This window comes from Gossypium arboreum, chromosome 12, assembly GCF_025698485.1.
Source record: "Gossypium arboreum isolate Shixiya-1 chromosome 12, ASM2569848v2, whole genome shotgun sequence".
NCBI lineage: Eukaryota > Viridiplantae > Streptophyta > Magnoliopsida > Malvales > Malvaceae > Gossypium > Gossypium arboreum.
In genome coordinates this window covers 2,844,197-2,916,285 of record NC_069081.1, presented here as the reverse complement: position 1 = coordinate 2,916,285, position 72,089 = coordinate 2,844,197, and the positions used below count along the sequence as shown (strand labels likewise).

Sequence of the window (72,089 nt, the reverse complement as noted above, 5' to 3'; positions counted from 1 at the left end):
GGCACTTCGGCAAAAATAGAGATAAGGGAAAACAATGGTGAATGAAAGGAAATAGTGGGCTGATTTGAAAGAAAGAAAAAGGAAGAAAATTGAGTAGAAGGGAGGTAGATTCGGCTGGAAAAGAAAGAGAGAAAAAGCTACACACCAAAGAACAAAATCGGCACAACTAAGACCCTAATGCCGAAATTACTAACCTAATACCCCTCTGCCGAAAATCCCCTCTCCAAACTCCCTTATTCAGCCAACTCTATCTCCATATCACATCCCTAAAATCTCTCCCCTTATCCCTCCTTAATTTATGCATTTGACTTGATCCAACTCTCTCCTCTTACAGAATCCACTCAGGTTCCAACACTTACCCTTCCTGCACAAAAATAAATACTCCTATTTGCCAACACAGGGAATCGATCCCAGGTCTTCCCCCAACACTTACACGCCACCTTTAAAGCTCCCTAGTGGCGTCACTTAGCCACTTTGCCAGAGGATCTTTTTGTGATACACTTTACCCACAACTTAATATAAGGGCACCTAGCCGAACCCCTAACTCCTAAGTCCAAATTTAAAAATTCTCTAGGGTTTGGCCAACTCATGGGCCTTCCATAAGCCCATTTACATACCCAAATTATGAATTCCATCATCACATACCAAATTTTAGAAATTTACTTAAAATATCAGGAATCGCGAAAAACCCAAAAATCAGGATGTTACATTTCCCCTTTTCTTCATAGATCGTCACCTTACGAAACTCATCAAGTGATACAGGATAATTGCGGAAAAGGATCATAAAGTTTGTCCAAGTCGCGAATTTGACTTAGGGCTCTAGACATTCGAGAAGAAACTTGGATTTTGACACAACCTGAAACACAATTGAACCAAAGTTAGATAAAACAATTAAAATAAATAACTAAGATAAATAAAATAGAATAATAAATCAGAGATGAAAATAATAAAGAATAAAATAAAAAAGATAGATGGAAAAGATAGAACGTGGCATGTATAAGTCCTAAGGAGCCTTGGAAATAAGAAGAATCCACAACCCCCTTCAAGCAGCTCTAATTTCCCTTCCAAGAAAGAAAACTTGGCAAGAAAAAGTTTGAAAATGATCCCCACAATCTGAAAAGATTGTTAAAACTCTTCTAAAAGAAACTCAAGAGAAATTCTTGAAAATAAAAACTCAAAGAGAATTTATTAACTCAAAAGAGAAGTTGAATAATAATGAATTGATTGATTTGTGTACACTTCAAAGGCCTATATATAGGCTAGCTAAATAAATCTAAATAAAACTCTTAAGTATACTAGAACTCTAATTAATCTAAACAAGAAATTTTAAACTAAACTTTTTTGTTGACATAAAATTACTATATAACTTAAACTACTTAATAATTATTAAAATTCGGAATGATAAAATAGTAAAATAATAAAATTTGATAAATACAATATTCTGCTCATATATAATAAAAATTAAGCCCAAAACCCGAACCCAATATGATTTAAACTCAAATTAAAAGCCCGAAACTCGTAATTCTTGTCATAACCCTGTCTAGAAATTCTACTCACGCAGTGTTCACTAAAATGATCATAACTTGAAATCCTAAACTCAAAATCAAGTGATTCAAAGTGTGTTTTGAAGCTAGGAGATAGATATTAGAAGTCCATGAAGACATCTCAACCCAGAAATGTCTAGATCTCATTCAAAAAGTCATTGGAAGTTTGTCGATTTCCTAAACTTAAAAATTGGCAGCTTTGGTGAATGTAATTTAATAAATTTCACCCCATTTATGCATGTATCATTCCCCCTTTCCTCGAAAAGATTCATCTTCGAATCTTGTCTTTGATCAAATCTTGGTTTGAGGTAGTCTAAGCCCATCACATCCATGAGTCTGAAATTGGGCCTTGAGACTCGCATCATCAAGTCGGATCGTTTTGAAGCTCAGACTAACCTATCATCGTATCAGTAGCTATTTTATCATTTTGAACCCTAAGTTTGTGGCGTGTACATATATTTCTTGCTTTAACCTTTAATGTATAAAAGCCTTGATGGATTTGATAACTTGTAATGGATTTGATATATGATGATTTTGCATGTTGTTCATGGGAAGTGATTTGGTTAATGTTTGACTTAGCAATGTTTGATACTTTAGGGAAGTTAAAACATAAACTTATTTAACTTGGTATGTTTATATTAAAACATGAACTTATGTAACTTGGTATGTTTATATAAGTAGAATGAGGTACGTAAAAGAGCTAAATAGATACCTAGTTGATAATGGTATGTTTAATTGTCATGCTTGAGATATGTATTGATGTTTGGTTGATTTGGTTCATGTTTAAGGTTTATAATCTATTAAAGGATATAATCTACATAAGTACTTGAAATTTGGATTAAAATGGTATGACTCAATGTGATTTGGCATAGGTATACACTGGTAATTGGATAGCTTGGTTGGTATGAATTTCATGAATTGAACTGTTAAGTTTAATTGATGTATAAGTGTTATATGTCTTGTAAAAAGGTTGGATTGAATGTTTGAGTATATTTAGCATGAATTGGTAAGGTTTGAATTAAATAAATGTGGTGATTTCTTGAAAATAATGATAGGTGTGTTTGGAAGCTTTCATTTTGGTACCAAATTAGAAGTGACATCGCAAGAATGCCCAACAACAATGTCAAAGGCCAAGCAAATCAAACCAAGATTCGAGTGTCAAATGCCTTAAGCCTTTCACAGATCCCCTAGTTTTACCACTGTAATATTTCTTTTTCAAGGATTCGGGTCACACAACTCTAACATGGCTCTACCTGGAAAAATGGGAATAAATCTATAAAAGTCAAACAGTTTGGCTTACTTTCATCCTTCGAGGGATTTAGCTCTTTGTCCTTTTGGAAGGAGTAAAATATATTGTCAAATCTTTATTAAGCTTTGAGGTGAACATGGCAAAAAAGTATCGCCCTTTTAGATGGAAAAAGAATTTTGAAGCAAAAAAAATTCTAAGAATAACCTTTATTAAGCTTTAAGGTGAACATGACTGAAAAGCATCTCCCTTTTAGGTAGCCAAGAGTGTTGGATGTACTTGGAAGCATGTATAGTGTGTTTAGTCAATTCTTAAGGTGCCATGCTTGCAATTCAAAAGATTCATCACGTTGTTATTTTTTTTAGTTTGAAGTGACGATTTATATTGCAAAATTGTCTCAACATTTTGTTGCCTCTTTTCTTCATATTTCTTGCAAAATTATCTAAGGGAGTCTTCATGAATTTCATATTTTCCATTTTACAAGTTAGTGTTTCTACAAATTTCTTTCCTTTTTTTTCTTCACATTTTCTTCATGTTACTTGTGTCATATTTTTTTTCATATGTTTTTTTTTCAAAAATGTCAAATAAAAAAATGTTGCATTTTTTTCATGACATTTTATTTTTTGTCAAAAATATGTGATGCTACCATAGGTTTCTAGAGACAACTTGATTTTAAGTCAAACTTTCGTTTATCAGATCAACAGAGAAAGGGGATTATGTTTTGTATCCAATCACTCGTAATCATCATGATAAGGCCATTCGAGGTTATTCAACTCATGTTTTAGTGCAACAACTTGTTCTACTAAAGCAAGATTTGTGTAAGGGTAGTGAGCATGTCAGTTTGTATGATGTTGATTTGCATCTTTTTTATGCTCAAAACATTCAGCTCCACTATAAGATTTGGTGCCCTAAGTGCAATATTTTTGTCTATATACACTTGTATTTTTTGAATAAATTAGTTTAACAATAATGTCTATTAATTACATTAATATACACTTGGTTTTTGCATGCAAATCAAAATGGAAGCAAATATTGGCTCACTGGTTATCTAATATTTAACTAATACTAAGCATTATTACGTGGTTGGATCGTACTATGGAAAGACAACTTGTATTAGTAGATGAACCTAATCATGTCCTTAGTCTAATAAAAAATGAGCAAACCGATTGAAAGACTAATATGACGTCTATCAAGTTCAATTAGAGAAATGATTTGTCTTGAGCATTGGACCAGATAACTCCCAGAAGATAAAGACATAGATGTGACTCAATGGACTGACAATACATCGTACAAGACCCAAGTAAAATAGATCCTAGACCTGTTTATAGATTTATTCACTTATGACGTTCATAGTGTGGCATATCTTAACCTGAGTGGATGATGGATTATGTATGCGTGACTCGTATACTTTGATGTAGGTAAAAGCTTGACTTCAAATAGATAAGGAAACGAAAGCTGGGGCGTTGGGTATACAACTTCTGCAATATGCAGTATCATTCACAATTGTGGAATTCATAGTCAAATAAATGGGTAAATGATATCCTCTCATTGACATTACATGATAAATGAAAAGTAAATATGGTCACCGGTCACTTGTCTTTGTGATAAATAACTTGATTACTATTTGATAGTAATTGACTTTTCATGAAATAAGCTATAATGGTTACTATAAGATAAAATAAGATCATATTGGAAGAATGGATTTATCTCAAAGAGATTAAGGATATCCCATGAAGGTAACACAATGATGATAAGGTCATTGGACGAGCATTGAATAAGTAGCTTTCGTAATGATATGTAATAAAGGAGAGCTCAATCACGACACTTTAGTGGAATGACTTCGTAACTAACTAAAATTATAATTAAGCGGCGAAATCTGGAACTTAATTATAAATTATTTGAGATCTAATTACATATGTTCAATCGGTCCTTCCACTAGCTCATTGAAACCATAAATGAATTGCTTGTATAATCAAATGAACAGAAATTGATAGAAATGATAAAATTAGAGAAATAACTCACATTCCCAAATGAATGTGTTTTCTCACCAAGTATAGAAATGACTTGAGAATTAATTTAAGGATTTTTTATTTTTTATTTTTTATTTAATAAAATAATTGAAGTTCGACAATGAAATAAAATTAATTGGTCATTGTGAATCCGTTGACTATGAAAACTAAATATATTTCATCATATATTCTTTTACGGTAAAGTTGTCATAACTTTAACAGAATTAGAATTGGGTTGAAAAATTAATTTATTTAAATTAATTAATAAATAATATTTATTTTGGAAAAATATAAAAACATGCATTGGGTTGTGTTAGGATCGACTCGATTAAGCAACGAACAAGAAAAATAGCGGAATAAATTGAGAAATTGAACACACAAATTTAACGTGGAAAAACCCCTCCAAAGAGGATAAAAAATCACAGGCAAAGATAATTTTACTATAATGGCAAAAGAACGAAGAGTACAAAAGATGGAGATAAAGACTAAACCCCGAAAACCCGAAAACAAGGAACCCTCAAAACGTAAACACAAAATTGTCTAAATGTGTTATGAGTTTTAATCTCTAATAGGTGTATATTTCTAAGGTTGTAAAAGAGCCTATTTATAGGCTAAATTCATAGGTCAAATAATAATAAAATAATCTAAACTAATCAGTGTTTGATTGAAACAAGTAAACAGAGTTTAACTGAAAGATTATTTCTTAAATTTGACTAAAAATAGGAGTCATATTTAAAAAAATCTCCACCTTGACTCATATTTCCACAAAGCCATCTTTTCCAAAGCCCGTCACGAGCCTATCTTGAACTATGTAGGGAATTAACTGAGTCGAATTTGTGCTTAGAAACTGGAAGACTTCTACCCTTCGACTTGTACACTGTCAAATCAAAACTAACCCAGGTCTGATTTTCACGAACACAGTGCCCTAACTTTTCAAAACCTGCATCCAAAAAAGAACCTCTCTTCAACGAAATGGTCATACCTTTTTCCCTCCTATGACCAAGTTGTCTCTGCTCCAAACGAGTTGACTTTAACTCTGTAACGAACAAGGGACGTCCGATTTCACCAGTCACTGTAGAACCTTCCAGAAGATAAAGACTATCAGTTCTTTTACCTTTTAACGAAATGAGAGCTCCACAAGATACTTTAATGTTGCTCGACTCGATGTTGATTTTGCATCCTTTCAAGTCTAAAATACTCAAGGAGATGAGATTCTTTCATAAATGAGGTACATACCTAACATCTGAAAGTGTCCTAATCGTCCCATCGTGCATTTTAATTTTAACAGTACCAATACCAATTACCTCACTAGATGAATCGTTTCCCATGCGCACAACTCCGCCTTTAATTAAACTGTATGTGGAGAACCATTCTCTATTGGGACACATGTGGAAAGAACATCCCGAATCTAGGATCCACTCGGACGTGAGCTTGGAGTTATCGCTCGTTGACACTAACAAGAAATCATAACCGCTTTCACCGGCCAAATTAGTACTAGTTACATCTTCCTCGTTACTCTCAGCAACTCTTTTATTTCACAGTTTATAACAATCTACTTTGACGTAACCTAGCTTTTTTACAATAGCAACACCTTTTGTCTCGTTTCTTTAATGCTATCAAAACGGAAGCTTGCCTATCTGCCTTGATATCCAAATGAAACTCATTGTCGAGTTTGTCTCTACTCAACAAATGACCCTTCACATCTTTGAACGAGAGTTTGTCTCTGCCATAAATCAGGGTCTCCCTAAAAGACTTGTATAAAGGGGGTAAAGAGCAAAATAATAGCATAGCTTGATCTTCAACATCAATATGAACCTCAACGTTCTTTAAATAATTTAAAATATTAATGAATTGACTGATGTGATCTCTAAGAAGCTCAACTTCATTCATGCGAAACGTAAATAGATGTTGTTTCAACACTAAACGGTTAGCCAGAGACTTAGTCGCATAAAGTGTTTTTAACCTTTTCCACAAGGCAGATGAGGTCTTCTCCATCAATACCTCCTACAATACTATACTCGTGAGGCACAACTGGATTGCAGACAAATCCTTTTAATCAAGCTTTTCCCATTTTGTTTTATTTAGATTCTCAGACTTTTTCCCGGTAACAACCTGTTTCAAACCGGATTGTACTAGAATTGCCATCATCCGAACTTGCCACAGATTGAAATTTGTCTCACCATCAAACTTTTCAATTTCAAATATTGTTATTGCCATATCTGAATGGGCTGATCTATGAAAATTGAACTAGTTCTGATACCACTTGTAAGGATCGACCCGATTAAGCAACGAACAAGAAAAATTGCGGAATAAATTGATAAATTGAACACACAAATTTAACGTGAAAAAACCCCTCCAAAGAGGATAAAAAACCCCTCCAAAGAGGATAAAAAACCACAGATAAAAAACCCCGAAAACCAGAAAAAAAAGAACCCTCAAAACGTAAACACAAAATTCTCTAAATGTGTTATGAGTTCTAATCTCTAATGGGTGTATATTTTTAAGGTTGTAAAAGAGCCTATTTATAGGCTAAATTCATAGGTCAAATAATAATAAAATAATCTAAACTAATTAGTGTTTGATTGAAACAAGTAAACAGAGTTTAACTGAAAGATTATTTCTCAAATTTGACTAAAAATAGGAGTCATATTTAACAGGTTGGATTAAATTATAAAGTGGTTAAAAGTTTAATAAACACATATAATTGGACCCAATATAAGAGAGACCCAAATTCCCCTCATATTACATATAAGGGGCGACAATTCTAGTGTATTTAACTAGAGTGAGCCTCTCCCCTTTTCTAATTACACTAGAAGACTGATTTTTTTATTAAATAAATATTATTTATGTTTTACTAATTCAACCAAGATTCTTCTATCTCTCTCTCTAAATAGATGAAATTAATAAAGTTATTCAAATAATAGTTTTCAGAAATTTCACATGACTTTGAGATATTTTTCTTCTGCCAGAAAGTAAAAAGAATTTATTTTATGAGAATAACAATTCTGTTAGTTTCTGTTGAAAATGAATTATTTTCCTACTGAAAGTAATAAATCGTTTATGATTCTATGTTTGATTTGTGTTCTTCGAGCCCACACTCGAAGTAATTCGTAGTACGAGAATAGCAGAGAAAACCATTCAATTAAAAGCCGAGAACATCTAGGATCCGTCTTTCTCATAGCATATTCACTTTTTCAAGAAAAGATTATTACTATAAATATCACAAACTAGTTCAATTTTCAAGTTTTTAATTTTCTGTTATGACAGAAAATCATTTTATTAACCCAAAATTTTCCAACATTTTGGTATATAAAGATTAGGATTTTTTTTTTGCTTTATGTTTCTTCAAGATACTTTTGGAACTTTTCTTCCATGCTTTTCGCCTCTTTGTCTAGTCATTAAGTCAAACCTCTTAAGATAGTATTAGCTAGCACAGTATGGGTGCTCATGGTTGCTTCACTTGTTTCACTAACTACATTGATGCTTTAACAGTTGTTTTATTTGGTTACATGTTTAGCTCAAAGTTTCTTGTTGAGCTACAAAGGTAGAAGTAAGAAGTTATAGTTGGGCAATGTACTGATGATGCTAATTAGGTTGATGTTATAATGAGGTTGAAGGGAATGTATTGTAGGTGTAGGATGATTGATGAAGGCCATATAGTGTCTTGAAAATAGAAAAGTTGTGATTAGTAGAGATGTTGTTTTTTATGAAACTGTTATGCTACCTCACTTATCTCTTAAAGACTTTTCCAATAAAGAAAATCAAAAGTAGGTGGAGCATCAGATTAATCTAGAATTTACAACAGAGTCGACTCCTCAAACTAGTACAAAAATTCAGAATAGAGTTGCTTATTCACCACAATACTCTATTGCCAAAACTAGAACTAGAAGGAAAATTAAACCTCCAAAGAAGTATGTCGAGGCTGATCTAGTTGTTTATGCTTTAAATGTGGCTGAAGATATAGATGCAAACTAAGAGCCATCTAATTATTCTAAAGCGGTTAGCTGTGAAGACTCAGAAAAGTGGATGTTTGCTATGCAAGAGGAGATCAAATCACTCTACAAAAATAGAACATGAGATATTGTGAAACTTCCTAAAGGAAAAAAAGGTTGTTCATTGTAAATGGGTGTTTAAAAAGAAAAAAGGAACTCCAAGAGTTGAAGAACCCATATATAAAGTGATAAACCATAAAAGTGACACATTTTAATCCCATACTTAGTATATTTTTGGATGGTTTATCATATAATTTAGTGAATTAGATGCTCCTAATCCCTTAATTTCATGTTTTATACTTAGGAGAGCATAAGGGAACAAAAGGAGCATAAAACGTGCCAAAAATGAACAAAACTGGCTGATTGAAAGATTCAAGTGGCCAAGACGAATTCCACACGAGCTGAGCACACGCCCGTGTGAGCCACACGGGCTGGCCACACGCCCATGTTATAGCTCGTGTCGATATCGCTCCTTGTTTCCCAAATACGCTGAAAAAGCCAATTTTTAGGGGTTCTGAGCATTCTAAGGTTTATATAAACACACTAAAAGCAGACCTAAGGGGACACACAGAGCAAATAGCAGAAAATACTCGAAGAGACGCCGTCGAAGTCATCTCGGAAATAGGATCTCCTCCAAAATTGAAGATCTCCCTTCAATTTCTTTCAAAGTTTTTGGGTTTTCTTTATGTTTTGTGGTTTTTCTATTTTTGATATGTTTTCCCCCATTAGTATGAACTAAACTCCCTAAATACCTAGGAAGGATGAAACCTACGATGGATCTTTTATTTAATTATCTGAATTACACGATAAATACTTGTTCTTGTTCTTAATTATGTGTTCTTAATCATTGCTTTAATATTTTCAGGATATTAATCCCAGTTTGATGTTTTTATTCAGTGGAGCAAAAATCTCTATTTAAGATAAGATCTAGCATAATTAAGCGAAGTTGCATGCAATCTTAGAAATAGAACAACATAAATATGCCCGATTAGAGTCAAATCTAATAGGGGAGACCATAAATCGAGTAATGCGACAATAGGGGTTTTAATTAGAAAGAGATTTTAATTAATCAACCTAGAGTCAATTGTTCTTAGTCTCGAAAGAGATATTAACATGATTTAGGGATTCCTACGGATCAAGACAAGTGAATAAATCATTTAATTCAGAGTCGGAATAATAAGAGAAGACTTGGTAGATTCTTCCTTGGGTATTGTCCTCATTATTGGCTTATTCGTTTATTTCCTTCGCTCTCTGTCGCGTTCATAGTTAATTAGTTTAGTTAATTTTAGATTAAAATAAATCCCTTTTATTTTAGGCTAAATAATAGAAAGATAATTAATACTAGTACTTTTAGTCTATATGGATACGATATTTTGGACTCACCATAACTATACTACCCTTCGATCAGCATAAAGCAAGGCTTGTTGCAAAGGCTTGTTACAAAGGGTTACAGTCAAATTCCAGGAGTGGACTTCACAGATGTCTTCTCCCCAGTTGTGAAGCATAGTTCGATTTGAGCTTTGCTTAGTATTGTGGCCATACATGATTTAGACCTTGAGTAGTTGGATGTAAAAACTGCATTTTTGCATGGAAAACTTGATAAAGATATTTATGTGCAACAACCAGAGGGTTTCATAGTCTTAAAAAAAGAGGACTGTGTTTGCTTGTTGAAAAAGTCCCTTTATGGTTTGAAACAGTCACCAAGACAGTGGTACAAAAGGTTTGATTCCTTTACGACTTCTCATGATTTCAAAAGAAGTAGTTTTCACAGTTGTGTTTGCTTTAAGAAAAATAGTGATGGTTTCTTTATTTATCTACTCCTTTATGTTGATGACATGTTGATAGAAGCAAAAGATAAAAGAGAGATAAGAAAGGTCAAAACCCAACTAAGTGAATAATTTGAGATGAAATATTTGGGACCAACAAAGAAGATACTTGATATGGAGATTCTCAAAGATAGAAATAAAAGTAAATTATACCTAAGTCAGAAGGGGTACATTGAGAAAGTTATTTGCAGGTTCAATATACAAAGAGCTAAGCATGTTAGTACTCCTTTAGCAGCCCATTGTAGTCTTTCATCAGCTTTGTCTCCACAATCAGATGATAAGATTGAGTACATGTCACATGTTCCATACTATAGAGAAATGGGATCTCTCATGTGTGATATGGTTTTTTCATGTCCAGATTTATCATATGCAGTCAGTGCAGTTAGCAGATACATGGTGAATCCTGGTAAAGAACATTGGAAAGCAGTTTAGTGGATTTTAAAATACTTATGAGGTACTACTGATGTTTGCTTACAGTTTGGAAGAACTAGAGATGGAGTCATTGGGTATCTTGATGTTGATTTTGCTGGAGACCTTGATAGAAGAAAATTTCTCACAGGCTATGTCTTTACAATCGGAGGTTGTGCAATCAGTTGGAAAGCCACTTTGTAAACTACAGTCACTTTGTCTACCACTGAAACTGAGTACATGGCGATTACTAAGGCTTGTAAAAAAACTATTTAGTTGAAGGGACTCTTTAGTGAACTAAATGAAGACCTTCAAATCAGTACAACATTTTGTAACAGTCAGAGTGTCATATTCCTTATAAAAGATCAAATGTTTCATGAGAGAACAAAACACATTGATGTTCGGTATCATTTTGTTTGTGATATTATTGCTGGTGGTGATACTATTGTGAGCAACATTAGTACTCATGAAAATGCTCCAAATATGATGACTAAGTCACTTCCTATAACCAAGTTTGAGAATTGCTTAGACTTGGTTGATGTTCATTGTTGAAGTTAAACCCTTAAGGAATTTTATGGAAGAGGTGGAGAACTTATTCGTTAAGAGTTCAGGATGAAAACTTGTTCATTGAGAACTCGTGTCAAGGTGGAGATTATTAGAATTGAGTGACCCGAATCCTTATTTAAATAAAATAAGTGGTAAAATAAAATAAAAGTAAAATCCATATAGAACTACACTTCTTATATTTTATTTTAGAATAAGGTTTTTTAAACCTTATTAAACTTCATCAATTTGATATTGATTAAAATAAGGTGTTTCAATCTTATGACACTCCTATTAGAATATGATTTTACAAGTCTATAAATAGACATAGTCTACTCCACTTGTAATCATTCAAATTTGATATAGTCTTGTCTTCTGCCTGTGATTTTTTTCCCGAAAAGGCTTCCATGTAAAAATCTATGTTTTTTATTTTTATTTATCTTTTCTTTGTGATATATTGTCATTATCAACATTCTATTTTTACACTACTGAAGTAAGTTGTTTTTCTCGCAATATAAACGTTCTTATAGTGTCACTTATCTTCAGTTTAAACTTAGACAATCATCGAGATAATATTTTCTTGTCACAATTTTTCCATGCATGCAAAACACGAAAGAAAGAAACACAAAAGATGTAATAGTGAAATGTAAAATTAAATTTATTTATTTATTCATCGTTTAAATACATAGAAAACTGATAAGTGCTAAAAGTAACATATTTTAACTTCATTCTTAATAAATTTTTGGGTGATTATCTGATGTTAATTGTGAATTTTATGCTCTTAATCTTTTAAATTCATGTTTTAATGCTTAATAGAGCATTTGGGAGCAAAAGGAGCGAAAATCAGAGCGTTAGAGCAAGCTGTAAGAGCAACATGGGCTAAACCAATCCACACAACCAAACCACGTGGTTGTGTGACCCACACAGGCATGTGGTAAGACGTATTGATTTTGCAGAATTGTGCATCAAACAGTGGAAAATCACGATTTTTAGGTATTTCGGGCATTCTAAGACATATATATGACTAAAGTAAAAAGATAGGAAGGAGCCGATAGAGAATACTCAAGAAAACAACTAGAAAAACACTATTGAAGCAGATTTTCGTCAAGATTGAAGATTCCCATTTGATTTCTTATGAAGTTATCATGAGTTTCTTTATTTCTTTCGATTATATTGTGTCTTTGATGTTTTTATTTTCAAGCACAAACCAATTTTCTAAATACCTAGGGGAGATGAACCCTGTGATAGATTTTACCGTTTGATTTTTATTTTATGCAATAAATACTTAGTCTTTTGTTCTCAGTTACATGTGTTTAATTCTTGGTTTGATATTTCTAGATTATTAATTCATATTTGATGTGCTTAAATCAGTGGTTGAATAGACCCTGTTTAAGAGTAGATCTTGTGTAGTTGAATGGAGTTGCATACAATCTTAGAAATAGGGCGACATAAATCTACCAGATTAGAGTCAAATCTAATAGGGGAATTCATAGCACGAGCTAATGCAATAATAAGGGTTTTAATTAGAAAGAAATTTTAATTAATCAACCTAGAGTCAGTTGCTCTTATGCTCAAAAGACATATTAGTATAATTTAGGGATTTTTACAGATCAAGGTGTTGAGTAAAGAAATTGCGCAATTTAGATTGAAAGTGACAGATGAAATCTAGGTGAATTCTTTCCTGGGTATTGTTTCGCTTATTGGTTGTTACTTGGTTATTTTTGTGATTTATTCTTTGTTGTGTTCGTTAGTTTGTTAATTTTAATTTTAACCAATCACTCGAATTATTCAGTTAAATAATAGAAAGACGGTAATTGTAACACCCCAAACCCGTGACCGTCACCGGATTTGACCACGAGGTGTTACCGGGCTTACTTCCCTTATTTCTCTCTTGGAAATTATGAATTTCTGTTCCAGGCAGGCTAGCTAACTGCGTCACTGTTACCTTAAAAATCATATCTCAAGTTCTCGAACTCGAAAACCAGTTATGTAAATTTTCCCTGAAACTAGACTCATAATTCCATCTACACATTTTTTTCTAGAATTTTTGGTCGGGTCAATTGGTACAGTTTATTAGTTAAAGTCACCCCTGTTTCAGGGTTCGACTACACTGACCTTTGCGCATTACAACCTGGATATAATCTCGTACAGAGCTCCAATGCTCATAACGTTTGTTTCTAATGAAACTAGACTCAAAGGGGAATCTATGCATATAAGGCATGACTTCTAATTATTTCTGGATAATTTATGGTAAATTTTCAAAGTCGGAGCAGGGGATCCAGAAACCGTTCTGGCCCTGTTTCACGAAAACCTGAATATCTCTTAAAATCTGACTCATATGACTGTTTCGTTTCTTCCATATGAAAGTAGATTCATCAAGGTTCAATTTAATAATTTATTCACTATTTAATTCTACTTCTACTATTTTTAGTGATTTTTCAATCTCACCTCACTGCTGCTGGCAGCATCTGTTACTAAAGCAAACAATGACTATTTCATAATTCTTCCATGGCCAACTATAATTCATCATACATAATACAAGCTATGGCCACCTTATCAAAATTAAGGTTTCTAAGACTTGTGACTATAGGTTTTAGAATCACACTCAACCGACCACATAGGCCATTTTCGCATGGCTTAAAGTTTACAACCCAAAATTCAACAAAACAAAATAGCCTATACATGCCAAATGTTCTCCTAGATCGACTAAGGAGACAATACCAAAAGATTGTTCGCCGGTGTGATGACTTGACGACGGTTCCGAGTACACAAGAGACGAGTCCAAGAGACCTAAAATGGGTGACAAGAAAACACCGAGTGAGTTTATAACTCAGAAGCCATAAGCATTCCACAACCATCCATTAACAAAATTATTACAACATGAAATAATGAACGAGGCTAAGTACTCCATCCATATCGAACTATATCATAGTTCCTTGGACCTTCGGTTCAATCTCATACCAAGTCATACATCCACATTTCATATTCTATACAATAAGATATTTGAGGCATTTTACACACCAACTCATTTTCACCACAATCATACAATTGCAATCATCACATAGATTTAAAGCTTACCAAGCTCAACCCCGAGCATGAACATATTACCTATTCGTCATGAGCTCAAGGTACTTACCGATCCGCTGTCCATACTCAACTCGATGGAGACACACCCTCCATATAATTGTTCGATCGGAGATATTTATATATATATATAGAGTACGCACACGGTGCTTAATACTCGATTTCGCACACTTAGTGCCATGCGATTTAAGCCCGCACACATAGTGCCATACCCTTGAGCTCGCACACTTAGTGCCATATATTTCCAGCATGCACACTTAGTGCCATATATTTCCAGCACGCACACTTAGTGCCATATATTTCCAGCACGCACACTTAGTGCCAATCTAAATCACCGCATACACGTATTGCCAAGACACTTAGTGCCGAAAGCAAACTTTCTACACATTTCACTATTTCTTTTACATTCAACAATTGTCATCACTCCATACACATACAATTTCATTTATATATATATATAGCATCCCATTAAACACAATTGCATAGATTTTACAATCATTTAAGCAATATCAAACATATGTGCTTAATGACTTACCTTGTGTTGGGCAAATAATTCTAAGTCGGCTACTCGTTGACCTTCGATTTCCCTTGTTGGACGCCTCTCCTTTAGGATCTTGAGCTTAAACAAACAAATTAACTCATTCAATCGCTTTGGTACATATGTTGGTATCCACATTCTAATGATCATATAACATACGAACGACATGGTAAAATTTTTATCTTGCTACCTTATGTTCTTGGCTATTCGCCAATAGCCTTATGCAATTTACTATTCTATCAATAATCCAATCACACATACACATATACATATTCGTATATTAAATAGCCACCCTCACTAACCACCCATTTTAGTTGATTTTATACAATCAAAGGCAATATCATGATTGGGTATACCTAAATAGCGAATGTGCTAAAATTGATCTAACATCACCTATACCCTTGATTGAATGGCGAATACTTATACTATCAATTATAGTATCGATTTTATTCTTTCAAACACATAGTCCCCATTCGCCCTAACCATTTACTTAACGTATGTGTACAAATTCCATCTCAAAATTAGGAGTTGCAACTACAACTAGGTTACCACAATGCTCATCAATGACCGAATGCCTAAGCACAACTCTACTAAAATTTATCCAACATCATTAACTTTGCCCTTCACTATTTTTTTTTCTAAACATCATATACAAAGTAACTTACATGTATATATAAAACCAACCTTGCTAGCACAATATCCCTTAACCGAATATCATAAACCCAAGCCACATATATAGTTCATCAAGGCCTTTCATTGGCCACATTCGCACCCTCCCTTATGAACAAACCAATTTCAACTTTCATGAAAATATATGTACCAAGAGCTTCAACTACTTGGCCAAATACCAAACCTCCAAACAACCAAATTTAATCCATGGAATGAATAGAACTTGAACTAATCACCTCATTTACATCTAAATTTCCAAGGGTTTCAAAGTGCTTACCTCTTCCTAAGCATCAACCAAGCCAAATCATGCACAAAAGAATTCCTTCTTCTTCCTCCTTCAAGCCACGGCAATGGAGAATAGAATGAGCATTTTTCTTCTTTTTTTTTTTGTTTTTCTCTCTAGTTACGGCACAATGGGGGGCATCCATGCTCATTTTTTGTTCATTTCTTTAATGCTAGCTATTATTTTATGGCTTCCTACATACACCACTAGCATAACATGTTGGAAACATGTTCCTTGCCCATAATTTTGTCATGGCGGCCACTAACCTTGTCAAATGGGTTATTTGACATGCAACTCCATTTATTTTACTTCATTCCTTTATTAACCTCTTAAAATTAGCCACATATAATTAAATCCTTTCACATGAGTCCTTTTTCTTTCAATTCACCTTCAAATTAACTAAATCAAAGAATTAAAAAATTCACACATGCATTTTCACATATTTAGACAAGAACTATCATACTCAAATAATTTAGTGATTCGGTTTAGCGGTCCCGAAACCGCTTTCCGACTAGGGTCACTTTAGGGATGTCACAGTAATTACTAGTACTTTTAGTATTCGTGGGAACGGTATATTTGCTTACTATAGCTATACTATTAATTGATAAGTGCATTTACGTTAGTTAAATTTTTAGTTAGTTTCGCAACGTATCAAAAACAATTACATGTTTACTATAATATAGGCACATTTCCCAACAAATATCTATAAAGTTTAAAATATAATAGAGTTTAGAGATTGTAATAATAAGCAAGTATGAACTTAAAATCCTATGGAGGTAGATGTCATTGCCAAACAGCTAAATGAGCTAAGTTTAATGGAGGCTAGTAAATTGGGTTAGTGGAGGTGTTAGGATTTGTGCGCTTAGTGTACTAGTTTCGCCATAATTTATTGCAATTTAAAGTTGTCAATAAAAGTAATTCGCATGATTATTCCTTATTCTATGTATGCTTATCTTCAATGGTTTTGCATTTGTAAGTAAATATTGACTCATTGATTACCTAAGTTAAAATAATTAGAAGTTGCATCACAAAACTTGTTTTGGATACAAAATAGAACTTTTGTTGATTGTCAATCTAAAAGTATAGTCCATAGCTTATGGAATCATAATAAACAAGTGAATCATGTAATGACTATTATATTATCTAAAGTCCCATAAAGAGATATACTTTCTTGGATATCAAAGTAGGATTAACCCCCAAGTAGAGACAAAGATGTCAGTTTAGACTGACAACATGTTCGACTAGACCTAAGATGAATTAATAATTTTATTTAAAGCTTAATTCACTTGTGACATTCATCTTTTTTTTTAACTTAATTCTAAGTAAATGACTACATGTATTTAACTTATACATGATGTAGCTTTATTGATACATAATGGAATCATAGCTTGTATAAAGAGTTAAAATTATCTTCTTAAAGGCATTATATGGTTTATGAAATTAGAACATAGTCGTAGGTGATTTGAGTAGGAAATGATTTAATCATTCATTTGTATAAGTGAACATCATTTATATTATTAAAGATATAATGGAACCTTAAGATAAAAGCGATCAAACTAGGTGAATGGATATAACCTTAAGGGATCACGAAAATCCTATAAGGGTTATACACATGATAATATTATTGGACTAAGGTTTTCAAATATAGCTTCCATAATGGTATATAATTGGGAGTTCAATTGTGGTACTTTTAGTGGTTTGACTCTAATACTAGTAATGATATAATTAATTGACGAAAAGTTGAAGGTTAATTACATGTTATTATAACTTATGTTATATATGTCAAATCAACCTCTCCACTAGCTCACTATAACTTTGAATAGAATGCTTGTTAAATTATGAACAAATGGATACATTTAGATTCAAATAAATAGATTGTTTTGGATTATTATTTAATTGTATTAATAAATGATGTAGTTCAAATTGAAATTAAATTATAATATTATTATTGTTAATTAAGTTCAAAAATATAATTAGATATATACATATTTTTTCTAATACGATAAAATTATTATGACTTTAACGATATTATAATTAGATTGTGTAAATTATTTAATTAAATAAATTAATATTAATTTAATTATTAAAATTACTTTGTGATCCTAATACATGTTTGAGTTTGGCAGTTGATCCAGATCAAGAGTAGATGTCATAAGACACAAAAGGCCCAAGCATAAGGGATATAAATAGGTGTAGCACACTAGGGTATTTTTAACCCAAGCTATTGCCCTTTGAGTTATGTGGTAAAAAGAAATTTTTATTTATTTATTTGGAAAATCCTAAGTTAACTAATGCTCTTTGAATTACTCTATTTATAAAGGAACATATTGGTTGGCTAGAATAAAGAAATATTATTTCTATAAATAAATATATTGGTTGGCGAGCCATTTTACCGATAGAGAAATACTTTTAAAGAAAAAATCTTGTTAAAATTTTCTAACAAAATTTAGTTAGCCAAAGGGAAAATTGAAAAAGAGTTTGTTTGTGGTATACTCAGTAATTCTATTTTCGTGATTTTAGATTTGGCGCTCACTCTTTAAGCATTCAAGATTTCAAGAATAGAAAAGAAGATTGTTTGGTTGAAATTTTGGATCGTACATAGATCAAATCTTATAGATTAAAATGTCCAAAGACTTTCCTAGTGAAATTTGACACCAACTCTAAATTACTTATGGTATTGATCAAAAAAGGACCTAGGTAATTAGAATATCAAACATCACGATTTGATGCTACCATGTGTGTTTTCTTTAATTCCACTACTACCACTTTCCCTATTTTCCGTAATCATAAATCCAATGGGAGGTTGGTAAGTTAAGAGCATTCAAGTTAGAGCTTGAAGTGTGTTAAGGGTTTGTTGGTGTAAGGTTTGTATGATCAAACTTGGTGACATTGGCACTGCCAACACCAGTAGTAAGGTTAGCCTTAGTGTTAGGAGTTATCTTTAGTGCTTGTTAGTACAAATCTCCGGTGAGGAAAATCTTGAACACATGAATAAAACTCTAACAGAAAATGAAGAAATAGGACAAGGCTCTCAGGCGTGTATCAAGCCACTATCTTTAATGTTATATTCGCCCCCACCTATATTCCGTGTGCAAAAGAGTTTCAAGCAAATTAACCTCAAGGATACAATAAAGTCAATGACTATTTGCATTTTGCACTGACGAGAATAGTCCACTAAGCACCAAGAAATTCATAACAAGAAACTCAATTTCTACAAAGAATTTCTTCAATAATTCTTTATAGAACAATCTAATAACATTAGAAAACAAGGAAGGATAAAAAGAACTTCAGAACTTCTTGGTGTGATTTCCAAATGAAATCTCATTCCTATTTATAGAAATTTTTATGTCTCTTCATAGAGACATCTTTCAATAGATGTCTTTTCTAAATAATAAAATCTTTAAAAAGACATATGATTATTCATCTAATATTATAACTATTCAAGTAATATAGTTTGAATAGTTATAATTCTTTTCAAAAATCAAATGATATAACTCTTGACCAATGACCAAAAGATTTAACTTTTTATTAATTACACTCATTCATTTATAGGTATTGGAACACTATAAATATTTGAAAATGTTCCAACAATCTCCTCCCACTTTCAAAATATTTTAGATTTTGATATTTTTGGAAATCAATTTGCATAAATGAAGGTGCCTTACGATTGAACCTTCACTTAGTGAAAACATGTTAAAGTTAATCAGAAATGCATGATAGACTAAGCTTTGACCCAGCTATTCCATTTGATTAACTAAACACATCTCACACAATGATTTCAACATTGAGCAATACATAGTATCTAGGGACATTATTATGGCCATGTGTATGTAACACCCCTCACCCGTATTCAACGCGGAATAGGGTTACAGAGCATTACTGGACTATAAAAACATTTAAACATTCATTTCATATATATTTTTAATTATCAAGCAATCATCATTCAAATTCAATCACATTGTCCCTAATACAAGCCTATGTGGCCCAAAGCAACCATATGGGGTGGTTCGGGACTAAACCGATAACATTAGAAACTTTTCAAACACTTAGAAAATTTGTGCACAAAATAGGGGAAACAGGCTCGTATGGCCCGACACATGGCCAAAGACAAGGCCGTGTCACAGGCCATGTGGACATTCAAAATAGGAGCACATGACCGTGTCCCAGCCCATGTCTAACCCCGTGTAACTCTCTGACTTAGGTCACACGGCCGAACACGCCCATGCGGCTAACCCATATGTCCTAAAAATGGCCATAAACGTCCGTGTACCAAGTTGTGTGCTAGACCGTGCCAAACCTGTAGGGTATACTAACTTAGGCCACACAGCCAATCACACACCCGTGTGCTAGGCAGTGTGGAGCATACTGACTTGATTTTTAATTTCAATACCAGGGGACACACGGCCATGCACATGACCATGTATCACACATAGTTGACACACACACTCGTGTCTCTGCCCGTATGGACAAAAATAGACTATTTACCAAGCCATTTCGCCACCCTGTCTTATTCACACTTACAACAACCCAATTGGCACCAAAACATAGCATATATAGACATTCAATCAACTTATCTTAAACATATTTCATACCATTTCCAACACCAACCATTACAAAACATATCAATACCATAATAAACCATCAAATTCATACCAAACTTCACTTATACCATTCAACTAGATAAACATTTCTAAACATGTATCATTATGCTCAATTTCACAAGCATATTTCTTCTATAATTTCCTATCATTTGACAACCACAACATTTACTATCAATAAACATCATAAAATCAACCTCAAATTCATAACATAAGTCATATACATACATTGATACACATAATCAATCCAACCAAATTAACCCAACTCTCATGGCTATATATACAAACTAAAACATAAGCATTTACAAGCCATTTCAAATGGCACAACATATTACCAAATATACCAAAATAGCTAAAGTCCCTATACATGTCATATACTCAAAACATAAACCCAAAAGGTACCAAAGTGATAGTGGGATAGTGTGACGATTTCTCCGACAATCCCCGAATCTGAGCTAGCTTTCAAATCACTAAAATCATAGTAAAATAAATAAAGTAAGCTTTATAGCTTAGTAATCTCGTATGACAATAATAAGCAAATATCACTATTCATTTATCAATTCAATTTAAATGGCATAATATGCAACAATGCAATAATCTCAAGCTAACATGAACTTGATCACATACTTGATCATAAACTTACAACTTCCATTGATTCATTGTTCATATATATTTCCGAACATACCTGTATCGAAATGTATCTATTTCTCACCATTCCACATCTTCAATTTACCCGCTGAACCATTCAGAATAAAAGTTGGATACTCGAAAGTCTCGCACCCTAGGTGCCAATATCATGGCCCGAAGCCAAATCAATAAAGCTCACACCCGAAGTGCTAATATCATGGCTCGAAGCCAAATCAATGAAGCTCGCACCCGAAGTGCTAGTATCATGGCCCGAAGCCAAATCAATGAAGCTCTTAATGACACGTCTTTCTTATCCTCATTTATTCTTAAGGTACAACCGGGATTTCTAATGTCGAATCATCTTCGAATCATTGTCGAATATGTCCGTAATATCATATTCACATTTTATGCAAAAACTAAAGTATTTAAAATATATTCACGATGAAACTTATTACATACGAACTTACCTCGGATGCTAAAACGGCGAAACAAGTCAACTATTCCATAACTTTGTTCTTTCCTCGATCTAAGCTCGTATTTCGCCTTTCTTGATCTAAATATAATCAAAATTAACTTATTTAATCATCTCCCTATTCAATTTAGTCCAAAATTCACTTTAAGGCATTTTTACTCAATTGTTCCTAATGTTTTACATCTTTTACAATTTAGTTCTTATTACATTAAAACACAAATTCATGCAATTTAACCACAACCCATGCTATAAAATTTTCAATTAAGTCCCTATCAGCCCATATTTTTTATTTATTTCATATTTTAACCACAAATTTTTTACGTTTCACAATTTAATCCCTAATTTACATTTTCACTAAAAATCACTTAACAGAACTTGTTTATCTATCAACAACCATTCATAATCTATCATTAAACATCAAAATACTCATATATTCATCAATCGCTACAACTAAAATCTTTAAAAAATTTTCAAAATAGTCCCTAGGCTAGCTAGACCTAGCTGCAACAATCTCAAAAACGTAGAAATCATTAAAAACGGGACAAAAACCATACCTAATTGAGCATAAATGCCTTGGCCAAATGAAAAAGAGAAGAAATGGCTTCCTTGTTATCGTAAATTCGGTGGAGAAGATGATAATAGGTAATGTATTTGTTTTGTTTTATTTATTTTAAGTTAAAATACTAATTTACTAATATAACATTAATTAATCACACTAATTTCAAAAATACCAATCTCATAAATTTCCACTACCATATAAATGGCCCAATTACCACTTAAGAACCTTAACTTTAAGGTTCTATAGCTTTTTAACACATTTAGATAGAACTCAAGTTTTACGCTTTACGCGATTTAATCTTTTTTTTATCAAATTGACTAATAAAAGCGATAAAATTTCTTAACGAAACTTTCACAAAAACATATTATCATGCTGTAGACATTAAAATAATAATAATATAATTATTTTGACTTTAGATTTGTGGTCCCAAAACCACTATTCTGATTTAACTAAAAAGGGGTTGTTACAGTGTATGTGTGCTCTTTTCATAAATGTTGTCAGAGCCAAGCCTTTTGAGCTCCGAGAAGCAACCACATTTCCACTCATATAGGTATATACCATCAAGAGTGTTCTCATAATTATAACACTCTAACATATTTATGTTATGGGTCTATTAAGAGTACATTACTCATCCTTCCCCTATCATTATAGGTACCTAGCACTTTAATCTTAGCATGGATTTATTTATAGTGCTAACAATCACATACTAGTGATATACTTTGTCTCACTGAACTCAAGACTTGATGTTATACCAAGCGTTGAGTCGATTTTCCATCCTGGGTGACTCTAATTAATGGGCTTAAGTCTCATACCTTTTGAGGTCTTGTTAACTATATCTCTAGCACGACTTTTTGTCCAAGGATTAGCCAAATTTTCGCTTGACCTCACATGATTAATAGTGATCACTCCATTAGAGATTAATTGTCAGACATAGTTATGTCTTAATCTAATTTGTCTAGACTTTCCAATATATACTTGGCTATATGCCTTTTCTAAAGTAGCCTCACTATCACAACGGATAGAAATAGGTGAAATTGGCTTAGGTTATAGAGGTACATCATAAAGCAAATTTCTTAACCATTCTGCTTCTTTAGATACAGTAACTAATGTAATAAATTCTGCTGCCATGGTGGAATTAGTAACACATGTTTGTTTCTTGGAACCCCAAGAAATGGCTCATCTACCAAGAATAAATATCCATTCACTAGTAGATGCATGGTCTTCCAAACTTGTAATTCAACTAGCACCCGAATACCCTTCTAAAATTGAAGGATATCCATTGTGACACAATCTATAATTAATAGTTCTTGAAGTATCTAAGTACTCTATTCAAAGCTTGCCAATGCAAACTACTTGGTTTACTTGAGTACCTACTCAATTTCCCAACAACATATGTAATATTTGGTATTGTACAAGTCATTATGTATATAAGACAACCAATTAAACTTGCATATTTCAATTAATCAATTTTCCTACCAGCATTAAATTCTAATTTTATTTGAGAATCCATGGGTGTAGATGCTGGTATACAATTGAAAAGATCAAACTTTTTAAGGATCTTTTCAATTTAATGTGATTGTGATAAAGCTATAGTACTTTCCTCTCAGTTTATTTTAATCCCAAGAATAACATCTTCTACACTCATATCCTTCGTAGCAAATTTGTTTGATAAGAATTTCTTTATGTTTTCTATTTGTTCCAAATTCATGCAAAAAATGAGCATGTCATCTACATATAAGCAAATTATGACACATTTTCCATTTTCAAATTTGTTATATATGCACTTATCGGATTCATTTATTTTATGGCCATTAGTTAAAACAACCTTGTCAAACTTTTGGTGTCATTGATTTAGTGCTTGTTTAAATCCATATAGAGATTTAACAAGCTTACATACCTTATGCTCTTTTCCTAGAATAGCAAATCCTTCTGGTTGTTTCATGTACACTTCCTCTTCCAATTCACCATTTAAAAATGTAGTTTTAATATCCACTTGATGAACAACCAAATTATACATTAAGGTAAGTGATATTAAGAGTCTAATCGTAGCAATTCTTGCTACTAGAGCATAGGTACCAAAGTAATCTCTAAAAGTCATTCTTTGAGGTCAGTTGCTTCCCCTGCTTTTTGTTCCTTGCTTCAGGAAAGCAGATAATTAAGAAGTGAATTAGCTCATCTCAACTTAGGTTCAGGGGAATGAGGGGCAAGTAAACTTGTTAAAGTATGAAATTGACGCCTTTTAACTGGTAGTCCTCGACTCAATCCAAACCAAAAGGGGAAGTCGGCTAACTCAGAGAAACCGGCCAATACATTGTTTTTGTGTACAATTTTTGGCTACCAGCCTTACTTTAAATTTATCAATGGTTCTATCGACCTTCATTTTCTTTTTAAAAATTCATTTACAACCTATTGGTTTGGAACCTAATGGAAGATCAACTAAGATCCAAGTTTGATTTCCCATTATTGAATCCATCTCATCATTTATTGCTTCTTTCCAAAAAGTAGAGTCTTGAGATTTCATTACCTCTTCAAATGTAATAGGACCAGATTTTGTATTATAACAATAAGGTATCTTATTGCATATACTTTCACATTTTCCTTCTACAAGGAACATAATGAAATCTGGTCCAAAATCTTTGACCTTTTTAATCCTTTTACTTCTTCTTAACTCTTGATAAGATTTATCATTATTATCAATTTGTTCCAATGAAATCTCGTTCTCATTTGAAGAATGAATCAATTGTTGTGGTTGTAATTGTCTTGAAATAGAATTAAATATATTTTCATCAAAAATAGCATCTCTTGATTCAATAATAGCATTAATTGAAATTGAATCATTTGGTTCAATTACCATAAACCTATATGCCTTACTATTATGTGCATATCCTATAAATATGTATTCAATTCCTCTTTCACCTAACTTTTTACGTTTTGGTGTTGTAACTTTAACAATAGTTCTACAGCCCCAAACCTTCAAATAATTACGGTTTGGTTACATTTTCTTCCATTCTTCATAGGGGGTTATTTTAGTTTCCTTATTAGGAACTCTATTCAATATATGACAAACCATTAGAACAACTTCTCCTCAAAACCTTGTCCAAGACTTGAATATGATAACAATTTACTATTTCAATCAAGAATCTATTTTTTCTTTCAACTATACCATTTTGTTGTGGTGTGTAGGGGCTAAAACTTAATGGACAACCCTAGTGGATTCAAAATAACTTGAATTATAGTATTCCCCACCTCTATCTGATCTTAAGCACTTGATGAATGATTCACACTGAATTTCAACTTCAAATTTATAAGTTTTAAATTTATCAAGCACTTTATCTTTTGAATGCAATAAATATATGTAGCAATATCTAGAACAATCATCAATCAAAGTAACAAAATATTTTTCCACCTAATGTAGGAGTATTATGCATGTCACATAAACCACTATGTATCAAATAAAACAACTTTGTTTTCCTTTTAACCTTAGGAAAAGGGTTTCTTGTAATTTTAGTCAACATACATGTATTACATTTTTCAATATTATTAATAATAAAAAGAATTAAATCTAACTTATGCATGTCATTCAATTTTCTATAATTCAAATGACCTAATCTATAATGCCATAAAGAAGATTCAACCATATAAACAGAGAGAGTATTTTTATTCTTATTAATAATATTGAGTTCTATAATGCCATAAAGAAAATTCAACCATATAAGGAAAGAGTATTTTTATTCTTATTAATAATATTGAGTTTGAACTTGATTTTATACATATATCATTTCCCTACAAAAATCTCTCCCTTAGATAGAATAAACTTATCTACCTCAAAAATAAGTTTGAACCAAACTTATTTAACAGACTTCCAAATACTAAATTCTTCTAACTTTTGGTACACAATATACATCATTCAAGATTAAAACCTTTCTAGAAGTGAATTGTAGTTCAACAAGTCCTTTGCCTTTGATTGTCGCGGTGGAAGAATTTCCATATACAAGACATTGCCATTTACACATTGTGTAGAATTTGTGAACAGGTTTTTTTCTTTGCACGCATGTTTGGTTGCTCCAACATCAATCCACCATGCATTATCATCTTATGTCATATTAATTTCAGATAGCATTACAATGAACTTTTCGTTATTATTAGCCTTAGAAGATGATTTCTTTTTTAAAAATTGACATTCATTCTTGAAATGTCCTGCCTTACCACAATGATAACATGAGCCCTTTTGTTTCTTTTTAAACTTAGTTACTCTATTAGTCTGTTTGAACTTTCTCTTGAATGGCTTAGTAGTCTATACTTCCTCCGTAACATGCACTTTGGCATTTTCAGAATCTAAGTTCTGATCTTTCTTTTGATATTCTTCTTCAATATGAAGATGATTTACCAAAGCCTCAAAAGATATTTCCTCTTTCTTATGTTATAGACTTCTTTTAAAGTCTTTCTAAGATGGAAGAAGTTTGTCTATATGGAGGAAACAATAATCATTTCATATATTTTCATATCATATTGCTTAAATTGATTCAACATTTTTTCAATATCATGAAATTGTTCCATAACAGAACGGCCATTAATGATTTGATAATTATTGAAACAACTAACAAGGAATTTCTTACTTGTAGCATCTTCGGTCATGTATCTTATTTCCAATTTGTCCCATAATTCCTTAGCGGTGACCTCGTTCTAGTAGGTGTCGAACAAACCATCAGATAAGCCATTCAATATGTGGCCTATGCACATGTAATCAACATTTTCCCATTTCTACCTTTCTTGGGTTGCAACAACAGATTCGTTTTCATTCTCTTCTGGTCTTGAAGTATCCAAAACATAGGTAATCTTCAAAGTTGATAATAAGAAGTGCATTTTTTCCTACCATCATCAGAAATTGTCACCATCAAACCGATCAAGTTTGACAAAGTTGGAAGCCAACTCCTTTAGTGTTCCACCTTCATGTGTTGTAGTAGTCATCATGAAATATAACCTTAAAATTGTTAGTACAAGTTTTCGGTGAGGAAAATCTCAAACACACGAATGAAACTCAAATAGAAAATAAAAAAATAGGACAAGGCCCTAAGGCGTGTATCAAGTCATTATATTTAAGGTTATATTTGCCCCCACCTATATTCGGTGTGAAAAAAAGTTTCAAGCAAATTAACCTCAAGGATATAATGAAGCCAATGACTATTGGCCTTTTGCACTGACGAGAATAGTCCACTAAGCACTAAGAAATTCATAATAAGAAGCTCAATTTTTACAAAGAATTTCTACAGTAATTGTTTATAAAACAATCTAATAATATTAAAAAATGAGGAAGGATAGAAAGAACTTTAGAACTTCTTAATCTGATTTCCAAATGAAATCTCATTCCTACTTACAGAAATCTTCATGTCTCTTCATAAAGACCTCTTTCAATAGGTGTCTTTTCTAAATAATAACATTTTAAAAAAGACATATAGTTTGAATAGTTATAATTCTTTTTCAAAAATCAAGTGATATAACTATTGACCAATAACCAAAAGATTCAATTTTTGATTAATTACACCTAATCATTTATAGTTATTGGAACACTATAAATACTTGAAAATGTTCCAATAATGCTAAGAGGGTTAATTTCAACGCGAGATCCATGGCTCTTTAATTATTTTCCATAGATGACATCAAATGTTAATGTCTTCTTTAAAGGTGGTTAGGTTGGAGGTTGCAATTGAGCTAAAAATGTTTAGACTACAGAACAAAGAATAAGCTATGAGGGTGTTGAAGCTTGTTCTTCAAGACGGTCTTTGATGCTTATGTCAGAGTAGTGAATATAATGAAAGCTAAGAGAAGGTTTTTGCAAAATAATGATAAGGTTAAAGAGAGGATCTCTCTAAAGATAAACATACTTCAGTATTTGTTCTAAAGCCTTCAATTGCCCTAAGGTTGCCGATTGTGTAGAAGTGTGTGAGGGCCAAGTTATCCCTCACATGTGATTGACTAGAACAGATATCCTTCATTCGACAAGATTGTGCATCCAACCCTTTTATTAATCCTGTCTCTTATGATAGATACTTCTGTTGGGGATTACTACCCACTTGTTGCTCACGGATTGCGAGCCAAGTAGATGTTCATAGGGCTTGGTTTACTTGGACTGTTAATTTTTTTAAAACTTAAAAACAATTTTCTTAAGTCGGTTTATTATATATGGGTAATATGCATACATACACTCTTTAACAAATCAAATGATATATCAAATCTAAAAAGTGATATCATTTACTTATATAAATAATAATAATAATTAGAAGTGGGTGTCAAGTGTGAATACACTTGGTCCAAAGAAACATAGGTGACTACTCCATAGGTGTAAATTGGAAAGGAAAAAGACAAGGAAGTGAAGTCTCCAACATGAAGACACCCGCATAGATATTGTTGTCCAACAAAAACAACATATTAAAATTGGGTTAAGATATATAGCTACCAATACCATCCTATCCTATCTCCTGTTGCTTATAATAATTAGCTTTACCACCATTATAATTATTGCCCATTCTCTGGGTCCCTTCCCCCCCATCAACCAAACGGGGTTATTACAATCCAAACTAAACCTACCAACCCCATCACTCCATCTACATTTCTTATTCTAATATTATATTCAACAAAGCTTCTCAATCACTCGTCACTTTGCCCATCACCACTACAGAGGAACTACTACTCCATCTTTTCTTAGTGCTTTCCTCCCATCTTTTTCTCATGTTAATTATATTATGGGTGGATGGAAGGTCTTTTTTTATTACAGTACTATTGCCAACAGTTATAATAACAAATATCATACGTTTCTTTAAATACCATCCACATTATATTTAACTAACATACTATTTCCTATTTTATTTATTATAAAAATATATTTATTCACGTATTTTAAATATAACCATAATTAGATTTATCAAAACAAAACTTAACTGATATCATATAAATACTCAATTTAGAATTTAAATATCATTAATTTAATTAATTGTTTACAATATTGATTAAGCGAAAAAAAGGTAATTATTGGAATAGTAATTGAAACAGCTAAAGGAAAAGGTTAGTGAAATGAGAGCTGAGAATCACCTGCTTGAGCAGTTTCATTTTAGTATGTAAATTCATGCTTAATTGCTTCAAACTCCGATAATTAATCACTAAAGCAAAGCTATGATTAAATGGGAAATTTCTTTGTTATGCTTCCTGAGTGGTCCATATACATAAAAGCTGGGGTTGTGGGAACTCTTTTAAGATTATGATAAGTTTTGACCATAAATGCAACTCTTGTTTGGATTTCAATTTTCTTACTCCAAAAGGAATCATATAACTAAAGTTGTTCCCATTTCGACAAAGAAAGAAGCAATAAAGGAGCTGAAAGATGAAAGTGGGGAATCCTAAGCCTTGACAAGGGGCAACAGTAAGTATGACATAAGCAGTACTCCTATGAAATAAACCTAATCATGTTCATATATATTTTTATATCTTGCTTGTGTCGTGTCTTAAAATTACTAAATTCGGGTGGAATTCATGTAATAACATGTGATGAATAAAAAAACAGGGGCAGACATCAAACCCTCTTACTATCCCACCATTTATTTCTTCTCAAAGTTTGATCCAACACTTCCACTTATACCAAAAACTAAAAAAAAAGAAAACCTTTGTAAATCCTTTCAACACTTGCTTTAACATCCCTTTTTTTTCTGAATTACACAGAAAATATGATTTTCCAAAGAGAAGAGGAAGCAGCTGAACCTGAAACTATATGTATCAAACAACAAAGCGAGCTAAGATTTGATGGAGATAGCAATGAAGCAGTTGAAGAAGGGAAAGCAGGAGAGTGGTTGAACCTGAGCTTGGGTGGGAATTCAGTATCAACAGCAGGAGATTCTGACACTCAATCAACACCAGTTTCAACCAGGGTTTTCTCATGTAACTTCTGCATGAGGAAGTTTTACAGTTCACAAGCCTTGGGTGGCCACCAAAACGCCCACAAGAGGGAGAGGGGTGCGGCCAGGAGATACCGCTCCCAGAGGATGACGTCGTCGTCTATGATGGCTTTGCCAATGATTAGTAATAGTAGTAGTAATCATATGGTTCGGTCACTTGGTGTTCGACCTCATTCCCTAGTGCATAAACCCAGCAGAGATGGAGCTGCAAGTGTAGCAAGGTTTACCGAAACTTACACAGGTTTTGGAGTGTCAGGGATGCAGTTTACAGTGGATGATGCAATGGATTTTATGTGGCCAGGAAGCTTCCGATTGGATCCTCAGTCACCAAAACCACCATCCTCCGACCCAACAAAGCTTGACTTGAATCTTCGACTCTAATCAATGATTGGAGATTTGTTCATACATCAAAGCACAGATACTAACTCGCCTGACGACTTTAGAGACTCAGTGCTACGTTTCTGTTTCTGCCTTAAAAATAACTAGAAGAAACGCCAAGAATGTCCTTTCACTGTGCATTGGTATTTTAGTTATTAGTCTCTTTATTCCTTTTTTTTTCTTCAAAATGAAAGAATCAAGACCATCCCTAGATATTGCTTTTGGGTTTCTTCGTTTTGGTTCTTAATTTCTAGTTTCTCCATGAATCCTTTCTAACTCTTTGAAATCTAGTTGTAGTTTCGAAGAAGTCCATCAATTCCTAAACTAAAAATAATGGCATTTGTTTGTCACAAATGATCATTTATTCCGAGATATACACACTATTCCACACATTGAACGTATCGTGTTGGGCTGGTTTAAAGTTATCATTTCATATTTAATACACTGTTTACATGTTTACTAAACAGATTGTACTTATTTAATATTTTTCTAAATTTACCCGTTCAAAACTCGTACCCATCTTTCACATGTTTATGCAAACGAGATCATTGAGTAATCTTTGTGGGACTGCAAGGAAATTTGCCCTATAACAAAGGGTACAATTTGGTTAAATATTTTTACAGATTGCTATAGTTTTAGGGTGACTGCAACCACTAGAGATTGCATGGATCAAAGACATTACATATTCACCTAAACCACACCTTCTAGTTTATCAACTTTGCTTGATTTCTTTCCACTCTTGGCAATTGTCACGGTTAATCCTGGAAAAGATGAAACTATAACACCTTAAAACAAATAGTAGATAGAGAATTCTTATTCTTGCTTACACTCAAAATCACATCATAAATTTTTGCTTGTTAATGGTACATCAAGTGCATGAACATGATTTTTTTTTGCTTATGAATCCACCTAAATGGATCAAATTCGCAATGTCTACATATCCAACTAACGAATCTGTCGCGCGAGGCAATTTCCATTGCCAGGGACTACAAGCTTTTGGGTCTGATGCATGATGACAGGTAGCCTTTGGCTGATGATGCTTGGATCACTATATGAAGCAGAATCAGTAGGATATCCTTTCTGCGCCATAGTTAGAAAAGCATCAAGAAGCAAAACATCAATGGCATAAGATTAAGCAGAAAAAGATTCTTTTGTTCATAATATATGTATATAAGATTCAATGTGCTAATTTTATTGCATCCCTTGATAGACATACATCAAAGCTGACACTAATGTTACCTAATAATCTATCAAGTCAGTGTTGTGGCTGTCAAGGCTATATTGCCAAACATTAATATTGTGCTTAGGAACAACGTTCAACTTGAGTTAGATTTAAGGAGATACTTGCCCACCCCCAACAACACCAAAAGAAGGAAAAATAGCCACTTCAAATAGCACATTTTTAAAGTTAACATACCATGACAGAAATTCATCAAATGAATTCTCATCTGGCACTGGTTTGGAGAAACAATGAAAAACTACACAAAGTTTGCAGCAACACAAATTTAGCTTGTGGCTTGCCACTTGAACTTAAAAGGCAGAAAACAAGTTTCCCAGGTAACATTCCCAAGTACATATATGCAAATGAATACATGTTAGTGTAGGCAAGGACACACAAATTACGGAGAGAAAGTAAGTGCCTGAATGATTATATACTTACAGCAGACAAAGCTTGAAATGTTCCTTCCCTCCAACATCTTTCTCTAAGAATGACAGGATTTGCACTCTCGTCAAAAACACAATGCATGCGAGTGTCCCTTAATCTCATTAGCACTCCGTCAACTCGCAGCTGTTAGAGAAACAGAGTAAATGGCTGAAAGTGGAAACATATTGAAGCAGCTTATATATTAAGGGGTTTTCAGGCAACCACATGAACCAAGCTCAGCATTTCTTAGAGGAGAAAGAGGAAAAAGGGGGGGCAGCAGGTGATTGAAAAAAACATGATTGCTAGGAAAATGTCAATAGCATAGATTAAGAGCAGTGCTAGTCTCCCAACTTACCCAAAATCGCAAGAGTAGAAACCAAGAACTTGGCATGACTCTCTGGGAAAAGAAAACCGATAATGTAATTAGTTGTCTTCCATTCTAACATTTTATGGATTACAATCCTTTCAAAAATCAAAATTTACCACTTTCACAGTTAGAAGTGACACTCCACTATCAGCCAATTCATCTTCATATAAAACTACCTGCAAAAAAAAAAACATGGTTATTTCTGTAATTTCAAACATGGGAGTATCAAGAAGAGCACATAAAATTCATTGCGTCATCTTTCATACTATGTTTATAATCTAAGAAGCTGACCTCATCATAGAACAAAATAGGTTCCCTTAATGTGAGTGCTGCCATATCAAGCTGCTCTTTGCAATCTTCCCAATGGAAGCCCGAGTCCCCCTCAGAAATTCCCCCACTTCCATGCTGATCACAACGTACAATACCAACAAAAATAGCATCATCATCATTTAAAAAAACAATTCAAATTAGCTATAGGAAACAAAGATACACCATTTCTGAAAATTCCTAATTTCTAAATTCCCAAACAAAAAAACTGTCAAAAGTATGTCACAGTCATTTTACAATTCCATAAAAAAAATGAAAGAAACCCTAATTCAAGAAACGGTTTAAAAGTAAGTCGCATTTGAAAAAGAGCTCAGACCTTGTCTGAATCCAGCTCCAGCTCAACCGTTTCACTTCCACAATAAGGCGTTGTAAACGTATAGTCGTAGTCCAATATCACCTGCTGGAAGGGTTTACTGCAAAATCCAAGCAATCAATTTTGCTTCACTTTTAGTTTTTCACTTAAAAGAAATAAAAAGTAAAAAATCGAAAAACACGATTACAAATTAAATTAAAGAAGAGGAAAATGAAAGAACATGAGATTTAGACCTTCTGAATTTCCATTTAGCAGCGGCAGGAACTTCAACGGGAGGCAAACCTTCCTGTTTCCAAGCGGTCAAAGCATCGAATGTATTGAAATGAATTTTGGTGCCGCTGCCAAGGTGTTTAAGAACCAAACAACTTTCACCGAAAATCATTTCCGGAAAGTGAGAGGTATGGAGCTTTTGCTCCCATTGTTGGAGAGCGGAGGAATTGAGAATAGAGCGCTTACGGGACTCGATCTCCCATCCATGGATACGTAAACCGCGCCTTCCATCTTTCAAAAGCTCGGCTCCCGCCGATTTTAGGTCTTTCTCGTCTACTTCCACTTCCATCTTCGCCGATTATACCAAACTTCAGGCCTCGTTTTCCCCTCTTTTGCCTTGCAACCGAAGTTGTTCTCGTCCTAATCTTCGTTGTTTCCTCAACGTTGGTTATTCTCCCATGTCGGATCCGTTTTAGGCTCTAGGTCCAATAAGATTTTCAGAACCCTAATCGGTCCCTCCCGGCATTTCAAACTTAAAGCCCAACTCATAAGCCATTTAAGGATAAAAATTAACATGTATTTTTTTTGTAAAAAAAATTTATACAATATTAGGAATAGGAAGTGTTAAAGAAATGTTTGACGAATGTGTTAATCACGTCAAGCCTTTAATAAAATATTGGCATGATTTTTTATTAGTATAACAACTATTAATATTTAAATTTTTGTCCACTTAATTTTAATTCTAAATATTTAAAAATAAAAATATATAATTATTATAAAAATTCATTTTTATTAAAAATCTAAAATTTTATAAAAATACATAAAATTCAAAAAATTATTTTAAAAAAGTAAAATAATCTGAACGCATAAAAAGAATATTAATATGACAAAACCAACATGAACGTATAAAAAGAAAAGTAATATGATACTAAAATCTAAGTTTATCACCACATGTTTATAGTTTCTCATTTCTCATTATATAGAAAATGGTACTTCTTACTACCATTTTAAGAACAAAAAAATGCAACAAATTGGCAACCTCTTGAGTAATCATATATAGACATGTACATTGAATTTTCACGCAGATATACATTAAACCCAAAAAGAAAAACAATCCGGGTCTATGGTAATCATATATGTATTGGCTATGTAATTAACATCATTATTTACAAAATTAATAGTAGTTGCTTTGTAGAAACTATGAACACTGAACAAGTAAAAGGACCACCCCCTTTCAACCAGCAGTTGAACAACGATTTCATCCTCCAGGTGGTCAAGACAACATTCAGGGACCCCCTAACATCATTCATCAACAGCCTCCTTAAAATACCTTCCAGGGACTTCTGATGGCGAACACAACATGGCCACGCCCTTGAACTGTTTCAAATTTCTCATCAGAATATATTTGCACAACTAGTAGTGTCATGTCTTAGAAGATACGGCGTCATGATCTGAATCCTTGATGTAATATAAAAACTTGCAGCATCATTCAGCCGATTAAAGAAACTAACAACTATGGCTAGTTGGATGCTGATCCTATTATGATCTGAAGATGCAACATTGAACTTAAAAACTAGATAATCACCTTATGTTGCATATACTTCTCTGTCACAGCTCTCAAACAGTTCCCTCTTCGATTCAGATGCAAAGCATGGATGGAAAGCACGCATTCCTTTAATTCAATTGGTCTATAACACGAGTAACGTTGCAGTGACTTGCTCTGAGAAACAAGTAAAAGAATATGTTCATGGAAACACTTGGGGTTAAACATTAAACTTCTTCACACAATGAACCTCAATCTAACTGAAACCAGTCACCGTAAAACACAAAATTACCACAAGCTTTGTGGCATTTTTTTTATGATACCACCTAAGCAGTGCCAATTAATTGCCAAAATATGAAATAAGACACTAACTCTCATATATGCTGTCTGAAGACACTCAAATGTCACAAAATATAAAGATTGATTACCCAAGGATGCGTGTTTGGTTGGATAATGAATCTAGAAAGAAAAATAGCTGCTGAAGCAACTATTGACGGTAAGAACTGTAAACATCCATAGTCCAGCAAGCTTAGCTCTGCAAGATAACAACTCAAAAATTCCAACTGCAATTCTTGATACTGTGGAGCATAAAAAGAAGGCAGAGTCAGTAAGAATATAATATAACAGCAAGGACAAATATAAGTGTTGGGTTCTTACTTTGCATTTTTCCTCCGCAGCTCTCATAAAAATTCTACAAGCACAACAAGCACATACCATTTACTTCACTAGATATATTAAGATAATCGAAAGGATTTTGAGCAACATCCTTGCCTGAGGAAATTCCTAGTAGTGGGAGTACCAATTTCGAAATCCAACAATTTAAGTATTTCTTTCTCCATCTCAACCACCTGCAAAGTTATTGAGATTTCATAGGTGTAAAAGAAGTCGAGAAACAACGGGAAAAAGAGAGGAAAGACCAAAAATAAAGATAAGATTTAAATATACCTCTTCCTTAGTGTAAGAATTATCTGTGATGTAGCAAAAATCATCTATATGGGGAGGAGTGATCTCTTCATACTTACTGTGTCATCAACGGATCATCAATTCAATAAGAAAATGAAATGAATTATCTAAAAAAAAAGAAAAAAAGAGCTGGGGTAACGTGTTTACGAGGCAATAAGCATGCATGAAACACCAAGAAGTTGCAACTTGTTCCTACTGACAGGATGAGAAGACAGGAATCTGTCAATGTATGACACTGTAAGATGAAGGGTGTCGGAAACAAGTTTGTATTCTTCAGTTACTTCCACCAACCATGCCATCAGCATTTCTCGCATATTCACTGTAATACCATTCTGCACCTTCTCCATGTAATCGGGCAATGGCCTCCTTTTCTCCTCAATCTGCATCAATTTCATCATTAACCATTATTACTTATCAATTATCATGCGTATGAAACAGAGTCCCTGCTTCGTTTTTTTTTTTTTCTTTTGAGCCAAAATCAAAACTCCAAACCCCAGATTTCCTTAATTAGATTTAAATGCGAAAAAAGAAAAATAAAAGTGACTATTTCTCAAACCAACTTTAATACCTAATTAACGTTGAAGCAAAGTGAATATATAGAAATTAGAATATAGGGGAAATTTTATTATTTATAAATACCTCCAAAGAGTGGAGATGTCCATATATAGAAGACGAGAAGGAGCATTTCTTCAGATCGCCAAAGCTTTCATCAATCACATCACTAGGTTCTTGTTTCCTCTTCTTCTCTTTCGGTTCACGCGTCAGTTTCTTCTCGCTGCTTGGGCATTTCTCGATCTTGGATCCGCAGTTCGGGTTCTGACCCGATCCAATATTGGGCGAACTGGCGAGTTCACCGAGTACGACCCGTTTCTTGGCCAAGGAAGGTTGCAGAGGAAGAGAGTTAGTGAGGGAAGTTCGCTTCCTAGATGGAGATGAAGAGCGCGTTGATGGCACGCGGTTCTCTTGATCAACTTCCATTTTTGGTGATGACTCTGAAAGGATTGTTGCAGAATTCATAAAAATTCTTGTTTCCCTTTTATTATTTATATCTTTATCATTATTTTATAAATAAGAAGATGGGTATTGTACGGACAGCGCTGTTGTTTATTTTGAAATGATTTTCCCGCCCTTTCATGACGGTTTCTTGATTTGAGTCACAACCATTCAAAACGACGCCGATTTACTCAACAATCCAATTCACAAACTGATAGTATAATACTCTCAAATTTAATACACGCTTCCAATTTAAGGGTAATTTACTCGTTAAGTCACTCTAAAAATAGGTGGTTTTCATTTTAATCATTCAAAAAAATTATTAATTTAATTAATTAAATTCAATCAATCCTCCATTTTCTTCCTATAGAGAGCTAAGTGGGAAAAGCATAATGGATAAGAGACAGCTTCATTTGAAGAGGCAATTGTCAGTGATATAAGATAATGGTTGTGTTTATGATTATTTATGTGTGCGTGTTTTGTTATTCTGCTATATTAGGGTTAACTATTTGGGTTTATATACAAAACTAGTACATATTTTGTTATTTTATGTAATAATTATTAAATAAGTTTAAGAGATTATTTTGTTATAATATACAAAATAATCAAACATATCATGGTTATTAGTTAATTTCATAAATATTATTATTTAAATTTAGTATATGATTGAATTTCATTAATTCAGTTTATTAAGAAATATTATTTTGTTATAAATAACATTCATAAAATATTATTACTATTTTAATATAAACTTATATATAGGTGAGCTAATTTATCATCTAATTTGTTAATCTATAATGTTTAAGAGGTTTATTTTATTGTCGATTGAGTTTTAGTTCGATTGGTTTAGATATTGTTGCCAATGTAGAAGAACATGAGTTTAAGTCTTATTGAAATTCATTATTCTCTTATTTAAAAGTTAGGAGAGGCTATGGGTAGTTCTAGATATTATATAAAAACAAATATGATAAAAACTTATAATGTGATTAATCGTTTTTTTTTTTCTTTATTGTAATTAATCTTTTTTGTATTTTTATTGTAATTCCAAGTAATGATTATTATCGTGACAAATAATAACTTATAAGGTTTAACACATAAAAATTATTTCTTTAATTATAACTCTAAATTACTATAGTATATATATATATATATTAGATTTCTTACATGCTACCAAGATAGATAATATTTAAGACATTTTTATTTTTATTCAACATCATAGTGTTGATTGAATTTCAAGTAACAATGTTAATATTGTAAATTGATTTTAAATATGGTTGTATTTTATATATTATATATTAAAGAATTTATATATTTTTTATTTTTAAGAAAAAATATTAATTTGATTGTATATCAATTTGAAAAACTTTTAAATAAAAATATTTGTATTTCCTTTTTTTTATTAAATGTTTAAGTTTCATTCAAAATTTAATTTATTAACTTGACTAAGTTTATAAAATAATTGGTATTAATTAATATAAATATATATTAACGTGATTTTAAGTTTATAATTTTAAGATATAAAATTAATATATATTGATTCTTTATATATATATAAGAGATATTTCTTTAAAAAAGCTTCTTTAAATAAGTTAAACTTATAAAATAATTTTATATTTTAATTTAAGAAAATTAATATATTATTTATAATTATGTAAATAAAGTAAGTTATTTGAAGACTTAAAAGGAACTAAACATTATATAATTTAAATAAAATAAAATATAAATAATTAAATTTAAACATAAAAATATTCAAAATGATTAAATGTAAATCATTCAATATTACCATTTGTCTGAATGGGAACTACCAAAAACTCAAAATTTCCTAAATCGTTTCCCAACCTTTCTATGGTATACATTTTAGATATGATATATCTTTATTTGTATGAAAACCATGTAGTAATTGGAATGTGACTATAATATTGGGTAACACTCTGGTAAAATGAATGATTAGTGAGGATATTATTTGGCATGTATAGGATGATTAGTGCATGTATGTTAGGAGATATGGTTTCGATTGTGTTTGAAGTCTTAGGATGCAGTCCTTTTGTACGCTATGGATTCAGTTCTTCAGTTTTTTTTGTGTTTGTGGTTGAGATTTTATATATTCGATCTCATGTTGTTAGGTTTACTAATGGCAATATAAATCGAGATCTAGAAAATAAAATTAATTATGAACAAACTACCATAAGTGGAATAAAATGCATTAAGGGTGGGTTAATAATTAAAGAAACATGATGTGAACAAAGTGTTAAAAGACACTTGACTAATGAAAAAAATTAAATGAAAGCTTAACATTTGTTAACTTGCATAAATTGAAATCAGGAAACCACTACAACTAAGTGGCCAAATAAGGGAGATAATGAATTATTCAAATAAAAATGGTGTAATTATAATACTATAATTGAAATCTCACTTTAAGAGCAAGAATATCATAATTGGAACCACCCTAATAATGTATTAGAAATAAATGACATGAAGTGGCTTGAGTGCTAATGATCTTCTAATAAGATATGTGAGTGGTATTCCTTAACATATGATTTAAATGAACTCTTGAATAAAATTTGTAAATGACTCAAGCTATTAATAATTAAGACATGCTAGGATAATCCATGAGTACTTACTTAACTCTCGAGCTTACCACGTTAGTTGTTTAAATTTGTAGATGAAATTCTTTTCGAAATTATTGAATTTGTGACTTGGAGGCATTTCGTGACAACTTTAAGTTTTAAAGAAGGTTAAACCATGGTATTGTACTAGAATTCATTAGTTATCGCATGTATAGGACGTTGACCTTTTAGAGAATTGTAATTATAGTGTTCTATGATTCTAGATGAAGAATGTATTCAAATTGTTGAATTGTATTTTAAATTTTGGTTCTCAACTACATTGAATTCATTTTTGGAATAAATGTGAGTTCTAAATGACATTTGAATGTATTTTAAATGATTTGAAATGTAATGGTACTCTATGATGTTGATTGGGGAAGTTATTAAGTGTTTTTAAACTATTTTTGGTCCTAGGAAACACAAGTTCTGGTACCTAATTTATAGGTATCAGAACATGGCTTGATAGTAGCAAAATGCTACAATTTCAGGCTTAGGTAGTAGGTACCCATGCCTTGAGTATCGATACCAATACCTAGTCATTGAATAGACTCTCCTGCATTAATTTGGTCGTTTTAAGTTTCTCAATACTTGTACTTGATCTTGAATAGACCCGATCACCCACAAAAAGATTCTAAATGATTTTAAGATAACCTTAAAGCCTTCAAAGGTTATTTTTATCTTATTTATGTGATTCTATTAAATTATTTTAAAATTTGAACTATGACAAATCCCCTAACTTTTCAAAATTTAAAGGTTGCAATTTAAGCTATTGAGCTACATATATTTATTTTACGAATTGAATATATCCCTAGATGTATTTAAGTGACCCAAAATAACATTGAATTATATCCAAATCTTTCCAAATGTGGTCAATTTGTTTTACAGAACAAATATATGCCATAAAAAAGCTATCTTTGTAAAGCCTGATTTTGTCTACATAGTTTACCAAATGTTTCTAAATGGTTTTAAAATGATTGTAAAGACTTCAAAATGTTTTTATCTAAATTTTATAATTTCTTTAAATTGTTTTAAATTTTGATTTCTTAAATAGTTCTTAAGATTTTTTTAATATATGTGTTCCTATGGCATTTCTCACTCGTACCGAACATTGAAATGGGTAAAGAGTTTTACAAAAACATGAAAAAAGATATGGCAATACTCCCACAACAAAAATATACAAACTAAGAATACACAAATTTATATAATACAAATTATTAATTATCAAAATGTATAAAAAAAACAAAATACTTTGAATATAATAATTACATTACAGAATATACAAACACAACCTGAACACACAATGACTTGCAATGTCTAGCTAAGTGCCAGGTTAAAATTTTCTAATAGGGCAATGAAAAATACAAAATTCATTTTTTTCAACTAACAAATTCCTTGTCTGTTGCCTGCCTCTATGCCTTAATTTAAAGCTTACCCAAGAAAGAATTCGAATCTAAATCGGATGCCTGAATCCATCCATTGACCATTTCGAGTTCTCCTGTACATCTTCACCTTCAATTCTTCGTTTCAAGAGCTGAGGGAATTTCATTTTCTGAAACTTTTTCGATTGCACTTTCGTGAATAGATGATGAATTATTGAAGCTCCAGCGAGCGTTGTCAAACCATTTGCTGACCTGCAGCAGAAACTTGTGATAAGGAACCAATGATAAAATAACAGAGAAATGTATGGTCATTGACAAGAGACCTGGTGGAAAGTTATATCTAGCTCTTTAGCCAAACTCTCTTTCGTGGATCGATCGGGATACTGGTTTTCCTTGAAAGACTCGTTAAGTCTCTGCAATTTTTTTTTTAAAAAAAGACCACCAAGTTAATCAGTTTTTAAAAGAAAATATAAGCTGGATTTGTTTCAAAAAGAAAAGTTTTGACCCTGTCATGAGTAATCAAAGTCATATAACGTACTATACTAACCTGCTTTACAGCTTCCCCTAGTCTTCTATATGTTGAACCAGATTTTTTACCACTTGAACCAGATACAGTTACGCCTCCCTCTTCAGCAAGTGATAAATCTGTATCATTAAAATTGGTCTCTTCACTCCTACTTGCACAAGCATTTCCATTTGACAACGTTGGTGTCGCTCTTATAGTACATTTCATCCTTTTTCTCGATGTAGTGGCATCGTTCCAATCTTCATCATCACTGGAACTTGAAGGAATGTTGCCATACGTCTCCTATATACTCAAAATAAAGAAAACCACATAATGTAGGAAAAGACTGAACTGATGACGGTGACACCATCATGCACAAAGTTAAATGATTATTATAGCAATGGGTCATGGCAGATTTTCTTATTTAACTTTAAATGACACTCACATCATATAACCTTTTGTAGTCCAACCTTTCGTTGTTTCGTTTCTTAGAAACAGCAGCACCATCTTGTTCAGAAGTTGATTCCAGTATTGATAACAGCTCGTCCTTCAAAGACTCCTTTCCCCCACATTTAGATTTTCGTCTCTTGGAAACTGTGGAAGCACTATTAGACATGGGGTCTTCATCTTTTTGGGAAGCAATGTCATCTTCTAACATATAACCAAGATCCTCAGAATCAAACCTAAAATCAGAACTTGAGCTTTCCCGGCTTGTCTCAGTATCATGATTTGATCCATTAGGATCATAATCATCATCATCACCCACTGCGTCATCAGATGGAAACTCCCCCAATTTCGGATCAACATTAGCTGGAACTTCCCATTCTTCAAATGTAAAAGTGAAATCGGATTCATCAGAACTCGACTCATCTCCCTCACCTTTCTCACCAGTTTCTGAACCATCAGGATTATAGTCATTATCATTAGAATCATCTGAACGTAGTCTGAAGTTAGGATCTTGATTTTCTCCATCTTCAGATACCAATGCCTCAGGAAAGACCTTCTGTTGCAGGAATAAGCATGGTAAGCCAAGAAAAAAAAGGATAAAAAACTAGAAAAAAGAAAGGAAACCTGTTATTGACCTCCCAATTGTCAGTAAGAGAGAAACTTGTTCCTTGAAATTCATTAAGCAGTTGAATACAATCAACTTTGCAATCGCATCCAGGGCATAACCAACCCTCATCATCGGGAGGAACTGTATCAACGAGGTAAGGGGTGAAAAAAGAAAAGCGTTAATGATAAAATAAGTTCAAACCCCGGATATCAATTTATTACTCAAGCAAGCAATGGAAAGTATTACTGTCTTCTTTTAACAAAGGCGGTTGCAAGCAATATTGATGGAATCCACGATCACAAGCACCATCACACAGAATGATATCATTGTTAGGAGACAGGTCTTTGGACCCACATTTTGCACAGAATATCTACAATTAAAGGATCTCATGTCTAAGAATTTCTAATTCTAAAACACAAATAAATCAATAAGACAAATGGGAACTAATATATGAACAATTCTATTATTAACTACGATTCTCCTACATCCTCACTGTCGATTTGTCCTTCAGAATCAAATAAAGATTCAGGAAGCCTTCCTTCAGCACATAATGAATCAATGCGTTTAAATAGATCTTTGATTTTCAATTTGCGTCGAAGAATTTCGGATGTAGCACGCTGAAGCTCCTTCTCTGGTTTTAACTTTTCTAGGCTGAAGGTTACACAAACAATCCAAAGAAACAAACATACGTTAGCTATCCATGGGGAAATGGGCAATCAGACTTCTACGATGACATGTAAAGAATCAATTTCAATTCCAAAAGGTGACATACATTATCATGACAATTAGTTCATAAATAAAAAAGAGATGCCAAATGATGATAATAATAATAATAATAATAAAGTAAAATAAACACACCTTTGGCCCTTCCAGCCTTCTGCAGAATATACAGCAATCAGGCTGCGCTCATAGCTTATTCGATTCAATAAATATCTAAGATGTCCCCTGATTCTTGAATATTCATCAACAACTTCTCTTTTTTCCCTCCTTTTCTTTTTCCTCCTTTGTCCCTGCTCGCTAGAAGCAACATCAACCAAATTATTGCTCAGCTGACCGGGTTTAGATTTCTCTTGTGAATTTGATGGCAAAGTCCTGTCATTATTTGTCGAAGATCTTAGCATATATTTCTTCTTTATCGTTTTCAATGTTTTTCCATCCTTGCTTTGGCTAAAATTCTTGGACGTTGTTTCACGTTGTTCTGCACAAGAATTTTTGGCCATGTCTTCAATTTTACCACTCTGAATAACATTGTGCGCACCTTGAGAAGGTGATTGTAAAAGCTTGTCACAGTTACTCTTGTTTGTATCTTCAGGATTCAATTGCAAAGCTTGATTAAAAACATTCGTGGATATTGCAGTAGTGCTTTGCTCTTTACTATTTGGTAAACTTTCCAATTCAAGCTGTTGTCCTTGCTCTGGTGGCTTACTAGGTTCCCTACGTATGTTGTCCTTTTTAGAACCTGCTGGTGACAGCCCCAAACCTTCAGTAATAGCATTCTTGGACAAACCTTTAGAAAATGGTTTCGAATGTTTAGCGGGAAGGCCACAAACCCAACTACGGGATTCTTCAAGTTTAATTTTAACAATTTCAGAACCTGGCTGATGCTTCTTTTCTGATGTTTCCTTGTGTACATATCCAGAATGACGCTCATGTGTCTTTCCTGGTACAGTTTCTTGAGCGCAAAAACTTTGATCGGTATGATTATGCTCACTAACACCTTTAGGAAGCAGTCTCAAAGGTTGCGGGCAAGAACCGTTAGCCACATATTCAGAAGAAGATTTGTGAATGCTGGAGCAAGACACACCAGTAGCAATTTCTGTTGAATCATTTCGTGTTATAGCATGGCCACATTGATTATTATTTTCAAAAAGTTCAGTAAGTAAATATTCACTACCAATTTCATGGCCCTGCTCTGATGTATTTTCTTCAGGGAAAACATGGTTCCCCTTTTTAGTCTTTGCTTGTGATGGAGAGACACCCATATGTTCAACCTTGATCATATCATTATGAGCCTAGCAATGCCACATTCCTGCACCCTATTACCACAATAAGTTTAGGATTTGTTATTTTAAAAAACCAAGTAAACTAATAAGTTTGAGAGAGGATGATAGAATTCAAAGATCCGAACATATAATATAATTCCCCCCCAAAACTGTATACATTTGCCTGGAATTGACAATAAAAAAGAACAAGACTTACCAATCACAATTATAGGAATGTTTTGTGTTGCATTCCATGAGTGGCAGCAAACTATCTATAATCTAGCTTGGCTAATGAAACTCTGAAAGGTAGAAATACTACATGGTTCAACATTAAATAACCAACCAAAATAAGTAAAAGATAAGCACGTTCTACTTCATTACAAACCAAATCATCGCATTTACATCTAGCTATTATATAAGGTAATATAGTAATCAAATTTCTTTATTGGCATGGACAATGTCGACGAAATGAAAGCATAATAAGAAACCAAAAATAGGTAGTATAAGTAATGGAAAAACCAAAATTTACTTGGAAACAGTGTCAATAAATCAACATATATCATATAAAGATGTATAAAAGACTACCATAAAGTATAAACAAATTGCTAGGAGCAGACTCCAAAAAAGAGGTAACATAAAACGACTACCTCATTGATTCACTCTCGTTATCATCGACGAGGTTATTTGTAAACCCTAGCTCAATTGTCGTTTATTAGGAAGCATCATTCAGAAAACAAAGAATATGCATTTTCAAATGTATGTCTCTTTACTTAACTCTCATTTACCCTATACCTGATATTGCTTTAACTAAACTTTTTTCTTCTTCTTTTTAACTAAACAGATTACTAATATTTTCAGCATTTAACAAATTTAATCTTCAAAATCCGGTAACATGTTGCAAATCAAACTTAAATAGTTAATCATGCACCAAACACGAAACTTACGTAAAATAAAGCAAAAAATCAACAGACATGTAGTAACCTAAGCTAAACCTATCAGCTTCGTAAAGAAAAATGAGCGACCTTTTGAAAACTTTTTAGCCTTGTTTTTTTTTTAATCTTAACCTCAGTTTTCTCAGCAACCAAACCAATATAGACAGAAAAAAAAATGTTAACTAAGATGACAAATTGAATTGCTTGTTGAACAAGTGAACGCAACAGAAAGCATAAGATTCGAAATAAATAGTGCTCAAACTTCGTCAGGCATTATTCTTTTTTATTACTTTTTGTTTGCGTTAAAAAAGAATAGAAAGAGAGGAAGGTGTTAAAAGGAACTAACCTTGAATTATTGGTGCAATTTGCAAACATTCAAAGAGAGAGAGAGAGAAGGAGAGTTCTTGGAGCAAAGAGAGGGAAAAGAGGGGGGAAGCGTTCGTGTAATAATGGAAAGGGCCTTTAAATCTGGGCCACCATCAACTGGAATGAGCGTGAGAGAGACAAACAAGGGGGATTGTATTCAGTTGGTATACTTCCTTTCGCGATTCTAGCGCCACACTGTTCCTTCTTCTCCAGTTTTTATGGGCTAGGTTGCTTTTTGGGCTTTAACTCTCCTTCTCTTTCAATTTTTTTCTTTTTTTAAACTTTAGAAACGATAGTTGTCATGGTGCATTTTAAAAGATTAAAAGTATTTTTTACCAAAAGAAAGTAATTAGATTAGGAAATATGATGTTTGATGTGTGAAAAAATTATGGAAAAATATACTTTTAAAAAGATTATAAAATGGTAAAATTGTATTGTCCAAATTTTTTTTGAAATCGATTTTTTATTTAAAAACGAAAATGGGAGTCACCATCAACCATTTTTATGATGTGTGATCGAATCACCTCGTAATTTAATCATTTTAATAAAAGATTTGATTTATTAAAACAATGTTTTTTGGTTTACAAAATCCAAAAAATGGGTTCGGGAGTCAGTTACGCACGAGGAATGATTAGCACCCTCGTTACGCCCAAAATTGGTACCTAATTGATTACTTGATGTCTGAGTATCGAGAATTGAAAATCTGAAGAGAATTTAAAATATGATCCCTTTTTGTATTAAGACATTACTTAATTAAACTAGTTTTCGCGAAAATAACTTATTTTATGTTAATCGAGAAAAAAAAAGAATCATATCCCGTAAGTTATGACACAATGCCTTAAATCCTCGGAAACAATAATAAACGTCATTTGTTCATTACTTAAATCTCGTCTTTTATTTTTTGAAATAGATATTCGACTATTTCGGTTTTAGAAATAAGTCATATTCCGTAAGTTAGGAACACGACCCTTCTAATTTTAAAAATAATGAACATTGCCTCGATTTTGATTAGTTCCTATTTGTTGGGTAAAAACGAAATGATATTTAACACGATATGCCATTAATTTATGTAATTAATGTGATAGAATCCTTAGCAAAAATAAATTTGCTGTACAAGTTGAAATAATAAAATATAAGCATTAAGATGATAGTAGTGATAGCAATAATAATGCACCATGCACAATATAACCATAATAATAATGGTAATAGCATTGATCAATAACGATGGGATAATAATAATAATACCAATTTAGATAATAAAATAAGTAAGGTAACTCGAAATAAAAAAGAAATGATGCATAATAAAAATAAATATAAATTGCGTGAAAATACCGAAAGCGATAAAAGAAATAATAAGAATAATAAGAATAAATATAAAAAAGCAAATAATAGTGGCAATAATAGTAAAGGGATAAAATGCATAAATAAAAAGAAATATAAAATATAATTTTAAATATACAAAAAGGTAAAGAAATAATAAATAAATAAATATAAAGAAAATAGTTTATAAAAGACTGAAAAATAAAGGATTAAATCGTAATTTAAATGAAATTAAAAGGATAGATCGGGATAAAATAAAAATAAGGACTAAATTGTAACGGAAGAAAAATAACAGGGGCTAAATAGGAATATATCCCAAACTCAGGACACGCGTCATTCCCCAGAAGGTCAGCCTGAGTCAAGGGACCAATTTGTAAGTAAATTAAAATTATAGGGAAGAAATAAAATAATTAAAAGAGAATAGGACCAATTTGAAACATGCCATAAAAGCAAAAGGACCAAAGGCGCAAATAGACCCTTCCCTCAAAAAAACGGGATCCTAAGAGGATCAGTGCCGGGTCATCGGGTTGGCCCCAAAACGACATCGTTTTAGGTGTATGTTTCCCAAAAAAACCTAAGGACCAAAATGAAAATGAAATAAAATTAAGTGGCAAAATTAAAAAAAAAGAACATGACTAAATTGAAGCAGGCTGCAAAAGCGGAAGGACCGGGGTCACAAATAGACCCTGGTCTCGAAAACACGGGGATCCTAAGGCGGGTTGGGTGGGTTGTGTCACGCCACAAATGACGATTGCTTTTGAAATTGGACGAAACGACATTGTATCCTGGTCACTATATATGCAAAAATTTTCTTAAAAAATTCATTTTCAACCTTAGTTTTTTTTTAAAAAAAAAATTAAGTTTCTTTTATTTTTTCTCTTGCCCCTTTCACATCTGGCCCTAGCGCCAGCGAGTCTCCGCCGTAGCCACTGGCCATTGACGACAGAGACCGCCGCCTCTAATGGCCAAAGATCGCAAAAAAAAAACCATTCGGTTTCCAATCATTCTCGACGAGGATTTAGGAGCACCCCTGAGGGTTTGGTAGCCCTTTAGGCCAGAAAAAGCTCCGGCAACAGCAAAAAAAGGTAGGAACGTTTTGTATTTTTTTATATATATATATGTATATAATACTTGTAAAACCCAATTTTTGCCCGGTCCAAATACCCAATTATAGCCCATACACACATAAAAGCAAAAATAATTAAAACCAAAAAGAAACCAATCCCAAAATTAAACAAGCCCAAATTGTAGTGGCCCAACTCCCTAGCTGGCCCAAATGGCCTAAGCCAATAACATAAAATTCCAGCAACACTAAGAGTTCTGAAAGCAGTTGGCGCTGTAGCCCCCATGATCAGCTTCCCACGCACGTCGGCACGCCCATACACGACCTCTATCTCGCGCATCCATGCCCCACGATCGTGCACTCCTCCACGACATCACAACACCTGCAATTAGAGCAAAGAAATAGGAAGAAAATGTATGGTTTTTTGCTATAAAAGCCTTCAATTTTTCATTGTAAAGGGGGGGTTCCTTTTCTACGAATACAATAGTGGAAATATATATGAAATCAAATACAAGCAGAGACCAAAAGCAATAATATTTGTTAAAGGAGAGAGAGGGAGACTCACCGGAGCCACGTCGTGCTCGCGTCGACGAAGGGAGACTCACCGGAGTCACGGCGGCGGTTGGGTGAACCATTGGTGGCCTTTTCGGCTAGAAGACAAAAGGAATAGTAAGGGAGAAGAAGGAATTTCATAAAACATTTTTGGGTTTCTTTTTTTAAAAAATAAAGGTTAAAACGTTTTTTGACAAAAAAAAAAGGGTTTTAATGGTTAATAAAAGGAAATGGCATTGGGGGAAGGAACAGACAGCTCTTTTGACTTGGTTCATGTGCATGATTTCTCTAAATGGATAATTTGCGCATTTAGTCCCCCTCCCTTGCACTACTGTCTAATTAAGCCATGTTTGGTTTTTTTATTTCTTTTAAATTATCCCTGGGACTTGCGCATATTTTCATTTTAATCCGAGCTGAAACGACACGTTTGGGGGTCTAGTTTATTTTCAGTTTTAGTCTCAAGCGTTTATACGCGTTTTGTTTTGGTCCACGATTCTATTTCAATGGTTTACTTTATTTATAAAATATCCCTTTTATTTTAATTTTATTTTAATTGAGTTTTCCATAATTCACTTTTTCTTAAAAAGGTTCATTTAACATTTTTTATTTTCTTTATTTATTTGTATATATTTATTTTAAATAATTTTGACAATTCCACTTCTTCTTTTGAAAAACATTATTGTTTTATTTTTTTTATTTTTTTGTATGTTATTACATTGAAATGTTCTCATATCTATATTATTAGGCATATAATTTATGATTAACTCTATTCTATGTACATTGTTGCTTTCATATTATTTTATGTAAATATTTTCTAAATTTATTGTATATATTTTCTTTAAAATTATTCGTATATAGCTTGGCTTTCTTTTGAGGATCTTGTTTTTATTGCATATTTTATTTATGTTAATTACTTTGGTCTTTGTATATACGTTATTTTCATTTATTATTTTCATATAAATATATCATTCGTTTAGTCAATTTGTTTCATTTGAAATTATGTTACATATTATTCGTTTCAATATTTTTTTAAAATAATCACTAATATATTATCCGTTTTTTATACATATAAACTATTTTGAATTCTAATATATGTTATTCCTTTGTATATTGTTCGTATGATTTTTAAATTGTTTTGTGTTATATTGGTTTCATGTAGTTTTGTGTATCACGTGTTATTTCTTTCGTTTTCAATTCGAATCCACTTATTATCGTTTCATGCTTAGAATTATGATTTAGTTTCTTATTATTGCATCATGTTTTTTACAAAATCTGCATTTTCGCTCAACATCGATTGTTTTATTACCCTTAAAGTAAACCAAGCGAATATATTTTGAGCCAGTTTCATAATTACTTATTCGAAAACTCTTCAAAATAAGGCAATGTTTTGTGTTTGGAAATTCGAGAAATCGTGCCCTAACGTGTTGGGTTTTGTTTTTCCGTTTTTCCAAATAACGGAGTACCCTTTTAAGAGTTTGTTGCGTGTTTTGGAAATTATGAGGTGATCTTAGTCTTTGGAGGCTTAAAGTATCGTGTCCTAACGTATTGGATGTGGTATTTTATTTCTTTGGAGCAAGTGAACCTTAAAATCCAATTCGAATTGTTCATACATTTTTAAAGGAATCGTATTTTAAATTTTTTCTAATTTTCAACGATAGGACATTCAATAATCAATTGATACCAATTTTGGGCGTTACGGGGGTGCTAACCCTTCCTCGTGCGTAACCGACTCCCGAACCCTTTTTCTTAATTTTCGTAGACCTAAATTTATTATTTTAATAAATCAAATATTTTATTAAAATGATCAACCTCAAGGTGATCCGATTACACCTCAAAAAAGTCGGTGGCGACTCACAACTTTTCGTTTTCAAAAGTCGATCCCCATTTTCCAAAATAAACATGGTTTCGACAGCTTGGCGACTCCACTGGGGAACTAATACTAGAGTCAAGCCGTAAAATTGATTATTTTCTGTCTGTTTGTTGAAAATTTAAAATTTAAATTTTAATATACGATCCTTTTATTGCACTTCATGGGTTTTATGGTTTTTGGTCATTTTATTCGTGTTTTACATTTTGAGTTTTATTTTATTTTATTTATGTATCCTTTCGCATCATCATGCATGACCGTTGTGGTCGCACCTTTTTAAGTGGGAGTGAGAAATTATGCCTCCGTGAGGTTTTCACCTCCGTATGGGCTAGTGGACTGCTTCCGGGATACATCTGTACCTATGTCTTCGTGAGGTTTTCACCTCCGCATGGCCATAGGGAAATGTATTCCTCTGAATCGAACTCAATCCACATGAGCCTATAATGGGTGAGGGTTGAGGAATCTGCTAGTTCAGGTACCCTGTCTTTAGAACTCAACCTCATATAGCGAGCCTTAAGAGCCCACCCTAGGAAGAGCCAATCCAAGCCCTAGTGGTTACCCAAGTAGGTGCTCTATTTGCTACTTATTTCTTTTGTACTAACGTATTTTGTCTGTTTTGTTTATGACTGCATTGCATTACATCATCATAGAAAGGAGATGTTGATTCATATTTGATTACTAAATAGAACAGTTTATCATAAAAAAACGAATTTCTTGATAAAGTGAATTATAATACGGTTGTCTGAATATGGTCCAAGTAAACACAACGGAAGAAGGCTGATAGTTCGCGGAGAAAAACAAGACTTTACATGAGGATTCAAGTCAATAAAGATTATTCGAAAGACGTCACGTCTCAACTTTCTTAAAGGATCTAACGAACATTGCAGGGTTAAATGAGTATTAAGTCGCGTCCTGAATCAAGCAAAATGAGCTAGTGGGGGCAACTATTGGAAGCTTGCGAAATTTGGCTTTTACAAAGAAAAGAAATCGGTGTCTTCCCTTGGAACATGAGGGCAAGGCCACATATGTAATCCGCTTTATGTAAAGAAATTTGTTTTCTAGAAAAGTTGTTCTAATGGAATTTAATTCATAATCAACGCATCTCTTTCTTTTTGCATTCATCTCATGCATTTGCATTGCATTTCATCACATGCACTAGATTTTCATAAAAAAGACCCTAATTAGGTAAAATTATTTCAATTAACTTGGGAATCGACAAAAGTCAAACGACTAGGCATCTTTACATTACACGACAATGAGCAAAGAGTTGCAATACCTTGAACAAGTCAAAAGCCTGAAAGAAATATCGGGAAATCTGAATGATATATACGAAGAGGAAACTGAGGAATAAAAGTCTCTAAACTTTTACATACTTGGAAGCATTTTGAACAATGGGACTATGGAAGAGATCCCCGTATTTTTAGAGCTAATCTAGAGTAATATTCAAAACACGCTTATTGTTTTAAGCCTCGAAGCAATAAGAATCCTTTTGTGAAATAGGCTCGTGTTCAAAATCTTTACTTTAATCAAAATGCATCTTTTTTGAGTAAATGCTCTTTCATTCTTGATATATTCTTTTGTTCTTTGGACTGTCTTTTAAATGTGTTTCATTCATGATTACAAATAATCATCCTTAGAATTATTTATTCTTTGGAAGTATGCCTTTGTACTTACAATAGGTCCTTAGATATCAACGACAGGAGCAACGCTGTAACTGACTCCCTTTTGGAGTGAGATATGTGTTTAAGCGGATCTCAGGACTTTGAAAGATGATAGAGATTGTAGTCTATCTCCTGATTTGTTAAGGATGGTTGAACATGATAAAAACAGATCCTACTCTACAAGGGGTTAGTGGACATTATGAGTAAGAGGTAAATATTAGTGCCTGTATTACCACGAAGACAAAGCGAATCGCCATTGGGTATACTCCATGAATTCAAAGATGTTTTCGCATAATCATGTCAAGATATACCTGGGATACTAAGACCTGAGGATGGAAAATGTCTATGCGGTGTCAGACGGACACATGCTAATAGTTTCATGGTAGCCACGCTAATCATGAGGTTTGGGTACTGTTGATCCACCATGGAAGGGGATTGCATAAGCTATTTAGTGAGACAAGATTCATGTGCCTTATTCATTTCTTCATAGATTTGCTATATGTGGGGCATGGATGTTATCAGACGATTCTCATCTAATATGCTTCGATTTATCTTGGTGGTCTTCGATGACTTCATGAAGAGGGTGAGGGTCGCTTCATATGCCAATATTACAAGATCGGTAGTCGTCAAATTTTAAAAAAAGTGCCGACAAGTAATGTCAGAAAAGATCACGTCTAATACAACTGTACAATGTCAAAAGTTTGCAATTTGTTCAAAGATCAGATGTAATATCCTAATACAGCAAATGCGGCCAAAAAGAAAAAACAAAAAAGGGAAGGCAAAAAATAAAAATAAAAACAACAAAAAGAGATTGTAGAAGGTGACTGAGACTTGTAAGGATTGGCATAAAGAAGTTACCATTTACCCTCTATGCTTATTGAATGTTAACCAGGATCTTCGCTAGGGCAACATATTGCTCATTGGTTTATGGGATAAAAATGGTTTTGAAAACAAGATTCCTTTTCTCCGAGTCTTGTCAGAATTAAAATGAGATGAGGCAGAATGAATTCGATCCCAATATGTTCAGTCAAATTTAAAAAATGTCCACCATAGTCAGATGATGCGGGCTTATGACAAAGAGGTTTATCCTAGAGAATTCCACGAGGGGAACTTGATATTGAAGAAGATCTTTCCTATACAGAAGGATTTCAAAGGAAGAAATATGCCAATTGAGAGGGACCTTATGTAGTAAAGAAGGCCTGTTCTGGAGGAGCATTGATATTGATCGAAATGGATGGCAATGACCTGCCTAATCCGATGAACTCAGATTCAATCACAGTTAAAAGTTTCAAAAAAAAAAGAGAAAAATAAAAAAAAAGAAAAAGAAACTGGAGAGGCCAAGGCGAAAACCCGCAAAGGGCACCTTGAGACCAAAAGGGATTTGAGCTGAAAACCTAAAAAGGGCGGCTCAAATTTGGATCGAAGTGGGGCATACAGTAGTCTTGCTATGCCTGAATTAACAATAAAGAAATATGCTACGTCTTGGGGCATTAACAAAGTACTCCAGATCCCTTAAGCACAGATTAAGCTCAAAATGGTCCTTAAGAAGTTGGTACAGAGAAGCTCAAGCTGCGATATCTGGGGCACCTAGTTTTCCATTTCATCCATTTTGAATTTGTTATCTTTGATTACCTTATTCTTCTTACGTCCCAATAAGTTTCCTTCTTAATTGTATTTACTATCCTTGGTTAACTTATTTACTTCGAGCTATGTTTCTAGTTCGTTGTTATGATTTTTTAAGCATTTTTACATTGAAATAATGTTTAGTGGACTAATAATACTTTCATAAAAGGTGTTTTCACATATTACTCTGGAAGTTTCTAAATAATACAGGAACCTGAAACAGGACTATTGTTTAAAACTTACCAAGCTTAAGGGTTGGAAATATTTCAACCCAAATTAAAACTATCTCCTTAGGTTTCCTATCAAAGACATTGGTTGACCAAAAAGAAAATTACATTGGTGTCGTAATCCCAGCAAAGAACGAGTAATGGTATTTTTCTCAAGAAAAAGAAAATGGTATTCTGTATTCATACAGGTATCAGGCATATACATCTGTTCATTACACCCAGGGAATGGTGTAGTTGATCAAATTGATTGAAGATGGTGCAAATCCTATACCTCTGAGTTGCAACAGGATGGAGAAGAAATCAAATGATTATTCCCCTGGAGTTGTACTAGGAGGTACAAACCTTATGTCCCAGAAGGTACAGTGAAAGAGACTTTGAAACTACAGTGGGGCAAGCCAGTTGAGCAAAATGGGTTGTTTCTATGGGTTTTTGTTGGAAATGCTAGTCGAACAGGAAGGCAACATAATACCACAGTGATAAAACTTTGATAGATAACGAGTGATGACACTTTAATATTTTAAAAATGAATCATTCTCATGACATTTCTGCATTTATACAATAGCACATCTAGTTAGGAGCATTTGATTTTATTTCGATCATAGCATCCTAATTATTTGACATAAGCATCACATTTAGATAGGAGCATTTGATTCATTTCAATCATTGCATCCTAATTATTTGGCATAGGCATAGATACATGAAACTCATTTTACAGATCATGTTCCTCAGAGGACAGTGCAGTGAAATCGGTGAACATACCTGATCTTATCTTCACTAAGCAGGAGTGAAGCAGATTAAATTTTGGCGAGTCTTATCTTCACTGAGCAGGAGTGGAGCAGATTTCAGCCACCAGCCTTATCTTCACTGAGCAGGAGTGGAGCAGGCTAAACATACCCGATCTTATCTTCACTGAGCAAGAGTGAAGCAGATCAAATTTTGGCGAGTCTTATCTTCACTGAGCAGGAGTGGAGCAGATTTCAACCACCAGCCTTATCTTCACTGAGCAGGAGTAGAGCAGGCTAAACATACCAGATCTTATCTTCACTGAGCAGGAGTGAAGCAGATCAAATTTTGGCAAGTCTTATCTTTATGTATCGGCAATGGAGCAGATTTCAGCTATCAGCCTTATCTTCACTGAGTAGGAGTGGAGCAGGCTAAATACCAGATCTTATCTCTATGTATCGGCTATGGAGCAGATCAGAAATGGCGAGTCTTATCTCCATGTATCGGCTATGGAGCAGATTTTATCCACAAGTCTTATCTTCCTGAAGTTGCAGGAAGCAGACTAAAAATTACATATCTTATCTCCATGTATCGGCTATGGAGCAAATCAGAAATGGCGAGTCTTATCTCTACGTATCGGCTATGGAGCAGATTTTAGCCACAAGTCTTATCTTCCTGAAGTTGTAGGAAGCAGACTGAAAATTACAGATCTTATCTCCATGTATCAGCTATGGAGCAGATCAGGAATGATAGTCTTATCTCCATGTATCGGCTATGAAATAGATTTTAGCCACCGGCCTTATCTTTTTGAGGTAGCAAGAGAGCAGGTTGAAGATACGAGCCTTAACCCCCATACACGACCTCTATCTCGCACATCCATGCCCCACGATCGTGCACTCCTCCACGACATCACAACACTTGCAATTAGAGTAAAGAAATAGGAAGAAAATGTATGGTTTTTGGCTAAAAAAGCCTTCAATTTTTCATTGTAAATGGGGGGTTCCCTTTCTACGAATACAATAGTGGAAATATATATGAAATCAAATACAATCAGAGATCAAAAGCAATAATATTTGTTAAAGGAGAGAGAGGGAGACTCACCGGAGCCACGTCGTGCTCGCGTCGACGAAGGGAGACTCACCGGAGTCACGGTGGCGGTTGGGTGAACCATTGGTGGCCCTTTCGGCTGGAAGACAAAAGGGATAGTAAAGGAGAAGAAGGAATTTCATAAAACATTTTTGGGTTTCTTTTTTTAAAAAATAAAGGTTAAAACATTTTTTGACAAAAAAAGGGGTTTTAATGGTTAATAAAATGAAATGGCATTGGGAGAAGGAACAGACAGCTTTTTTGACTTGGTTCATGTGTATGATTTCTCTAAATAGATAATTTGCGCGTTTAGTCCCCCTCCCTTGCACTACTGTCTAATTAAGCCATGTTTGGTTTTTTTATTTCTTTTAAATTATCCCTGGGACTTGCGCATATTTTCATTTTAATCCGCGCTGAAACGACACGTTTGGGGGTCTAGTTTATTTTCAGTTTTAGTCCCAAACGTTTATACGCGTTTTGTTTTGGTCCACAATTCTATTTCAATGGTTTACTTTATTTATAAAATATCCCTTTTATTTTAATTTTATTTTAATTGAGTTTTCCATAATTCATTTTTTCTTAAAAAGGTTCATTTAACATTTTTTATTTTATTTATTTATTTGTATATATGTATTTTAAATAATTTTGACAATTCCACTTCTTCTTTTGAAAAACATTATTGTTTTATTATTATTATTTTGTATGTTATTACATTGAAATGTTCTCATATCTATGTTATTAGGCATATAATTTATGATTAACTCCATTCTATGTACATTGTTGCTTTCATATTATTTTATGTAAATATTTTCTAAATTTATTGTATATATTTTCTTTAAAATTATTCGTATTTAGCTTGGCTTTCTTTTGAGGATCTTGTTTTTATTGCATATTTTATTTATGTTAATTACTTTGGTCTTTATATATACGTTATTTTCATTTATTATTTTCATATAAATATATCATTCGTTTAGTCAATTTGTTTCATTTAAAATTATGTTACATATTATTCGTTTCAATATATTTTTAAAATAATCACTAATATACTATCCGCTTTTTTATACATATAAACTATTTTGAATTCTAATATATGTTATTCCTTTGTATATTGTTCGTATGGTTTTTAAATTGTTTTGTGTTATATTGGTTTCATGTAGTTCGTATCACGTGTTATTTCTTTCGCTTTCAATTGAATCCACTTATTATCGTTTCATGCTTAGAATTATGATTTAGTTTCTTATTATTGCATCATGTTTTTTACAAAATCGCATTTTCGCTCAACATCGATTTTTTATTACCCTTAAAGTAAACCAAGCGAATATATTTTGAGCCGGTTTCATAATTACTTATTCAAAACTCTTCAAAATAAGGCAATGTTTCGTGTTTGGAAATTCGAAATCGTGCCCTAACGTGTTGGGTTTTGTTTTTCCGCTTTTCCAAATAACGGAGTACCCTTTAAGAGTTCGCTTGCGTGTTTTGGAAATTATGAGGTGATCTTAGTCTTTGGAGGCTTAAAGTATCGTGTCCTAACGCATCGGATGTGGTATTTTATTTCTTTGGAGCAAGTGAACCTTAAAATCCAATTCAATTGTTCATACATTTTAAAGGAATCGATTTTAAATTTTTCTAAATTTTCAATGATAGGACATTCAATAATCAATTGGTACCAATTTTGGGCGTTACGGGGGTGCTAATGATACGATCGTGACCTGGAGTGCATCAAGTTCGAGCAAGGACTCAATGGTGCTGCCTCAAGGACCAATTACGCGAGCTCGAGCTAAGCAATTCAAGGAGGCCATTTCGCCTTAGTTAATCAAGTGTGGGCGAGGCTTTGGTTGGAGAAATAGATCGAGTTGGGACCAGCTTAATAAAGTGTCCTTGCAACATTTTGCAAACTAATTTCAGCTCAATTTCCGCTCCTTGAACCCGTTCCAACTAAATTGAACTTTTATTTATTTTTAGCTTTGCATTTAGTTTGCATTTTAGTACTTGCATTTAAGCCTCTTAGTTTAATAAATGAGTTGCTGGTCATTAATACAACTCATCTTAGTTTAATTAAATGAGTTTATTTGATGAATTTAATTTAATGAGTTGCTTCTTTAATTAATCTAGTTACTAGGTTAATTTATTGGTGCATGAGTTAAAGTTCATTAAATACTTCTTTTAATTAACTAGTTGTTGGAATAAATGATGCATAAGTGTGTGTTCATTTATTTACGTAGTTGTTAATTTGTTTAAAGCTTAATAATTGAATAAATGTGACGGTTACATATGTTTTAATTGCGGTGACTTTTCAATTCACAAAGGCTGTTACGCATTCAATAAAGGAGACTTTTCAAGTTATTTTGGTTACAAAAGAGGGGCTGTTATAAAGGAAGCATTAAGCATCATTAAAGAGAGTTTAAAGGAGCATTTCATGTCCTTTAAAATCTGGTAGCAACTTGTTCAAATACCCCAACGTTTTTTTGCTACTTAATGGACAATTTATGCATTGCAAATTTCATTAAAGTGGTGGAGTCTATTCAACTAGCCAAAGGGAAAATCAAGAGTCATTTTTCAAGCCTTTAAGGACATTAATTCAGCTAGTTGAAGAGAGGAGTTATTGACTCTAGAATTTCAAAAGTCTTTAATTTATAATTAGCCCTTTAATAGCACTTTACTATGTGACCATTCGGCTAGCTCATTTTAGCCTTATAAATTCTTGTAACCAAGCCTTTTGGGAGACTACTTTTTGGAATATTTTTTGTTAATGATATTCGCCAAATTTGTGAGGCAAACTTTTCTCTGTTTTCGCTCAAAGATTTGTTGGCTACCTAGTGTTCTAGTTGTGTCATCCATTTTCTTTGTTGAAAACCGAACTTATCACTACTCGTAGTGTGCTCAAACATACCAAGATTCCTACTTTGCTAAGTAGCGGTCGAGGTTCTCATATTCTCCATTCGACCACCTTGAAAACTTATAAACATTTGGGTCAATATTTTCTAATATTGGTTCGTGTCTGTTTTCGAGATCATTTTCATTTCCATTCCAATCCATCTTTTCGTTTCATTATAACCAAACCTACAAAAACTTTATATCCATAAACCCATCTACATAAACTTCATATCCATAATGCCATCTTTGAATCCTTTTACATAGCTTCCGCCATTATTTACGTTAAAACATCCTTTTGAACAAATCGAACGCTACTTCTTCGTAGAAGATCGGGCAAACTCACATACGACTCGACTCACCCCGAGGCGGATCGTATCATTTAACCCTTCCTCGTGCGTAACCGACTCCCGAACCCTTTTTCTCAATTTTCGTAGACCTAAATTTATTATTTTAATAAATCAAATATTTTATTAAAATGATCAACCTCAAGGTGATCCGATTACACCTGAAAAAAGTCGGTGGCGACTCCCAACTTTTCGTTTTCAAAAGTCGATCCCCATTTTCCAAAATAAACATGGTTTCGACAATACTCAAAATAAATAAATATGCAAAAATATACCTTCAGAAAAAAAAATTGTTGTAGTTTTTTTATTATTTTGTGTTCTCTCCAAAGATACATATTTCTTTTTATGGCTTTTATAGTCGAACGTTACATCAGATTGTTGTTTTTTACTATTCATTTCTACTGTTTCTACTTTTTTGCAACTATTCTTTGCGTGTTTGTCTCTAACCTTGTGTTTTCCCTTTTCTGCAAGTGGCGGTAGAGTCAACAGTGGGTAGAGGCACTCCCGAGGCGTCAGACCTCGAGCGATGAAACCGCTGGCGAGGTGGAGGCGACAGCGCGCAGAAATCTTAGGGTTTCTTTCCTTCTGAAGACATTTAGATTTATGTGCCACTGGGCCTTTAGTTTTTTTATTTATTTGGGCTTGTAATTTGTAAATTGGGTTCGGGCGAAATTACACCATTACCTGGCGAAATTTGGCCATTACATGTATCATTAGGGATTTTAATGTCTTAGGTTTAAATATAACCTCTTGTAATTTTACTTTAGTTTAAATTATTTTTTAGAGATTTTATATAAAAGATAAAAAAAATATTGTCATAAGAATATTTGTTAATTTTAAATAGAAATATTTTTTATTTAATTTTCAACTGAATTAGTGTTTAGTTGACTTGAACCAACAATTCCATCAGACATTTAATAAAGATAAATAATAATTTAAATATATGATAATATTTAATTGTGTTTATGAAATTAAAAGAATTTAACGAGAGCATATAAAAATAAAATAAAAGGTAGAGTAGGAATTGTGAGTATTGAACGTTTGACATGGTAACCAAATTGAGTAAAAAAATAATGTTAGTTGAACATGATTGTTGTTGGGTTTGGTTTGGAGGATTATGAATGCATGTTAATTTTGATAGAAGGGTGTAGGCAAGCTTTGGTTTACGAAGGAACTGATATAATGTGGTCTTGTAGTGGTAGGATCGGCCATAAGAAAACCCACCAACACAAATAGTTATGTCAGCACCGGAAGAAAGTGAAAATGGACAAAGCTTGGATCAAAATTGTAGGCAGGTAACAAGAGATCGGAAGAGGTCAAAGATAGCCAAACCAAATAAGGAGAAGACTATGGATCTTGGCTGTTGATCCTTAAAAGCCAAAAGGTGACTGAGGTTGGCAAAGTTAGCATTAACAAGAAAAAAGGTCCAAAAAAGAAGTTACAAGTGGGAGAAGGTGGTAGATACTCCCAAGAATATCGTCCCTACCAATGTGAGAATAAGTCCAAACTTTCTGAGAAGGTAGGATTCAAGCAGGGAAAAATCAGAATTTTTGTTTAGGGGTTAAGATAAGATTATAAAATTTGAAGGGATAAAATTAAATTTTTTGTATTAAAAATACTTAAATTAAATTATTAATTTTTTAAAATAAAAAATTATACTTAAATTAAATTATTAATTTTTTAAAATAAAAAATATTTTTTTTCCATTTAATCAAAAGTTAAAAAAAATTAAATTAAATCTTTTATTTTAAGGAGAGGGCTAAAAAACAATTTTGTCATTAAAGCAAAGAAGGCCAAGGGGAGCCAAGGCCCTTGTCCCTTTGGTTACTCCCCTGAGACCAAGGAAAGTTGAAGGATTAAGGCATATAGGATTTGCTAAGGGCCTCACAAGAGATATTGAGAAAGTTAATATATACAAACTTAGTACTTTAAAAAAATTGGATATGTATCTAAATTTAGAAAAGTTAAATTGATATTTCTTTTAAGTATCTAATTAATACAGTTAAAATACGATAATGTGACATTGATAACTAATAACATAGTAATATGTGATAAAAAAATAAAAAATATATATTATTTATGAACAAAATTATATTTTTTTTATTTTTGATAATGAATATTAGAAAGTTATTTTCTTTCCTTTACAATGCCTCCAAATGTTGAAACAAGCAGCAAGAAAATCATGGAAAGTGTTATCATATATGATAATTAGTGTATATTTATTGTGTATGGCATTTTAATTTTAATTTTAAATAAATACACACGACATAAACCGTAAATTTGTTAAGATATAAAATATAAATATGATAAATATTTTCGAAACCATTTTAAGTTTGAAAAATGGGAATCGACTTTGAAACAAAATATGGAGTCGCCACCAATCCTTTTTGCTTAGGTGTGATCGGATCACCTAATAGAACGTTTTGATTTAAAATATTAATTTTGGCCTATGAAAGTCAAGAAAACAGGTTCGGGATTCGGTTACGTATGAGGAAGGACTCGCAACGCCCAAAATTGATACCTAATCGATTAATTAATGTCCTAATGTCAAAAATTTGAAATGATTTTAAAAACACAATCACATTTAAAAGTGTTTGAATATACTCGAATTGGATGCTAAGATTCTCTTGTTCTGAAGGAATAAAATATCACATCCAGTACATTAAGATACGACAATTCAAACCCTTGAAATCAAGATCATCTCATGATTTCCAAAATTCATGCATTGAAATTTTAAAAGGATATTCGGTTATTTGGTCAAACGGTAAATCAAAACCGAGCACGTTAGGGCACGATTTCTCAAATTTTCAAACACGAAATATTGTCTTATTTTCGAAAACTTTTGAATAATAATATCCAGTGCAAGAGGTGTATTTTTTACTTTTGAAACCATGATATGCGAATACAATTGCCACGTAAACAAGATCGAATGCACTAATAAAACAATTTGTGATGGTCACCTAATATACATTACTTACAAACTAACATGATAATCAAAGACAAATGAATTAAAAGACATATATAATAAATTAAAAACAAAGTAAATCAAAATAAAGCGTAAAAACAATTTGAAAATGATAATAAATGAATTCAAAATAATAATGTGAGAAAAGAATCAAAATCAATAATATACAAAATGATTTTTTAAAATATATATATGTGTGACAAGTAATGTATATACATATATAAAAAGCGAAATAAATCACATGAAGAAAAGTTCAAAATAAACAATAAGTACATTTAAAATAAATAATTTGTATAAGAGTTGGAAATGGATATTATGTAAAAATCTGAAATAAATAAAATAGAAATTTGTAAAAATGAAAATAAAATGAATAAATAAATACAAAAAGGAAAAGATATAATAATAATAATAATAATAATAATAATAATAATAATATAAATTGATTAGTTTGGTAATAGGATAGGAATAAAGTATAAAATAATAATGGAATACTAATAAGCGTGATAATATATTAATGATAAAAATAGAAATGATATGTTAATAATGATAATAAAAGAAAAGAAAATAACACTATATTAATAATAATAATAATAATAATAATAATAATAATAATAATAATAATAATAGGTTAATAATAATAGTAATAAAAGGTGAAAATAATAATAAAATAATAAAAATACTATTACGTTTCTACTAATAATAATAAAAAGAAATCGTTGATAGTATATAGAATAATAGTAAAAGTAGTAAAAAATAATAATAATAATAATAATAATAATAATATTATTATTATTATTAAAAATAACACTCTCTTCCTCTCTTCTAAAACACCGGTCTGGATTTGCTCTGGTCATTGGACCTTCACGCGCCGTCGTCGGCGCCACCGTACACGGTGGCCGGACCTTAAAAAAAAACTTTTTTTTGACCATTTGAAAATGAGTAAGCTTCTTCCCCTTTATTTTTACTTTCGTATGTAAAAAAAAAAAAGAAGCAAAATAAAATTGAAAGATAAAATAAAATAAACAAAGAACTTAAAACTAAAATAGACGAAAAAACACCTCTTTCGATTTGATTTTTGATTAATCTCATTTTTTCTCCAAAAACCAGCACCCCTTTTACAATAGTTTTGAATGGCTTTTATAGCTAAATTTTACAACTGATTCCTTTTTCTTTTTGCAGGCAAGTGGGGTGATGGAGTTAGTGGGGTGATTTAGTGGTCGGTTTAGTGGGGTGGTTTAGCGGGGTGGTATTTGGGTTGTAAATGAGCTTTGTATCTTGGGTTGTTGTTTATTGGGCCTCGGGCTAAAATTGGGCCCCACAAATATATATATATTTTTATATTTTCATGTTTGTTTTACTGTGTATATTTGAGAGTTGTGGTTGTCTCTTTCAAAATGTTATCTCCAAGATTTGATCTTATATTCTCTCTTTAAAAATACAATATACTTTACCATTGCATAAAATTACTTGTTGATAAACATGTATTATTTTTATTATTTATATGATGTGATTTCATATTTAATCAAGTTAATATTTCTTTTTTTTTTGTCTGTGGTGCATTATTGTCTCATGAAGTCAACAATAATATTTAGGTGACAAATTTTGGAATTACCTTAGCTACATTGTATTTTTTAATAAATTCAGTAGTAGTAGATTGAGTCTTAATTCGATTGGTATAAGTATTATTGTCAATACATGAGGAGGTGGGTTCAAGTGTGCTAAAGTGCTTTATTCTCCTATTTATGAATTATAAAGGGATTATGAGTAATTCTAAACACTGTGACAAAAAGAACAAATATGATCAAAGATTGCTCACCCAATTAAAAAGAATGTGTTTATGACCCATTTATAAACAAAAAACCATATGGCATTATACTTATGCCATTGATAATTAACTTTTTATTAATGTTATAAACAGTCAACATAGTTTAGTTGTATTGTGGTAGTTTGATTTGAAAGTTTACCAAGCCAACATCCCATATAGCTTGGATTAAAAATTTCCATTCCCCTATAACTTATAAACAAGTATTATAAGGATGTCTCGTAGGCTGTCAGTTAGGCTTAATTAGCTTAATGAAATTAGAGATCGAATCATTAAACTCCTGTTCAATCATTAATTGACTTGATAATTTCTTATATTTAATTGATGATACAAGTGTTAACAAGGGACGGAACAAAGATTGTCGATTCATTTAAACAAATGGAGAGCCAAAGTAAGGAGATGAGTGAAGAAGAGGATAAGGTAACAAAGGAAGCTGAGTGCTAGGGAGTGCTTAAGGTTGCTGAAAGGTAAGAGGGTCGATCACTCCTTCACCGTTCTACAGAGTATTTATAGATAAGGAGGTCTCATGTTCAGTGAGGCCACGTTACTAGTAAATCTGGGACATAATGATCGTATGATCAACCAAGTGGCAAGGTCATTTACATATGGATTGTCCTCATGTATGGTACTGTTCTAACATTCCCTTAACTGAGGTACTACGAGGTTGTTACACCTAGTGGTTCTTTGGTGGTTTCCTTTTTGGAGGTGAGAGCGTAGTCGCTAAAAATGGGTGACTTGGAGGATGAGATTGACCAACCGAGTGGCAGAGGATTGTTCCAACACTTAGGTGGAGAATACGTCAAGTGTTGTAGGTCAGGAGGTAAGTGGATTCGAGTGTATTTAAGCGCATATTTTCTTCAGTTTAAAAGTTAATGAGGGATCATGGGCTGAAGTCATGGTAGTTGGTATCGTACCATTATGATCCTAAACTGGTGCCAAGAAGTCTATGTTCTATTTCTGACAGGATTTCGGTATATTGGCCAATTTCAATCGAATCTGATGGGTGCCGATGCATACTTGCATGTATCGAATGGTACAAAACTTTGATATTTTAAATTATTTTTTTAACCTTAACTATTTTAATTTTTCTCTAATTACATTTAAAATTAAAATACATTTATTAAATTAAGTTACTAAATTTAATTAATAAATTTAAAATTTATGTTTACCTATAAATATGTTTATATGGATAATTGAAAAATGTTACATATATGATATATATTTTTGAGTAATATAATATATACCTTATTAATAAGTTAAAAATTAGGCTATAAATGTCTATGTGAAAAATATTTTAAAACATCAGTAAACCACAAGGGGTTTATTCCGAGACCACCATGGTAATTGGGTAGTTGATTTTTCTAAAAATATTAGGTCCTGCTCTGTTATTAATGCTAAGCTTTGGGGTGCACTTGAGGATCTTCAAGCAATTTGGAATTTAGGTTAGAAACATGTGGTTCTTGAGATGGATAGTGTTGCAGCCATCCAATTGATTCAAACCATTTCAACTGAGCACCATCGTTCAACAATACTACGAGCTATTAAGAGATTACTTCAACTATCTTAGACAGTTCAAATTACACATTTTCTTAGAGAGGCCATTAAGGTAGTTGATGGATTGGTGTTAATGGAGTCTTCAAGGCCTTTAGGTAGGTATATTTTTATCAACCACGAGATGAAATTCTACAATTATTGCATGACGATAAGTTTGGTATGACTTGAACAATCTTAATTTAATTATAATTTTATCATTCTTTTTTACAAAAAAGAAAATTTATAAACCCCAAAACGGTGTATCAAAACATACTAATATCAAAACATATCTATCTAAAAATAAAAATAATACATTCATTCATACAATTTCAACCACCGGATAATTTGTTAGGTTTAAAACAATGCAGAGGAAACGAACCACATGTGGTTCTCATTCTATTTATTTGGGTAAAAGAGGGAAGTTAATAAAGCTATTTCCTGTTGCTCATCCATAATTGTTCAAATAATTTAAACCCAAATTACAAATTATTTTATCATGCATTTATTTAATGAAAGCCGGCACATACCTAGACGAGCTTTAAAGGGAAAAAGGAAATAATACTATAATTATTGATAATTCAGCTGCTATTTCAAAATTTAATGCTATACGTTAGTGTAGTAGTAATCTATAATTTAGAAAATATATATATATATTTTTAAAAAGAACATTAATTTGAAATGGAATGATCAAATATCAAGAAAATAATCTGTTAATTATTATTATTTTTTTAAAAACCGATATTTCTCGAGGATATTTTTCTTTAAGATGGGATTGTTCTGAGAATGAAAAAAGAAAATTAATGTAATAATAGTAATAAAGTCTAGGCATCTGTCTCACGTGCCGGATGGCCATCGTTATCTGTCTGAGGGTCAAAAATAATACCCGAAAGCAGCCGTGTGGTTGTGTGCAAAGTGTAGTGCCGTAAACTCCATTTTCAGCTCTGTGGTCCGCTGACATGGCGGTTACCTTAACCCCACATGTCCCCGACATTTCCTGCCATGTCTACGTGTGGCTGTGATGGCCCCCATCTTGTCCCCATCCAACCCTACTTTTCACTACACGACCACACCCCACAAAAACAAAAAATAAAATCCTTTTTCCCCTTTTTCTCTTCATTCCATTAATAATAAATAATAAATTACACAACTTATACGTCGAAGCTCCCACCTTTTTTCGTTTCATTCACAAGTTCTAGTGTTCTCCTATTTAAACCCCCCATTGGTTCTTCCCAAACTCGTCTCAGACTAGTTCATTATTCATAGTGTCCTCCTCTCCCTCCACCCTCCCTCTTTTTCTTTCTCTCTATCATTTTGAAGCTTTACTTAACCCATTAAAAATGGCGGTTGATTCTCCTCTCTCATCTCAGCTGGGTCCACCAGTATGCGAGAGAGATGCCAAAGCTTTGCACTTCATAGAGGAAACCACTAGCCATGCCGATTCAGTTCAAGACAGAGTCCTGACCGAAATCTTAACCCGAAACTCCCAGACTGAGTACCTTACAAGGTTCAAACTCAACGGTGCAACAGACCGTGAAACGTTCAAGTCCAAACTTCCGATCATTACATACGAGGACCTTCAGCCTGAAATCCACCGTATTGCTAATGGTGACCGCTCTGCCATTTTGTCTGCCCACCCCATCTCCGAATTTCTCACCAGGTTCCTATCTTCTTCTTTTTTCCCCCTATTTTCATTGAAAATGAGGTCGATATGCTGACGTTTAAAGACTTGAAAAACTATGCAGCTCCGGGACTTCAGCTGGGGAGAGAAAATTGATGCCAACAATTAAGGAAGAGCTAGATCGTCGCCGGTTGCTCTACAGTTTACTCATGCCAGTAATGAATCTGTAAGCATTTAAAAAATCATAATCTATAGACTATATTTATTTCCTTTTTACATTAAAGTATAAAGTCTAATTGGGTTTCGCTTTTTATGTATGTAACAGTTATGTGCCGGGATTGGAGAGAGGCAAGGGACTTTACTTCCTGTTCGTGAAGTCTGAAACTAGGACCCCAGGTGGTCTCTTGGCTCGCCCTGTGTTGACCAGTTACTACAAGAGTGACCATTTCAAGACACGACCCTATGACCCTTATAATGTTTACACCAGCCCCAACGAAGCCATCCTATGTCCCGACTCTTTCCAAAGCATGTACGCCCAGATGCTTTGCGGTCTCCTCCAACGCCAACAAGTCCTTCGAGTGGGCGCAGTGTTCGCCTCAGGTTTACTCCGCGCAATCAGGTTCCTTCAGCTGAATTGGCCTCAACTCACCCAGGATATCGAAACAGGTGCCTTGAACCCTAAACTCACCGACCCTTCACTAAGGGAATACATGGATAAGATCCTAAAACCCAACCCTGAACTCGCCGAGTATGTTCGCCATGAATGTTCGAAAGACAACTGGGAAGGAATCATTGCTAGAATTTGGCAAAACACCAAGTACCTCGACGTTATAGTTACTGGTGCTATGGCACAGTATATTCCAACGCTGGATTATTACAGTGGTGGGTTACCTTTAGCTTGCACTATGTACGCTTCGTCCGAATGTTATTTTGGTTTGAACCTTAACCCCATGTGTAAACCATCACAAGTTTCTTATACCATCATGCCGAACATGGCATACTTCGAGTTCTTACCCCGCGATCCTAACTCATTTGGTTTCCCTCGTGATTCACCTCCTAAACTCGTTGACCTTGTTGATGTGGAAGTTGGGAAAGAATACGAGCTTGTAATCACAACTTATGCAGGGTTGTACAGGTACCGAGTCGGTGACATCCTCCGAGTCACTGGATTCCACAACTCAGCCCCGCAATTCCATTTCGTGAGGAGGAAGAACGTGTTGCTCAGCATTGACTCGGACAAAACCGATGAGGCGGAGTTACAAAAGGCAGTTGAAAATGCTTCCCGACTCTTGCGTGAGTTCAACACCAGAGTCGTTGAATACACGAGTTACGCGGACACAAGGACAATCCCCGGTCACTACGTGATATACTGGGAATTGTTAGGGAAAGACTCAGCTAACTCGCCTACTGATGAGGTCCTGAAACAATGCTGCTTAGCAATGGAGGAGTCTCTAAACTCAGTGTACCGACAGGGCCGAGTTGCGGATAACTCAATAGGTCCACTGGAAATCCGTGTGGTAAAAAACGGCACATTCGAAGAGTTAATGGATTACGCCATATCAAGAGGGGCATCCATCAACCAATACAAGGTTCCAAGGTGTGTTAACTTCACTCCAATCATGGAGTTGCTCGATTATAGGGTGGTATCTTCGCATTTTAGCCCAGCGTCGCCACATTGGACCCCAGAAAGAAGATGATTTATTCACTGATTGGTTGGTGGTTTTAAGTTTTAACTTAATATAATTAGTAGGTTCACTTAGTTTTCGTCTTTATAGATAGTTTTTTGTTAGAGGTAAAAAGTGTAAGTTGGATAAGGACGTTGCAGAGGTGAGGTTTGCATACTTGATGCCAAGGATGTAAGCTGAAACTGATGTCTGTCAGGCTGTCCCACTGAAATGTTTCTTTCATGTAATGGGAATTTAACAGATGAGGTTTTTGTTTTGTGACATTGCAGATATTTATTGCTTTAAATATCCTTTGTCTTTGTCTTTTGTTTTCAACATTTGTTCTTTGTCTAAAGTAGTTGCCAGTATTACTGTTTTCTACCCCAAAATGCAGGAAGAAGAAGCTTTTCAGCACTACATAGGCTTATTATGACTAATAAAAATCTAGGTGAACGATTTTCACATCAAGACTCCCTTTGTAATTCAAAAACAGTGTATCAGCGGAACCTCAAGATGTAATTCGATCGGATTTGTTAGCTTAAAATCCTCTTAAAAAGTTTGATACTTGTTTTGAAAGGAAAGTGGCTCATAGTTATTATTGATGCAGACATTTCCGACATACCACCTTTTTTGATAGTTGGCTTTGCTTGGCCATTTTTTCCAGGGAACGATCTGATTTGTCTCTTCTTGTTATGCTTCGTGTGGAACAGCAAAACCCAAGTAAATTTTAACATTGATTTTTTCAGGTTCTACCAAGTGTTGCTATTGAATGGTTAATACTGTAGGTCCATTTAAAACAGCATTAGAATAATTCAAATCTAGAAGGGACAGGTGTTGATAAATTAATTGGAAAAGTAATCTGATCAGGCTTGCAAAGGATATAGAGGGCCTACTGCTTCAAATCTAATGGACAGTTAGTGAGTTTCAACAATTAGTGAATGATGATATGTTTCCTGGGTTAAAATGGTGCTTCACTACACTCATTACGTTTGGCGGTGGGAGCAGTGCAAAAACAAGACAAAACCCATTATCAGTTGGAACTCTAAAGTAATGCTAAACAGTACACAATGGGGGGCCAAAGGGTCCATAGCCTGCCACCCTACTCACTCATAAACGTATAATTAGTCTTAATCAAAATTTATCATACAAAGTGACTAGCCATTTTGAGGGTGTCGAGATTGCTTGGCAACGGGGGTTTCTTAAGGTCATATCAAAATCAAACAGTCAAGCTGCGATTGCGTTAATTGGTGACAGTTATGGGACTGCAGGATCTTTTAAGTTGGTGCATACTGTCAGAGAACTTTGTTGCAGGAACTGGGAGGTAAGATTTCAATACACAGCTCGTGGAAAGAAAACTGTGACAGATTACATTGCAAGGTCTGCTAGCCGGGAGAACAACCTGCGAATCTACACTAGTTCTATCCCAAAGGTAGAAATTTTTTTATTAGCTGATATTGCCTTGCTTTCACTTAGCCTTTTACTTCCTCTTTTCTTTCCCTAACAAAAACATCTACGTACAAATATAATTTAATTTGTATATAAAAGAATATTTCAATAATTTCATAATTAAGTTTAATGTTGGATTAATTTATGACAATTTAGTAAAACTATAAACAGGTGATTCCTTAAAGTTTGAATCCAAATAAGCAACTGATTAGGGCTTTTGTTGACTCTTTTAATGCCTAGAAATCACATATTTATTTGGTTAAATTTTAATATTAGTCCCTATACTTTGTCAAAGTTATAAATTTAGTTGATGTACTTTTATTTTATTAGTTTTAGTCCTTATACTTATTTTTTTATTTTAAAATTTCATTCCTCACTAAACTATTATTGTTAATTCATTAAGTTATGTTTTTCCAAAATTAACTTATTATATCTACATAATATTCACTAAAAATTTAATTAATGGATCAACGACGATTATTTGTGTTAAAATTAAAATTTCAAAAGTTAAATTTTACTGTTGTATTTTAACAAAATTGTTAATATAGTAATTATACTTTTAATTTATTCATTTTAATACATGTATTTTCATTCTGTAGTATTTTGTTACTCTACCTGAAGGTATTAAAATGTGTCAGAATTTGAGACGTGATTCAATGGATGGGAGAAAGGTTCCCTTCTCATGTTTTTAGGTTTTAAAAAATGAAAAAAAAAAAGAATTAATTGGTTCTTTGAAATTGAATTTTTTACGGGAAAAGACTTACATGGCCAGCCAATCCCTGCCGCCTTTCGTTCATTCACAAACAACAGCAGCTCACTTTGCTTGAATACCTTCATGAGTCTCTCTCAAAAGCATCTCTTCTTCATTGAAAATCCCCCCATGGCCAACAATAGTAAGGCCAACTCGAGAACGTGCATTTGGTTTCCTTGTCTACCCAAGGAAACTCAAAAAGAATCATGATTTCCTCAAACAAATGGACAAAGTTGACGTTCCCGTCAATCCCCACTCCCACAAATCTCTTCTCAAAGCCTGCAGCAAAACGGCTTCTTTATCAGACGGCAAATTGGTTCTTCAACGTTTAGGGAACCCATCAAGGTTTCTAGAGAATTTTGTTTTGAAAATATATTGAGCCTATGACGGCTTTTGGGACACGGAGAAAGTGTTCGATGAAATGCCAGAGAAAGATGTGGCGTCTTGGGGGTACATCAATTAAGTGATCCTTGAATAATTAACATGTAATTATAGGAGTCTAGCTAACTACTCACTAAGCATTATATTACCGTAGGCCATAAATAAGGTTAATTACGCTAATTTGCTAACTAATCACAAACGAGGACTAAATTGTGAAACATGCAAAACTATAAAACTAACAAATTCGATAACAGACAGCGATTGGTTATTTTCCATGTTGTTGGCTAACTTTTGAATTAGGGATCTAAATCGCTAATACTCCTAAATTGGCTTGATTTTACCTATCTGCCTCAACTTTACCAAAGTAGACAAATTAATTCGGTTTAACTCTTGACCTCACTAACCCGAGACCATCGAACTGGTACCCAATAAGATCTCTTCTCGATCTCACTTATCTAAATTTCCCTTAGGGTCGTCAATCCTAAGTTTTTAAGTCTATTCGATTTAGTCTATTTTTTACGATTTAGTCCATATACCAATACCTAACTAGACAACACTTCCATCAACCAACCACCTAAGTTTTAGCTATTTCTTATCAATATCAAACAAGCAATACCTAAAATACCAGCAAACATGCATCAAAAGTAATAACAATAAAGATTTTT

General features: G+C 33.1%; 5 protein-coding genes across 5 annotated transcripts; 2 read left to right on the top strand and 3 right to left on the bottom strand.

Moving 5' to 3' along the window:
- The first annotated feature begins 29,552 nt into the window (after positions 1 to 29,552).
- Positions 29,553 to 31,183, top strand: LOC108479704 (zinc finger protein 4-like). The gene is made up of 2 exons (XM_017782443.2): positions 29,553 to 29,812; positions 30,109 to 31,183. The coding sequence occupies exon 2, from the start codon at positions 30,114 to 30,116 to the stop codon at positions 30,720 to 30,722; it is 609 nt and encodes a 202-aa protein (XP_017637932.1). The 5' UTR covers positions 29,553 to 29,812; positions 30,109 to 30,113; the 3' UTR covers positions 30,723 to 31,183.
- A 322-nt stretch (positions 31,184 to 31,505) lies between these two features.
- On the bottom strand, positions 31,506 to 34,137 carry LOC108479703 (TIP41-like protein). The gene is made up of 7 exons (XM_017782442.2): positions 33,605 to 34,137; positions 33,375 to 33,471; positions 33,023 to 33,136; positions 32,848 to 32,907; positions 32,720 to 32,761; positions 32,380 to 32,508; positions 31,506 to 31,799 (listed from the first exon to the last, which is right to left on the bottom strand). The coding sequence occupies exons 1-7, from the start codon at positions 33,928 to 33,930 to the stop codon at positions 31,665 to 31,667; spliced, it is 903 nt and encodes a 300-aa protein (XP_017637931.1). The 5' UTR covers positions 33,931 to 34,137; the 3' UTR covers positions 31,506 to 31,664.
- Positions 34,138 to 34,603: 466 nt separating this feature from the next.
- Positions 34,604 to 37,162, bottom strand: LOC108479702 (cyclin-A3-1-like). Its single transcript, XM_017782440.2, has 8 exons — positions 36,727 to 37,162; positions 36,235 to 36,467; positions 36,070 to 36,145; positions 35,896 to 35,972; positions 35,782 to 35,815; positions 35,553 to 35,702; positions 35,167 to 35,301; positions 34,604 to 34,958 (listed from the first exon to the last, which is right to left on the bottom strand). Exons 1-8 carry the CDS (start codon positions 37,102 to 37,104, stop codon positions 34,884 to 34,886), a joined length of 1,158 nt encoding a protein of 385 aa, XP_017637929.1. The 5' UTR covers positions 37,105 to 37,162; the 3' UTR covers positions 34,604 to 34,883.
- A 3,720-nt stretch (positions 37,163 to 40,882) lies between these two features.
- On the bottom strand, positions 40,883 to 45,842 carry LOC108477646 (homeobox protein HAT3.1-like). Its single transcript, XM_017780165.2, has 11 exons — positions 45,629 to 45,842; positions 44,824 to 44,905; positions 44,519 to 44,660; positions 43,483 to 44,440; positions 43,110 to 43,275; positions 42,871 to 42,994; positions 42,653 to 42,765; positions 42,016 to 42,573; positions 41,613 to 41,873; positions 41,389 to 41,478; positions 40,883 to 41,317 (listed from the first exon to the last, which is right to left on the bottom strand). The coding sequence occupies exons 3-11, from the start codon at positions 44,622 to 44,624 to the stop codon at positions 41,198 to 41,200; spliced, it is 2,496 nt and encodes an 831-aa protein (XP_017635654.1). The 5' UTR covers positions 44,625 to 44,660; positions 44,824 to 44,905; positions 45,629 to 45,842; the 3' UTR covers positions 40,883 to 41,197.
- A 20,885-nt stretch (positions 45,843 to 66,727) lies between these two features.
- Positions 66,728 to 69,155, top strand: LOC108478773 (probable indole-3-acetic acid-amido synthetase GH3.1). Its single transcript, XM_017781234.2, has 3 exons — positions 66,728 to 67,221; positions 67,307 to 67,408; positions 67,508 to 69,155. Exons 1-3 carry the CDS (start codon positions 66,902 to 66,904, stop codon positions 68,877 to 68,879), a joined length of 1,794 nt encoding a protein of 597 aa, XP_017636723.1. The 5' UTR covers positions 66,728 to 66,901; the 3' UTR covers positions 68,880 to 69,155.
- The last annotated feature ends 2,934 nt before the right edge of the window (positions 69,156 to 72,089 follow it).

Bases quoted from the DNA above. Each gene is read 5' to 3' on its own strand.
- LOC108479704 (XM_017782443.2), top strand. From the start codon at position 30,114: ATGATTTTCCAAAGAGAAGAGGAAGCAGCTGAACCTGAAACTATATGT.
- LOC108479703 (XM_017782442.2), bottom strand. From the start codon at position 33,930: ATGGAAGTGGAAGTAGACGAGAAAGACCTAAAATCGGCGGGAGCCGAG. The intron at 32,908-33,022 runs GTCAGCTTCTTA...TTTTTTTTGCAG, and splicing joins CTATTTTGTTCTATGATGAG to GTAGTTTTATATGAAGATGA. The intron at 32,762-32,847 runs GTAAATTTTGAT...TTCTTTTCCCAG, and splicing joins CACTTCTAACTGTGAAAGTG to AGAGTCATGCCAAGTTCTTG.
- LOC108479702 (XM_017782440.2), bottom strand. From the start codon at position 37,104: ATGAATTCTGCAACAATCCTTTCAGAGTCATCACCAAAAATGGAAGTT. The intron at 36,146-36,234 runs GTAAACACGTTA...TTGATGACACAG, and splicing joins TCATGCATGCTTATTGCCTC to TAAGTATGAAGAGATCACTC. The intron at 35,816-35,895 runs GCAAGGATGTTG...TTGTGCTTGTAG, and splicing joins ACTACTAGGAATTTCCTCAG to AATTTTTATGAGAGCTGCGG.
- LOC108477646 (XM_017780165.2), bottom strand. From the start codon at position 44,624: ATGATCAAGGTTGAACATATGGGTGTCTCTCCATCACAAGCAAAGACT. The intron at 43,276-43,482 runs GTGTGTTTATTT...TGTAACCTTCAG, and splicing joins GAAGGCTGGAAGGGCCAAAG to CCTAGAAAAGTTAAAACCAG. The intron at 41,874-42,015 runs GTGAGTGTCATT...TTGAGTATATAG, and splicing joins ACTACAAAAGGTTATATGAT to GAGACGTATGGCAACATTCC.
- LOC108478773 (XM_017781234.2), top strand. From the start codon at position 66,902: ATGGCGGTTGATTCTCCTCTCTCATCTCAGCTGGGTCCACCAGTATGC. The intron at 67,222-67,306 runs GTTCCTATCTTC...AAAACTATGCAG, and splicing joins ATCTCCGAATTTCTCACCAG to CTCCGGGACTTCAGCTGGGG. The intron at 67,409-67,507 runs GTAAGCATTTAA...TGTATGTAACAG, and splicing joins CTCATGCCAGTAATGAATCT to TTATGTGCCGGGATTGGAGA.